At 36.6% G+C, this 72,089-nt stretch overlaps 2 protein-coding genes across 2 annotated transcripts; one reads left to right on the forward strand and one right to left on the reverse strand.

Annotated features, from left to right (window-relative positions):
* Positions 1-29,324: 29,324 nt before the first annotated feature.
* LOC6646400 lies at positions 29,325-50,339 on the forward strand. Its single transcript, XM_023178051.2, has 6 exons — positions 29,325-29,361; positions 31,344-31,486; positions 32,311-32,591; positions 36,073-36,356; positions 36,690-37,204; positions 50,148-50,339. Exons 1-6 carry the CDS (start codon positions 29,325-29,327, stop codon positions 50,337-50,339), a joined length of 1,452 nt encoding a protein of 483 aa, XP_023033819.2.
* A 7,511-nt stretch (positions 50,340-57,850) lies between these two features.
* LOC6646474 (E3 ubiquitin-protein ligase ariadne-1) lies at positions 57,851-59,849 on the reverse strand. Its single transcript, XM_023178090.2, has 2 exons — positions 59,662-59,849; positions 57,851-59,584 (listed from the first exon to the last, which is right to left on the reverse strand). The coding sequence occupies exon 2, from the start codon at positions 59,514-59,516 to the stop codon at positions 57,891-57,893; it is 1,626 nt and encodes a 541-aa protein (XP_023033858.1). The 5' UTR covers positions 59,517-59,584; positions 59,662-59,849; the 3' UTR covers positions 57,851-57,890.
* Positions 59,850-72,089: the final 12,240 nt, after the last annotated feature.

Consider the following 72,089-nt stretch of genomic DNA (forward strand, 5'->3'; position numbering starts at 1 on the left):
ATATTGATGAAAAATGTTGATGATTTATTTCATACTTGAAGCCTAATTCAATTTGCATTTGTAATTGAAATTTTTTTTTTGGCCGTTTTTGTTAATGGGGGAAGGTAGGGAAAAAAGCAAAAGACTTAGGCAACGAACTTGCTGTCGCCCTCAGTTTCATTTTGTTTTTGTTTTTTTTTTTGGCTAACACCAAATTGCAAATGCAATGGCCAAGAAGCTGGCAATGTCTGTAATTGGTCTGAGCGACCGTTTCGTGTTTCTGCACAATTATCAATTACTCCAATCACTTTTATGTCACATGCAAATATCACCGACAGTTGCTACTAAAACAGAACCAAAAACAACAACAATCATAATAATAATAATAACAGTTAATAATAATAATAATAATACATATATAGAAGTTGTTGTCGTTGCGCCCACCTTTTTTGTTTTTTTTTTTTTTTGTTTGTTATTTTGTTGCCATCGGCCATTTGGCATTAATTAGTTAGCAATTTTCAGCTGGCGGCTTTTAATTTTACCCAGTTGCCACCCACAGATCAAAAACAAAGAAGGGGGATGGGTGGGAGGGTGCTGCAGAGGCGGCAGCGGGGGCGTCGCTATATGCCAATACAAAAGCAAAAAAAAAAAAAAAAAAACAAATAACACGCCAAAAGATCAATTCGACATGAGAAATGTAAATGTAAAGTGAATAAGTGCAATTTGAGAATTGATTGGCACGATATAAAAATTATGCAAAGCTAAAAAAACAGAAAATTGAATCTAATTTGTTTTTGCAATGAATATGTCTGTATACATATTCAGTGTAATAGCCGAGTTATATCTCTAATATATGCACAAAATTTATACTTTGTGTCAGACAATTCAAATCTAACAACATTTTTTTTACTTATATTAATTTTCTCTTGATTGTCAAAAACGAAATGAAATGAAATCGGAGGCGATGATATTCTTGCAATAGGACTATAAGACAATAGCAGCAAAGCGATAAAAACGACTTGCCAAATAGATAAAAAAGAATATGTAAATATGTTTTCACACAAATATGTACATATATGTATATATATGTATATGTCGATTTATAGACTGCGTTTTGTGAAGCTCAAATCATTCGGTTATAAAATAGTTCTTAATCAATTTGTTTATTGTCCAATGTAGTTAGAGAAAACTTAAGCAATAAAAATCTCTGCTACTTTTCATATCGGTTTATAAGGAAAGAATTTTCATCTACGTCTAACGAAATATGTAAGTTAATTGAATCCGATTCGTTGTAGAGGGTATGGAAGTCCCCTCCAATAAATAATTGCAATTCTTCAGTTTTGGATTTATTAATTATAATACAATGAATCAATGTTACAAACAGACAATAGTGGCTGTCGGGTTACAAACTTTGAATACCTAACATAGGAACATATTTTTTATTAGAAGGCATATGAGTTAATTTGAAAAACCAGGATGAAGTCCTTGGCTTGGCTGATGAAATCATTCATTATTTTCTTTAATAATAATAGAATTAAGATATAAAAAAGTACATCTTTTTTTAAGTCCGACTTATTATTTTTAGTATTACAATTACTGTAAACATTTATTCTTCTGTCATATTACATTTAATTAATTCTGTCCTAGTTAAAACTAAAATATGAGGGAATTTGTCTTGCAAAATACGTTAAAATAAGCTCACTGCAATAACAGCTAAATTTGTTCTTAAGAAATTTGTACTAGGAAGAAAACTAGGAAATCATTTTCTAAAAAAGGTCTGCAGAGACATGACCATGCATCAGAATCTAAATCGGTTTTTTTTTCCTTAAAGAAAAAGACTTATCGAAAGCGAATAAGAAGAAGAAAACATATCGATAGCAAATAAGTTTGTCTTATATTGTTAACTGTATAAACCTTTATTTTAATTCACGATTTTGTTAGGCACTCGTCTATCGTGATAACCGAAGTCCAGGGCTACACTTATAGAAGTGACTTACTTTGTTTACAAATATAAGGAGAAAGAATTTAGCTAATTTGTGGTTGTTTTTCTGTAATTTCTTGTTACCAATATCTTTTATATTATTTGCTATTTAAGAGAGAAAGACAATGCGATGGGAAGAGAAACTAAACAAAAGACTTAGGCAACAAACTTTATGTGGTCCTCAATAAAAACAAATTGCCTAACGAGAGTAATATTTCCTTATAATTGAACTTAAGAACAAATATAGACTAGTTTTTTATGGGCTCGTTAACTTTTACTCTGTAAATTATATATGTACACATGCAATAAAAGCTCATTTGGCAAAGAGCGACCAAATAGGCCGATTAAACCATAAAAATAATACGATTTACCACAAAGTTTCCGGGTTTTCATACTGCAATTTGTATGCGGGTTCTTATTCATAATATAATCTTACTCTTTTATGGTTGAACTTTGTCTCTATTTCTCTGTCTGTATATCTCTCCTTCTCTCTCTCAATATCAGTCTTCTTTACTGTGTTGATCTTTTACTTTGATTTCACTGCCTTTATACTCTTCTTTATTCCTCTTTCTTAGCCACGTCTTCATGCCGTTCATGTGGGCCGTTGTTAGTACACAAAAAACGAAAAAAAAAAGAGTTTCAACTTTATTTTGATAAGCGGAATGACATAAAAAATCTCACATAACTCAAGACATATTTAGGGCATTAGCCAAGAACTCGAGCTGTCTTAATCCTATCCAGCAACAGCCCACACAAACACACACACACATTTAGACAGAGACACAAAGGTAAAGTCAGATAGTAGACACCTGTGTGCCAGTAATAACAACAACAACAACAACTAGATGGCGGCCTCTGCAAAATACCACACACACAAAGACAAAACCGACAATCAGACATGACAGTGTAAGACAGAGAGAATAAGAGAAACCATAGCCAAACTGTCTGACGCAGCCTCGCATTGCCACCGGAGGCGGAGGAGGATGCGGTGAATTGCGGTGGAGTAAACGTTGGAATATGGCAGAGAAGAGAAGTGGAGTGAAGTGTAGACCGCGACTTCAGGCATCGCATTACATGGCAACAATTTTGAAAACAATCAACAAATAACTTAAAATAATTTTCTAACCATTTGTGTGTCTCTTTTTCTCTGTGTGTGTGTGTGGAAGTTGAAGTTTTTACGGCTGCGGCGTGTGGCTTTTTGTGGCTCCACCGCCACCACCAGCAAACGCCTCCTCACCCCCTTTAGGCCAAAAGGGAAATGCCTAAGGCTTGGTTCTTTTTGGCTGTGTTCTCTCTAATGGGTCTCATAATTTTTGAATTATGCAGTTTGTATGGCATTTTTTTTTTCTTTTTGTTCCCTTCAATTTGTTTTTTTTTTCGGTTTTCTGACAATACATAAATTTGTCTTTGAAGTGGGCCCGACAACGTCAACAACAACGGGAAAAACTTGGCCAAATGTTGTTTGGTTATCGTTGTTGGTATTGCTGTTGCAACGTGTCCATTGTTGCAGTTGTTGTTGATATTGCAATTTGATGCCTTGTGTCATTGCTTGATTAGTTTTTAATTGTATGATTTATGGCATTGCACAAAACGTTTGCTTATATTAATGTTAATTGAGAAATTAACATTTTATTCACTTACATTATCTTTTTCTTCTCCATCTCTTTCTCCATTATGCGCTCTCCCTCTCTGCCTCTCTCACTGTCTCGGCATGCCTTGGCAGACTGTCAAGCCAAGTTTCTAATACGCTCAAGCCCGTTTAATGCTCATCAATCTTTCGGCATTTATAATTTGTTGATTTATTGGCCAAGTTGGCACGAAGCGACATTTTGCTTTTAACGAATATTAGCATAAAAGTTTATTTTTTTTTTCAACTACTTTTTGTTGCTCTTGCTGTTGTCTCTTCTATGTCTATGCCCTGCGGCTGTTGCAGCTGCCCACACTTTAGCCCCAGCCGCTTGGCATTTGGCCAAAAAAAAAAAAACAAAAAAAAAAAAACACGAGTGAAAAAATATTACAACTACAAATTTTTCTCACAACGCCCACCTACTAAAAAAAAAAAAACAGAAAAAAAAATATATGGGTATGTATGTACATACATATATACAATCCATGCCTCAAATTCATTTCCAAGTGCTACATAAAGGCCACAAAATGCAACCAAAATGTTCAGCCGGCCTCTTGACTTTCGGTAATTTGAAAATTAATAAAGTCGTTTGTTATGCAAAGTGGCAAACGGTTTGCGGGATGGCGGATATGGGTGAGGTTGGGCATTAGACGAGGTGAGGTAAGGCAGCTGTTTTGTTTGTTTCTCTGTTGTCTTTGTTTGTGGTTTATTAGCTTTTGGTGTGAATTGGCCATATACATACATACATCTGCGAATCGGTAGGGGACGTACGCATGACATCGTAGGTAGGTGATTGGGGTCAAAATGTTTAAGAAATAATAGTTTTATTTTCCTTTTTGGTTATTAAAGTACTTGGGTTACACACAATAATCTCATTGAATGCAAAATCGCCGTATAAAAGTCATCGAAAATTGATTGCATCGCTAAGTAATCGGATCGTACAACATATTGACAAAATGTCAAGTGAAATCTGTTTTTTTGTTTGCTCTGAACTAAACAAACACAGCTGCCTGTTAACCCCAAAACTGAGTCAAAAGCCAATTAGTTAGTCTAGAAAGAAAAACCATAACTTCCCACAAAGTTGATCCCCTCCACTGATCATTAGGCTCTGGTCTCCTAGTCTCTTAACCTATTGTTGTCATGAGACAACAATCCTTCCCCCCGTCCCTCTAGAGCTATGTATGCATGTATTGTTGACAAACCAAGTGCAGGCAAATAATGTATCATAAATTTTCATATAATTTTTGTTGCAAGTTTTTCTTGAAACACACAACTGCAGTGAGTCCATTGCAAGTGCCACAGCCAGCCAGACACTTGCAGCTGTTGCGACAACAACAACAACAACAACAAAGAGCACTTGTAGTTAATTTTTCACAAGTGACTGCAAGATTTTTTTTTTGTGCAATATGCCGCATGGATTTTGCTGGGTTTTGTTTTTGTTGTTTTTGTCGGCTGACCTGTCGCGACCGTCGCCAGGTGCAAGACACAAGACTCTTACAAAAAAAAACAGCTCTAAAATCTTTGAGACTTTGACTTTTTCTTCATTTTGTTTTGCTTTTCGGCAGCCACTTAAATCGCAGCTGAGACGATAATTAATTCGGTTCATATAGCGACAATGGACACAGAGATAGATACATAGAGAGAAAGAGACAGAGGGTGAGTGCAAAAGAGAGAGAGAGAGAGAAATCCGGTTCAATTATGTTGCACTGGCCGTAAGGAATTTCTGAGATTTTGGCAAATTGGAGCAGCAGCAAGCAGGCAGGCAAACAGTTCCATTTCATAGACCTGAGCTGAGGCAGCTGACAACTAGCGGCCCACTGGGGACCTGAAACCAAATGCCAATGCCGTAGCAAATTCTCAGGCTTGTTAATTGCCGTTGTCAGCTTGGAGGCTATTTTTATAAATAAATATAAGTAGAAACAGAGACAGACAGACAGACAGAGAGACAGATAGAGAGTGAGTGTGAAAGAGAGAGGGAGAGAGAAACTGAGGGAAAAGAGGCAAAATGCATTTTGGGTAGGAAGCAAGAGCAAGAGAAGTGGGATAGCTGGTGGGCTGTAAGGCGTGTGTACGTGTGTACGTGTGTGTGTGTGTGCGATATGTGGGTAATAATATAGATTGAGGCAATTGGTTTAGAAAAATTTTTGTATTTTTTTTGGTGATTTATGCCAAACGCCAACATCTTGTAAGGAATGCAGCAAAGAAGGCAAGAAATATTTACGATTTGAATGATTCGTCTATATTTATGGCCTCACAGTTACATCAGTTAATAATTATTATCTTATCGTTAGTTCATTTAAATGACCTTTATTTTAATTCTTAAAGCATTTGGATGATTGTTTTCTCTCACGAATCTATTGATGTAAATAGTTTTTTTTTCTTACTTGATTAAAAAACAACTTGAAAACGAATTGTTCTGGATCAAAAATAAAACTAAAACGAATCGGGAACGACTTTAGAATCAGAATCAGATACAAAATGTGATTCAAAAATGAGTACGATCGAGAATCTTTTAATTCTAAGAAACGTTGCTGAAGAAAGTTTGCTCTGAAGTTTGCAAAAAAAAAAGAATATTTTAGAAGTTAAAAGCAAATCAAAAAAACATCCTTTTCAAAAAAATGGCAACTTTGATGAAAAACTTCCGCAAAAAATTTTGTATGAAATAACTTAAAAAACTAATGATGCAGTTCGATTCGCAAGACCCGAAATAGGGTGAAACCATCGAATTTTGCCACGTCTTTTTTTTTTTTTTAAAAACTATCACAGTGTAATTTCTAACAAGAAAATCTAGACAAAAAAAAAGCTAAGCCTTTACTTCTAGATTTACTTTAAATTGTGAGGCTTATACAACAAATTTGTACTTCAAAATGAAATGAACTTGTTTCGTTTTTAGATAATCTATCAATTGATTGAATTGATTATAAAAAATAGATCCACAACCATATTAACTTTAGTTAATCATATTTTCTTAACTTGATTTTCCTGGTTGTAGTTTCCTTTGCCAGTGCAAGAAAGAAGCGGGGGAAAAAACACTTTACAATCAAAAAAAAAAAAAAAAAAAAAAAATGTCACTATTTAATTACGCACACAAAACAGTTTAAAGGCAACTTGCAAAACTTGCAGCCAACTCAACTGACAGCAGCAACAATAATAACAACAGCAACGGCAACAACAACAACAAGAAAAACAGAGGCTGCAGCAGCAGCAGCTGCTGAAGCATTGCACAAATCTCGTCAGAAATTAACATAAATCCAATCACAAAGCCCGCACGTATCCAAGTTGGAAGCCAACCGTAGGACGGCCAACGTTTAAACTCTGTTGGGGATGGGGAGATCGAGAGATCTGTCCACCAGTCCGCCAGTTTGTCTGTCTGTCTGTCTAAATGTCTGTCCGCCTCGGTCTCTCTGTCTCCTGCCAGCATCTGCATATGCATCTGTCTCTGTTAGCCGTCATGTTGCGCCTGCGCCCACGCGACTAAATAATCGCGCAACTGTGCAACGCCAACTGCAGTTACGATGGTTTTTTCCTTGTTGCTGTTGTTGTTATTGTTGGCTTTCTGATTGGTTATTTTTTTCTGCTTTTTTTGTGGATATATTGTACTTGTTACTTATTGCAGCGGATATCGGCTAAGATATACTTGGTTTATACCTAAGTACGCAACGGTATACAAAAATTGAACATTTTGCTTCTTTAAATTCTTGGCTGATAATAGCAAAATTGTTGCATACTTTCCAGAGCAAAATGATGAAGATGAATGAATGAATTTTTTTTGGTTTAAATAAAAATTACTTTTCTGTCTGTTTTTCCATTTATTTGAATTTAAATATTATATAAATATACATATATTGGTCAATATAGAAAGTATTAAAAAAAAAAAATGTTCAGAGGAAAGGAAGAACTTATATTTTGCTTTTTCCTTAATGTTCTATTGGTTCGTAATTAGTGTCAATTGCATTTTTTGTTTTAGTGTTAGTGACAGTTTCTCGTCAAAGTATATCAATTACCCTTTTATATCCAGTTTATTATTCACTAATTTTTGTGAATTTGGAGAAAAGAGATAAAGAAGCTTAAAAAGCTCATAGATGTGAAACTGAAATCTAGAACCATTCTCATTCCTTTTGTGTAACTATTTTATATATGGTAGTGTATATTGTCCATACAAAATAGAGCTAAGGAACTGTGTAGCCGTTGGTCTCAAGTCCACTGACTTAACTAGGGCTATCTAAAGTGAATTGTCAGTCCATTCGCACATACTCGAATATAATGCAAATTTTCAGCACTGTAAATGCATTTTAAATCCGTTTTGCAACACCTTTTGAAGGTGTGACCATGCATGTAAGCAAATGCTATATTAACGTTAAGATACAGATAATCACTTAAAATGAGAGAAAGCTTGAGATCATTTTACATATATTATCTAAGGTTTAACGAGAGTTTCTAGAGAGAAATGTGGAGATTATACTGTATTGTACTGAGTAAGATCTAGTTGATCAGCTATTTTCTTTTGGCTACCCACTTTATTTGGTTTAGTGCTTTAAGCCCCCTCATATGATTGTATCCAGGTTTTATTTTTTGCCCCCCCTCTCCATGTTGCAAGTTGAATAACTTTTTTGATGTGTGTACCCCGTTTGTTGTTGTTGTTGTTGCTGCTGCCCATCGGAAATCAGGAGACACTTGCATTTTTATTACGCTTTTTCTTATGGTTGAATTGTCATTTTAGGCCTTTGGTTTGTTATAAGGTGGAGGGGTGGAGGTGGGGGTCGGTCGAGTGCTGCCACATAAATGTTATGTTAGCTTGGCCACAACGATTCAATTATCTCAAAAAAGAAAACAAACGGAAAAAGAGAAAAATCAAATGGCAAATGGTGTCTTAATGGAATTTTCGGCTTAAACATTTTGGCACAAATTGAAAGGAAAATGTATAAATGGGTGAAAATGGAAGTTGGGAATTACATTCGTGACATATATACCGTGTATCTTGATTTCATTTTTCAATTTTCGCAACAAGTTGGAGGAGGAGCAGCAGCATCAGCCTCAGCAGCTAGTTGTTAAAGCTGAGAAGAGGCAAATTATACAACAAGAGCAACAACATCAGCAATAGCAGCAGCAGCAGCAGCAGCAACATGTTGACAACAGGCGCGCCAGCAACAACAGCAATAACAACAACAACAAACACGTAGCCAGCATTTCCGTTTCACAATTAACGTTCTACGTGACAAGTGACACCAATTTTACCACCTTTTGCTATGTGTTTTATGTGTTGTTTGCGGACCACCATCAGGGCCAGAGTTGGAGTTGGAAGTTGTAAGTTAAAGTTGTAGCTGGGGGTCTCGTCTCCTACTCTCTCGGATGCTGCTGTTGCTGCTGCAGCATCAGCGGGCGTGCTGCTGATGCACGTTCAGTGATTGTGTGCGCAGTTTTGTTTTGGGTTAATGGAGATGATTTGTTGCCCTATTCTAATGCAACGTGGCGACGACTACGACTACGACTATAACTATGACTACAAAGACGACGACAACGACGACTCAACAACATGTTGCTAACTGTAGTAATAAAACTGTAAAGCTCAAAACGAAGCAACATACATGCAGAAGCAACATTATGACCAGAGACCCCAGAGAATGGGTAAAACTTTCCAAACACACACACACACACTCAGTTACTTGATGCAACGACTTTGGCTACTTTTTTTTTACATTCTTCCGTTTTTATTATACGCTTACGTGTGCGGGCTCATAAGCGGGAGAGAGAGTGAGAGAGAGATACTCTTGTTCCTTTCTCATGCTGCTTAAATTATGAAATTGACAAATTGCCGCAGCAACCGCTTGACCCCTTGCAAATGCCTGTAGCCTGACCCTGACGACGCCTTTTGCCAGCCGCCACCACCAAAGTGGCTCTGGTTTGTCCCAGAGAGTTCAGTGTGTGGGTCGTCCAGTCACATACCCCACCTCAACCCAACCCCCCTACTTTGAGATCTGAGTTATGGCTGTGTAGATGAAAATTGTTTTTCAGTTGCGGAATGCTGAACATATATGTATGTATGTATAGTAGAGACATAGAGAGAAAGAGAGATAGAGAAAGAAAGAGTCAGGTTGTAGTTGCTGCTGCTTCTGCTGCTGGTGGCATAGCGTGGAAGATACGACGGCCATAAACATGCATGCGATTTTCTATGGAAAAGAGTTCACTGAGGTTACCACTGTGTAGTGTTTATTGGGGGGTTGTTACTTGTACTGGAATGCCAATGGAATGTTTCAATTATTTAGTGTCAGAGGCTGGAGACAGAAGACAGAACGAAAGAGAACCAGAATTTCTGAATAGGAAGCTATCAATCAGAGAATCCAAAACCAGTTGAGAATTATAATAACAGCAAAATGAAATTTCTGCAAAGCTCAAAGAATTTCTTTCATGGAGATGGAAATCATTTGCTGGTTTTTCGAATAGTGATTTATACTTTGAATAGTTAAATTCATTCATTTTATTTAAAATTTTTTTGGAATTTTCATTAATATTGGGCATGGAAAGTTGTTTCTAAACGTAAAATGGATCTCCATCTCTTGAAATTTTTCAATAATTTTCCTTTTTTTTTTGGAGAATATTTGGAACGATACTGCGCGCTATTAAATACTTATTCCAAACAACTCGCGATAAATTAAATGGATACTAGTAATCGTACAAAAGGCGCCTGAAACGGGTGGCATCTCTTGGTTTTCCATCAATTACGCTTATCATAAGAATAATCCACTGAGGAGTGAAGCGGGCTTATATAAAAGATAAGTGTTTTCAAATTATTAAGAATAAAATAAACTTTTTAAGTTATTGTTGTAAATTTTGCAACTGTGTTCCCTAACAGAAAATATGCACCTGGAAATTTTAAGAAAGTAAGATTTGCCTTCTTGAAATGTAAATAAACATTTAACATTTAATTTGATACCTATCCGAAAAATATGTTAAAAGTGTATAAGCTACTTCTGAAATTTCAAACATGTTTGTCTCAAAACCATGTTTTTCAAATCTGTACCCTTTAGTTTTTATACCCTTGCAAAAAGGGTATATTAATTTTGGTCAGAAGTGTGCAACGCATAGAAGGAAGCATTTCTGACCATATAAAGTATATATATTCTTGATCAGCACGACGAGACGAGTTCAAATAGCCATGTCCGTCCGTCCGTCCGTCCGTCCGTCCGTCCGTCCGTCTGGATCAACGCAAACTCCTCCTAGACCGTAAGAGCTACAGTGCTGAATTTTGCATGTAGGCTTGTATATACTGCAGGCGTTGTATATCTCGGATTCAGCCGGATCGGATCACTATATCATATAGCTCCCATACAAACGCCAAAGTCACGAACAGTGACTTTTGTTAATAACTTCGTTATTTTCTGAGCTATTATCATGAAATTTAATATTGTTAAGTTAATTACACATATAAACGACTATGCCAAATTTGATCAAGATCGGGTGACTATATCATACAGCTTTCCTCTGGGATCTTTCGAAAACAGTGACTTTTGTCAATAACTTCGTTACTTTTAACGCGATTGCTTTCAAATTAAACATATGTTAGTTTAATATATCTGTTAATGACTGTGCCGACTTTGATAAAGATCGGGTTACTATATCATATAGCTCCCATGGGAACGATCGGTGGAAAACAGTGACTTTGATCAATATCTTAGTTTTTTCCTATGCAAAGATTGTTGGCCGTTCTTTCGCAAACATTAGCCTTTTTAGCTTGAACATTTTTCCACTTTAATGGCTATAGGTAAGGAAAGAGTTACCATAAAAGTTGCAAGGGTATACAAACTTTGACGCTGTCGAAGTTAGCCCCGGCCCTCTGGTTTTAAAACTACGATACAGTTTGACTTTTTGCAAAATATTCTACTCTATAATACGCAGGTTTTTTTTGTTGGTTAATCAAAAACTATTTTTCATGTTTAAACATCCGCCATTTAGTCGAAATATTTTCAAAATAGATTATAACATGAAATCTATATATGACAAAAATATCCTGCTTCTAATGTTTTTATTTTTTCAAATTAGTTAATATTGGTGTAAATTCTGTTGGGAGCCGCAGAGGGTGTTTTTTTTTTAAGGATCTTTTTAAGGATCTTATGATATTCTTTACAGTTTTTTTTTATTTCTTAATAAAATATGTACATTTAGATAAGTTAACCTCCAATCATCAATATTTCCTATATAAATATATATATATATATATATATATATATATATATAATATAATATTCAATTAAGAAAATAGTACTTTGCACATTTCTATTGCAAAAATGACACAAATTAAATCGTTTGCCTTAAGGTAATAGATTTTCAATGTTTTTCTTTTTTCCTTCCAATTAGCTATTTAGTTTAAACAAAATGCCGTATGATGCCGCTTTAGCATAGTATTTTCTTTAATTTTTAGGTCTTAAATTGTTGTGGTAATGTGATTTGATTGCAATTTGTGTTCAGCATGTTCTTTGGATAAGCCATTATTAATAATATGGGTAATAATACATATTGTTTCGAACAAAAAAATTGCGAGTAAAAGAATGGTAAAAAATTGTTGAAAAAAAATATGAAAAAAGAACGGTAAAAAATGGATAGTGAAAAACTCCAAACAATAAGCAACGCCATGGCGGCGTTGAGTGAAATATTAAGGAGCGAGAACGGCCAGATCCGCAAACGGAGCCGCTGCCCGAGGCCGCCACAAAGGACTCAGAGACATACGAACCGATCCGCAAACGGAGCCGCTACCCGACGCCGCCACAAAGGAGGGACTCAGAGACATACGAACCGATCCGCAAACGAAGCCGCTGCCCGACGCCGCAAACAAAGGAGGGACTCAGAGACATACGAACCGATCCGCAAACGGAGCCGCTACCCGACGCCGCCACAAAGGAGGGACTCAGAGACATACGAACCGATCCGCAAACGGAGCCGCTGCCCGACGCCGCCAATAATGGGTGATTCAGAGACGTACGAAACGGTTCGTGCACGGAGCCGTCCGACGCCGCCAATAATGAGCGATTCGGAAACGGTACGTAAACGGAGCCGTCCGCCAATAATGGGCGGATTCGGAAGCGTACGAAACGGTACGTACACGGAGCCGTCCGCCAATAATGGGCGGATTCGGAAACGCACGAAACGGTACGTACACGGAGCCGTCCGACGCCGCCAATAATGGGCGATTCGGAAACTTACGAAACGGTACGTACACGGAGCCATCAGACGCCGCCAATAATGGGCGATTCGGAAACGTACGATACGGTTCGTAGCCACCGATTAACGCCGCCAATAATGAGCGATTCGGAAACGGTACGTAAACGGAGCCGTCCGCCAATAATGGGCGATTCGGAGACGTACGATACGGTACGTACACGATGCCGTCCGACGCCGCCAATAATGAGCGATTCGGAAACGTACGATACGGTTCACATGCTCTACAAATTTTGTTAAATAATTCGCTGCAACAAGTTATCGCCACAATTTATCAACGAGAACATTTGGCAAAGGCGACAAACATTTGCCAGGAAAAATCTGTTAACGCTAATCATGAGAATGTGAAAAAAATAAATAAAAAATTCACTGGCGATAAAATGCGACAGATAAAAAAATGTAGCAAATTCACACGTTTGACTTGGGGGATCGAGATGCTGATCGAGATGGTGTCAAATCGACGAGCCAAGTGGCGATCGTTGTCAAAATGTTTTGGTGTTGTTGTTGCTCTTTTTGCTTCTTTTTGATGGTTAATTTATGCTGCGGCATTTGCATAGTCGTTGATTACAAAATGCCAATCTCTCTGCCTCTCTCTCTTTGCCTAGCAATGAGTGTGTTACATGCCCGTTGGCAACATGTCGCCGTTTGCTTTGGCAACTTTAAGTGTTGAAAAAAGAAAAAAAAATAGTTTTTATTTTTTTTTTTATTTTTTGACAGGCGGAAATTGTTGTTTGGCACAGTTGCGGTTGTTGTTGCTGTTTGTTATTGCAAATTCAATCAGGCAAGAGTAAGAGTGCAAGGCAGGTCAAATGCCACTAATGAGTTGCCCCACACGCAGTCAACAGGCAGTCAGGCAGCGAACTGCAACAGCCGCAGCAACACTCAAGGCTATTTTATCAAAGTGTTGTTGCTGTTTGGCGGTAATTGCAGCATCATCTTGAAACTTATTACATGCCAAAGCCAAGCCAAGCCAAGCCAACAACAACAATGATAAAGCCGTTGCTGATGACAATCGCATAGACATGGACATGGACATGAGACTGCGGCAGCGGCTACAGCTCCAGCTCCAGCAACGTTTTGTTGCTGGTATGTGGATTCTCAGTCAGTGCTGAGACTGAGACTGAAACTCGGACTTGGACACAGACTTCAACCCAACAGTCTGAGACTTTGGTTTTGGTCGTTCTTCTTTTTTTTTTTTTTTGTCGCTGCTTTACCGATGAGTTGAAAAGTGCAGCAGCTGCTTAGATTTATTGGCCTTAAGTAGCAGCATAATGCGTCTTTTGTCGTAGTTAAAGTTTATTGGCCGAGCGGGGCAAAAAAAAATGCAACAGCAGCCAACGTCTATAGAGGATTTTTCTGCTGAGTTGTGTTGTGCTGCAGATAAACATCATTCATTTAACTGCGTCTATGAAGACGAGTTTATTTATGCCAGCAACAACAACAACAAAAACGATGACAACAACAACGACAACGACAACATAAGCGTTTATTACAAAGCATTAAACTATCAGATTATCGGCAATTATAAACATATATACATATTCATATAAAGGCAAAAAAAAAAAGGATATTTTCAACAAGGAAAAGAAAGGGAATATCAACAAAAAAAAAAAAAAAAAAAAAGAATAAAAACATTGACACTGCCAATGATATTTGTTTATGTATACATAAGTTTACAATATTTCTCGTATCATTTTATTCGCAATAAGCGCGCCAGCGCCGTTGCCTTTCCAATTATCGTTATATTGCATAAATTGACACTTCATGACTATCAACTCAATTCCAAAATATAAGTCGTTATACAAATGTCAAACTTAAGCAGCAGCATTAGCAACAGGCAACATCAAAAGATCTTCATCAATCTCTGCTCATGCCCATAACGAACATCAACATTTACCATAACCAAGCAACAATTTCAATTTCAATTTGGGTCGTCGTCTGACTTCGTGACAAGCAGCAAGTAACAGCAGCAGCAGCAGCAGCAACCAACAACATCGCTCCAAATTTAAACTGCATGGAAATGGAAAAAAAAATCAAAATCACAAAAAAAAATTATATGACCTTTTGCTGCAACAGTCGCACAAAATGCATATATATTCCATAATTTATGCATAAACATAGAAAACAAATATTTTTATATAATGCTGCGAAAAAAAAACCCAAAAAAATGCTACCACTAGCAACAGCAACAGTTGCTGCTGCTGTTGCTGTTGCTGTTGTCATAAGCAATGAAAATAAACTACATTTTCCACTTCTTGCCCTCCCCCCAATTCACTTATACCTCTCTTTCAGCCAAAAACACACAGAAGCCAATCGAATGACAAGCTGGCCCCCAAGACTTAAAAAAGTCTCAGTCTATGTTTTTCAATACCCTACAAATTATAGGCTTGGAGTATATTAAGTTTAGACAAACTAGATTTTAATTTGGACCTTGAAATTCGGAGATAAAAATAATAAGTTAACTATTGTTTTTTTAACTTGAATATAGACCATATCAAAATAAAAACGAGGATACTTAGGCCTGTTCTCCTTTTCGAGTCGTTTTCAAACGTAAATCGAGAGGAATTCCGCAATGTTTTTGAATTTATGTACGCAACTCCGAGCCAAATGTCAATCGTTTTCGAAGCTAAGTTCAAAATATTTTTGTTACCATGTTAGGTTATAGAGTTGCCAATTATTTAGCTTTAAATTAGTTTTCGAGTGTAAATTATGACAAAAATAGTTTGCAAAAGTTTTTTAAACTAATTTACTTCTAGTTTTTTAATGAATTTAGTTGTGAATTTTTACACAATTTTGAACATATATTTTACATACATGTCAACCATAAAAAGTGGCAAAAGTATTTGTTTTTTTGGTTGCCTGCTAAAAATAGTTTTTGTAAAATAATGGTTGGAACGGAATAATTCACTACTGCCTACAATTGTTTTCAACATATTATGGATAAAAAGAAAAATATTTAAAAACGCATTTTTTATGAATTTATAAGAAAATTTGAAATTACTTTTCATTCCACTGACTCAAAGGCAAACGATTTAAAATCCAATTAGAAGAACAGGCCTAAATAACTTTTAATAAATAGGGAAGAGGCAACAATAACAGGATATCAAGCTCAGTCGATTCCCATTCTTTTGCCATTACGTCTAGCATTTTTGTTATACCTATTTATATATTTATTTTTTTTCTTTTCGTTTTCATTTTTTTCGGCAGCCTCGACTCAATCGTCAACTCATTGAGATATTGATCTCACTCTCAGCTAGGAGTTTTGGATACTATTTTTTTTGCTTTCCTTTTTTTTCGTCTTAGCTTGGATTGGCTTTAGCTTTGGCTCTACGACTCTCTGATCATCCAGCCGCCGGGGCCGACTGTGAACTATTGTTATTTCACGAACTGTGACACGTTGGATTTTATTGTTTTGTTTCTTGTGTTCATTTTTTTCGGCCTACTCTTCTCAAAGAGAGGTATATACATTTTAATAAAACAATATATATGCTGTTTTTTTTCGTGTTTAATTTTTTATACATATTCCTGCATATATACTTAAAAATCCAGCTTCTGAAAAAAACACCTTGCTCTTTTCGTTCCTTGACGCGAGTGGTGAGTGTTTCCTTGAAGGGATATTTCAGATCCTTGGCCGACAGCTTTTTAATATTTGATATCATAAGCCGTCTTGACGTGTGGGCATCAGATTAAGTTGCTTAGTTGAGACTTCAGAGAAAGGATTTGACCTTGGACATTATCTTCGATGACGGTTTAAAGTCCGCTAAAGACCGATTACTATTTTCCTCCTGTTTCAAAGCTTTTGTCGTCTAGAAGGATTCTGTTTGTTGACCGAAAAACATCAGTTTGAGAGGATGATAGATAGATCAGTCATTTGTTATACTATGTACCTAGTTTTAATCACTTCTTAATGTTCTAAAATCAAAATCTATTCCATAATATTCAATGTTCACAATTGTGAAGAGAAGTTTCTTTTTGAAGTATTATTTCACTTATTGCTTATATTATGTCTGATTCGTTTCTTAAGACTAATGAACAATCCTTCTTTTAAGAAGAGTATTTTGGATTCATTGCTGCAAACCTTTTAATTTTTTCTTCTTTTTTTGTTTGTTTTAATTTTTTTGTGATTTTCGTTGTTGTTTTGTTTTTTGTTGGTTTTTTATTTCTTTATTGTACAATGAGTAAATAAATTCACTGCTACTGCACTACTTGATGTTGTTAATGTTGTTGCTGCTGTTGTTGTTGTTGCAGTTGCTGTTGTACCCACCCTCGACCTTTTGTGGCAGTAGCTTTACCTGGTAACTTGGCTAAATGTTTTAGCTGCGATTTATCATTATCGTGACTTGTGATCTCCGTTTGATTTTTGGTTTTTTTTCGGTATGGTCGAATTTAAGCCTTTTTTGGGTGCCATTGTTGCTGCTGTTTGTTGTTTATTTTGTTTGTGGGGGGATACTTAAACAGTTTTGTTTTGTACATTAAATTAACATGTTTTTTTCCTGCCAGCTTTGAGTGACATTTGTAGGTGTATAATGTGGCACAAATGAAGTGAAGTTGCAACAAATATGGCTTAAAGATATTTCGATTGCTGCTTTTGTTCAAAATTGCTGTTTATGTTTTTTTTTCTTTTCTGATTTTTGGTGTTTCTTGTCTGCCAAGAAACGTATTATTATGGCATAACTGGGCTCTTGACTAGATAATAGATAATAATAGCCTTATGAGGGGCAGAAAAAAAAGTATTAAAGTAATTAGTTGAAATATTTTGGTTATAGGCAATATCCAAGAACGATTTTTTCAACAAAACGCACGATTTTTCTTAACCGATAAACGAATTTCTCTACCATTTTTTAGCTTGATCACTGCTCATTTTTAAGTAAAAGCGAGTTTTCAAGTTTTTAATACTAAGTCTGTCTTAAAACTCAACGAATAATTTTACAGAGAAAGAATCTGTATAAACTATGCAATTCTTATTTGGATTTAACTTTATTGTTTTGAAACATATTTCTAAAGTATTTTGGATCGGATTCCACTATGAAATTTTTATTCCGTATCGTATTGAACAAATTCAAATCGCCAATATCAATTATAATATTTTAATCTATTGAAAAGAAAATACAATTTTACGATACCCCACAAGAAATCCAGACCAGATCTGCATAATAATTTTAAATTACATAAGTTAAATATCACATTAATCTTAGATTTTAGGTGTTAGCATTAATTATTTTGTGAAAGAAAATGTGATTTACCTGTAGGATTTTTAATTCGCATTAGCCAAATCCTTTTAATTTTAAAAATGTAATAAAATAAACCTTAAAATTAATTAAAAGTTAATTAAAAGATTGGAAAAATTGTCTTTGTTATGAAATCCAAATTATATTATTACAACATATTGTCTGTATTCGAATAAATTTGTACCAAAGAATTTAAAAACAATCCATTCACAGCGATGAAGTCGAAGGTCTCGAGTATTAAAGACGGTCGCATATAGATATAGTTGAATAATGTCACTGAACTTTCCTGCAGCGTACAACGTTTTAGTTTTATTTGATCTAACTGAAAATGCGAAATGTATTTTATTAAAAATGGTCGACAGATTACGTAAGCACTCACCAATATTTCTCTTTTAATACGTAAACGTTGCGATAATCGTCGTAGTTCATACACATAAAGCCTATCAAGTATTCTGTTTTCCATTTTAATGATATTCTGGGCCATTGAAATGGTACGAAGCATATTAAAGCCAAAGCCACCAATAGTAAGTCCCCCAATCAACAAATCCACGCATCTGGAACTTTTGCAGTCCTGAATAAAGGCAGCGCTATAGGCTACCGTAATAGAGATTTCAATGAATATTCTAATGGTTTGAGTTAACCAACTCAGTTTTTCCATATTGTGACGTAGTTGCATTAATTCTTCCAAATATTCCAGACATAAAGGCCAATTAAGTTCCTTCTGAAGTGTTGTTGCATTTTCAAGATGCTGGTCCAGATCTTTGGTTAAATCATAGTGCCATATCATGGCTACATCACAGAGATATAGGGCAATCAGTGAACGAACATTATATACTACTGCGTATGTCCTGGTAATAGCCACTGTCCAGTCCTCATTAAGAAAAATCAAAAATATGACAAACTCACGAAAAAAATGATTTCCTAAACGTGTTCGACTTATACGCACTTCATTGTCAATAAGGTCACGATGCATTTTTTGAAGTTTCATCAATCGATTCATTAACTGGCAAATTTCATTGGCCCTGTACACTAAACACCAACTAAAACCAAACGCACAAAAATCTTTCGACGACATAACGATAATGCAACAGAAATCAAATATAAAGTTCTTGTTAAAGTTTTTAACTTCTATGAAAAGCAAACATGCGTACCAAAAATACCAAAAAAACAACGGGCAGGCGACAATGTAAAGAAAACATTTCTTTAACCTAAACCAAAAAATCGATACAACAAATAACTTTTCTTTGGACCGATATTCCAGAACATTAAGTGCTAGAATTTTGGTTAGCAATCGAACGCAACTCCACATTTCTTTAGAGGAAGCTATGTTTACTGATCTATAATTTGCAATCAACTAAATGAATAAACTATGTTCAGATATTCTATTAATGTCTATAATTATACCTAATAAGTAGGTAATAAAAGTTGCTCCACTTACGCCATTTATCATAGTCCTCGTACACAGTTTACTGCCTTCCAGGAATTAATCAGCTTAATGAATGCGTTAGTGTGACAAATTTAGGCAATTAATGGGCCCAAACTGTTTAACCCTCTATATACAAAAGTATGTATCTATACATTTTTTGAATAATCTTCAAACTGTTTTTAATTAAAAAGAAAGAAATTTCAATTGCTGGGATATTGCTGTTTGTGCCGTAAATGTCTAAGAATAAGGAACTAAATCTCTTATGTCCCCAAAGACTCTACTCGTGCAATATCTGTATTGATTCGCTCAAGAATTTAAACTTCGTAGAACTTATTTCTTAAAACATAAGTGCCAATTGATTGAACCGAGAATAAAACAATCATTTATACTTTTATACCAGAAAAATACTTTATTCACATTTAAATATATCACTAAAGCTGAACATTTCTGTCTGTTGCATCCCAGATATTTTTATACATATAGGCAAATTTATTCCCTTTAAAAATTATGTTTCACGCTTGAATTTTGCCACTGCCAAATTACTAGATATGGTATAGTCCAATTGTAAAGTTAATCGAATGAAATGCCAAGTTCCAAAAATCCATTTACTATTTTTAGTACTTTGCGGGGCATCATTCTTCTGTTTCCGTATTGACGACTCTTAAATCGTGTTCTGAAACATTTACTATTGGTGTGATTCAAGTATTTTCTAGTCATTTGATGTAATCTAATGCAATATTTTAGGCAAGAATTTGCTATCTCGCTCATTCTTATAAGTAAATAAGTACAAAAAAACGTTTTTATGCATAATTTGTGAGTCTTCTCATTTAGTTTGATGACTCTATGTCGTATGATCTTTGAGATTTACCAATAGTACTTTGAGATGGGCGACCGACATAGCCTAATCGATTAGACTGTTTATGCTAAGAATATATATGTACATATGTAGGTATACTTTATCTGGGTCGGAAAAGCTTTAATTTTAGCCACTTTAAATACATAAAGATATTTTATTTTTAGAAACAGATTAACGTTTCTTTGCTGCATTGCAAAATCAAAATAGAAAGACAACTAAAGGTCATGCATTGAGTAGAGTAAGTACTTGAACCTGACTTTTTGATCCCTCACTTTGATTTACAACGAATACATAGATTTCAATTTGATGTATAGCTAATTTAATTTAATTTAGTTATGGTTTATGGTTGAAAAAATTAAAGCGATCCAATTTGAAAACTGCATATCTTGTCAATCCGTTACCAACGCCCACACAATTCGTCACCCAGTTTTCCATTTGATGCAAGAAATCGTTAAACATAACGTTAAAAAATAACAATCATCTACCACTTACTTATCGCCCCATCAAAAAAGTGCTGAACTACACCGAAGCCATCCCATCCCTAACTGAGACAACCATTTGGTCATGGATACGCCTTCTCCATCTTCATCTCCACCTCCACCTCCTCCTTCTTCTTCATCGCTAGCCAATCTGAGACCAACGATCTGTTTAAAGTCTAAGTATGCCCCATGGCGACACTTGAGTTATTTCCTACTCTCAGTCAAAAAAGTTAAAAAACAAAAAAACACTAACAAAAAGATCCGTTAAATCAATTTGCTAAAACGTCTACAACTTTATCACAGACAGGGATACAAGAACGGTACTCCAATGGAGGGGGAGTGTGTAAGGGAGATAGATATAGCTGAGAAGCAGGAGGCGCGTCAGTCGACTTGATCTCTTGGCCATTTGAACCCGCATCAAGCCAAATGCCAAGTTATTCGACAACTCCATCTCAATGCATCAATCTAAACTGACTGCATATCATAGCCAAAAGCCAACAACCACAAAAAAAAGAAAGAGAAATACGGAAAATGTTGGGCATAGAAAAACACTTAAATTTCTGTTATCGCCTTGGCCATATCAATTGACTTTTCGGGGCAATCATAAATTATAATGCCCAAAAGAAATAAAAGAGGAAAAAAATAACGAAATCGAAAAGGAAAAAAATAGTGCCAAATATAATAATTCACTAGAGGGAGGAAAGCGAGAAAGAGAGGGAGTTGAATTGATAGAATAGGAGTACTGCAATTTTCGCATCAAAGTCTTTCAACTAATGTCAGAGATTAGGCAAATTGTTGATATTGATATTACAGAGAGGGTAACTGCAGCTGATTTATATTTTAGAGTATGAAATATTCGTTTCTCTCTTTCTCTTTCGGTGTGGAGTTGGTCAGTAGTGGTTGATAATGGTTTCATCAGCCGCCCATGGGTTTTTAGATTATTAGCGTGAGTCGGGTTAATCAAAATTTTCTGACCTTTGTAGGCAAGTTTGGCCATATCTGGGCAATAAGATGCCAACGCATGCGCATTCAACTTAATTGGCTATCAAAAAATGTTGAAAACTAAAAAAAAAATATTATAGATACAAGTATTTATAAGCGAAAACTGAAAAAGAATTGCTTAATCAGTCAGTGTTGTTGTTGTTGTTGTAGTAGTAGTAATATGTAGGCAATAGGCGTTGGCTGAATGGTGGCCGAAATGAACTTATGTGGCAGCTGGAAGAGTTAATGGCCCATAAACATGGGTTAAAGTCAAACGATTGTGAGCCTAATTTGTCGCTTTGCCAGCCCAATCAGCCAGCCATCCCGCCAGACGGCCAACTAAACAACCAACTAGCTCACTAGCATCCAGCTGGCAAGGCAGCAACATGTTGCCAGCAAATAACAGGCAAGTGCAACAGGCAAACTTGCCTGTTGTTGTTTACTGTCAAATGTTGGCATTTGCAACAGTCTCACAAAAATCCAATATGTTGCCAAAGTGCCTGACATTTTAGCCTGTTTGCATAACCAGACATCAGCAACGGCAGCAGCAAGAACAACAACACCATCACCAACAGCAACATCTAAACAAGATGGCAAATCAAATGCAGGTACATCAACTGATTGCACTTGTTATTGCCTACCCCCTTTCAAGGGGGTGACAATGGGGGAAGGAAACAGACACACACACATACATAATGCAAATGTCGCTTGGGGGAAAAAAAAACAACAACCAAAATGTTGTTGACCATTGCCTTGATTTTCTTATGGTTGGCACTAAACTCACTGCAAATGATCTAAAAGGGTCTTGGAGTCTCTCCTCTGTTTTTCTTTTTTGCGCCAAGAGACATGTGACATAGACAAATGGTGGTGGCATCGTGGTGGAGAGGTGGGCGGTGCAGGGTATTACAACGGGGCATGGCCAATGCGTTAGCAATAAAAATCAAACCATATAAACAGGCACTTAACAACAATGGTTGATTGATTGTCGACAATTGGCAGACTTTGACAGCTTTCAAAGTATGTGTTATGAGTTACTGTGTGAGTGTGTGTTGCATTCGTGTGTGTGTGTATGTGTAAGTAGCTTGACTGTTTGGGATGCAAGTGTTGCCTGCTTATTGATTGTTTGCCCTGAAGTGGTAGCTACACTTGAAGAAAATGAAAGACAATGGATTTCATATATTATTACCAAAATTTTTTATAAAGTAAGGTATAAAAAAAAAGAAACACTTTTTAGTAGACTAACAATTAAATATCATAAAATAAAAAAAAAATTTTCAACAGCGAAAAGAAAGAAAGGGCTTAAATTTTTTTTTGTAAACTACTTAAACTTTGTAAACAGCTTAAGCCAATTGATCTAAAATTAAAAAGCAAAGTGAGCATTCGCCCCGAAATTCCGGTCTGCTCTGAATACAAAGTTGTCCGAGCTTCATTGTAAACAAAACAAATTTGGCAAATCGAAGAGATGTTGCTATATTGACAGTATGCAAAGCACTTGGTCATATACAAAGGGAATATTAATATTCTAAACTGGAAACTTATTTATTGTAGATTGAAACTCCATGTAGCGATAAAGTGACAGACACAGAAGTTTATAGGAGTTACTTTGAGAGAAAATGAAATGGATATACATAAATATACAGCAGGATTAGGCTAATTTAGTTTCAGTTTATGCTATCCAAAGAAGACTTAGGGGTATGGATAGTAACTTTTCCCGAGTAACTTTTCAGCTTCATATTTTGAAACTTTTGGGGGTTCACTTCCAAATTGCACCTTCATTAGATGGGAAGGAAAAGTATAGTAAGTGTAAGGCAGAAATTGATGATGAACACAAAAAATGCTTTAAATTGAAACATGGGTTCATCCGTTCCATTGTAGATGGTCAGCCTAAGTAATGTTGACCTATACATAACCAGAGGGCCGGGGCTAACTTCGACCGCGTCAAAGTTTGTATACCCTTGCAATTATTTTGGTAACTCTTTCCTTACCTATAGCCATCAAAGTGGAAAAACGTTTAAGCTAAAAAGGATAATGTTTCCGAAAGAACGGCCTACATAGGAAATAACGAAGATATTGATCAAAGTCACTGTTTTCCACCGATTGTTCCTATGGGAGCTATATGATATAGTTACCCGATCCTTATCAAATTTGGCACAGTCATTAACAGATATATTAAACTAACAAATGTTTAATTTGTAAGTAATCGCGGCAAAATTAACGAAGTTATTGACAAAAGTCACTGTTTTCGAAAGATCGTTCCTATGGGAGCTATATGATATAGTCATTCGATCTTGATCAAATTTGTCGTAGTCGTTTATATGTGAAATTAACTTACCAATATTAAATTTCACGACAATAGCTCAAAAAATAAATTCTTAATAGAAAAGTCACTGCTCGTGACTTTGCCATTTGTATGGGAGCTATATGATATAGTGATCCGATCCGGCTGAATCCGAGATATACAACGCCTGCAGTATATACAAGCCTACATGCAAAATTTCAGCTCTGTAGCTCTTATGGTCTAGGAGGAGTTTGCGTTGATCCAGACGGACGGACGGACGGACATGGCTATTTGAACTCGTCTCGTCGTGCTGATCAAGAATATATATACTTTATATGGTCGGAGATGCTTCCTTCTATGCGTTGCACACTTTTGACCAAAATTAATATACCCTTTTTGCAAGGGTATAAAAATGTGAACAAACTCGAATAATATACAATTTATCCCTTATAATTTTTTGTAGCATTTTAAGCGTAGGTACTATTAATGGTAAACTAAAATTGAGGTGTTTATCTTTTAAGATAAAAGCTAAAAAAAACGGTCAGTCAAGCGACTAAAAATCGACATTATTGCCAAATAACGGCAATCTCTGCGATTTTTGTGATTATTAAATTTAGATTTAGATTTTTTTTTTAAATTGGTCTCTTCTTTTTTTAAAAAATGATTTCTCTGGTTGACGCATCTGACACTTTTTTCTTCTGCAGTTTTCTGTGCGACTACAAGTAATATAAATAATAATAAAGAGATATCTGTAAAGTGAAAGAACTAAAGAACTCTACAGGTGGTTCATACTTTAACGAAAAAGGTGAATAAACGTTTATTGGGCACGTACCTAGTGCATGATAAATAGAAACTCAACTTGGCTAACAATTGTTTTTTACATATTAACTCTCCTTGAGTATATTTCTAACAAAAAGTATAAATTTTTAAGACTTGAAACAGAAAATATTTAATGAAAGAAATGCACCGTGGTTGTTTTTTTTGCTTGTACATATTGAAGAATTTAACTGTGACTCATTTAATTTAGTTTTAGCAAATAAGCATCAAAATGCTAACTGTGCAAATTGAAATAATCAGAAGAATAATGACTCATTGATAATACTTTGTTTTCGATGTTGTAAGCTGAGATCTCTCCAACAATGTGGACTTTGGCTGTAAAATGCTGCACAAGGTTTCACAAATTTACTACCATATCCAAAAACTTAAGTCCAAACTGAAGAATATTGTAATTTTATAGTCCAAACAGAAAAGAAGATTTGTGATTTATGTCATAATTAAGTCAGATGGATAATCGATAACAATACAGAAAGAGATTGAGAAAGTATCATGTGTTTTGTGTGTCTTTGAAGAAAAATTATAACCGTTAAATCAACTTTTATGGTCTACTAAAGTTGGCTATTTGAATAGATATTGCTGGTGGGCAGTTCAAAAAGATAAATCAGTTGATACAAAAAGTTTTTCAGGAACATAATTTATAACAATGGTATAATCCGATGATTCATTTCGAAAACACTCTCTCTATAAATGGAATTGAATGAGAAGTTGTTAAAAATTGTCTTTGGTTTTCCACTTCTCAGTGTGTGTGTGTGTGTGCATGTTGTTTGCTTTTGATTGAGGTGAGAACTGTTAATCACATTTCATAAGCAATTTGATTTCGCTTTTAATCTTGCTTCCAGTTTTAGTAGTTTCTGTTCCTCGCATTTTATCTTTCAGAGTTTTTCTTTTCTTTTTTTTTTTTTTTTGAGTTGTCTTGACTTTTAGCACGTAATTATGGCCAATGCATGATGAAAGACACCCACAGTCAAATAGTAATAGTAACAGCCAACAAGCCACATGAGCAACATGAGCAGCAACAACAACAACAACAGCAACAGCAATAACAACACATAAGTCAAAAATGAAAATAAAAATCGGCATGTGACGTTGTTAATAACCATAAAAATAGTCAATGCAGGCTTTAAGCCATATAGGTAAGAAGCAAGAAAAAAAAAAAAACAAAGAGGCAGGAAAACAGCTAACACCAACAAGCAACAACAACAGCAACAACAACAACAAACAACCGAAACGATTGTTGGGCGCTAAAGTAAGCTATAAAAAATATTTAACACACCCTCGGACAAAGCTGTTAACAACAGCATTGAAAATGCGTAGGAAAAAGGCCATAAAAAATTTGTGTTGCCAATGCTCTGTTGTTCTTCTTGTTGCTGTTGCTGTTGCTGTTGTGGTTAATGTTGCTGTTGTTGTTGTTGCTGCATTTGCTGCGACAACTGGCAACGAGTTGTTGGCAATTTTTCTTTTTCGCTCTTTGGCGACAAACGACAATTAAAATGCAAACAAATTGAATTTTGTGTGTGCGTGTGCGAAAGGTTTGGCTCTGGCTAAGTGTTTTGCGCCATAAACTCACAAGCAGCAACACCACCGCCAGCAACAACAACAACAACAACAATTTAGTTGTGTGTGTGTGTGTTGCTTAGCGCACGCGCGAAACATTTTTGCCGCTGCGAACGATTTGCGGCGAAAGTTGGCGTGCCGTTATTTTAATTGCAACATGTTGCCCGGTAATTTGTCTGGCACTCGTAAATGTTGCGACGCTAATTGCCAGTAACAACAACAACAACAACAACAGCAACAAACACCAATAGCAACAAAAACCAGGAATCGAACTAACAACAATGTTGCTGACACGTGTGGGCAGCCTGGCCAAAAAAATAAAAATAAAAAAGAAATTCATTTGGCTAGTCAAGCGTTAACGCCCTTAACCGCAAGCATTCCAGTGCGCGTTACCCCCACACCCAACCGCACCCGCACCCGCACCCTCCCTCCCAATCACGCCATTAACCATCTTGGAAAATAGTAATTTTTTGTTGCTGTATCAAGTAGTCTCTTCCTCTTTCTTACACATTAACCTGTCAACGTGGCCAAGTTTGCCACACATTTAGCCAAAAAGGGGGCCCGCAAGCAGCTAGCAAGCGAAATAGCTCTCTGCAACTTCAATTTCAACTCTAACTCTCCACCATCAAGCAAGCTAATCTATAAGCAGTAATCAAATTTCAGCTTGCAGCTAGCTAGCTACCAACTACACACAAACACACACACACAAACACACACACACATACACACAACGTGCCTGCCACAGCCCGTAATTATGCAACACATGTTCAATGCAACAATTGGCCATAATTTAGTCAAAGGTAATTGAGTAAGCGCGCACTAGGCTGGCGTTAGTCCGGCCTATCATTATCTATCTATAGGCTACCTCCTTCTGCCTAGTACCTTCACTGTACGCTTCCCTCCCGCCTGTGAAAACTACGCACAGTAGTCGTCGTCGTCATCGTCATCGTCTTTGCTTTAGACTTGATTGACGACCACAATGAGAATGAGAATGAGATTGAAAATGGACCTGAAACTGAACTCAACTTGGGCGCCTTGTTTATTTATTTCTAGTTAGTCGCATTAACTCTTGACTGTTATTTAATTGTATTGTTGTCTCTTTCTGTTGCGCCGCCATAAATGGCTCTAGAATTCCTAGCCCAAAGATCCAATCCATTGGGCAGAGTAGGTAGCAAGAAAAAATCCATCCAGAGAGTATCCTTGGGCATAATTGCAGTATTTAATGACGAAGAAGGCAGTCAACGTGAGTTAAGCGCATCTTCTGATATTGAGGAAGATAGAAATTGTTGTTTAATTTGCGGAAATGGTTAGGAAAGTGGCAGAAGATGGTATAAAGGCTGGCTTATAGTAGCCATGTCTAAAGCATTTTCACAAGAATTCACGCACACACACACACACATAAACATCTCATTCTCAAATTAAAAAAAAAAAATTGAACCTGTGCACGTTGATCTTAACCCTCCAAGGCATGTGAATTTTTAATCAATTGTCATAAAATTTAAAAAAAAAAAATTATCAAAACGAATAGCTTTTTGAAAAATTTTGAAATTTATTTAAATTAATTTATCAACGATATCGATATGTGCCTTTAGGTACTCTTAAGTTCAAAAGGGTTAAACACTTAAGTTTGCTCTTTGAAAGACTTTGTTTTTTGACTCTAGAATTGTAATTCTATTCTACACTTTCAAGGCTTAAACTTGTGGACAATTTTAACGTTATCAAAAATGTGGCAGGACAAGGGGTTGACATCTTTTTAAACGCCTGGTCTGCATGCTGTTGTGGAGCAGATTGAGGTCCAGTACATTGTCATGGGCTACCAGCCTGGAGCGGGACCGAATGCCATACCTCCGGATCTCGCACTTATCGGACGAGATGTTGGGGTCTCCGTGGATGACTGCGTTACGCATATAAAGAGACTTCCGTGTTAAAGATTGTTAGAGAATTTCAATGGTCTTATACATAGAGCTGTAAATTGTCGATGGTGAGGCCCAGGTACATAAACTTATCTACAGTCTGGAGAATCACCCCGTTAAGGCTAACTGTTGTCCAGTTAAGTTTAATTCAAGTAAACAACTAATTTGGGCAAAATGTTATGTTATACATTGCTGTGCCCTTTGGTAATTTTTTAACCATTACCTAGACAAAAAACGAGTCAAGAAATTTATATACAAAGAAAATATTATATCCCGAAAGTTAAAATGATAATAGAGATAAGAATTTTGTATGTTTATGCTTCCTCGAATTATAAAAAAAGACACTGTTGATTACTCAGTCCAGTTTTTTAGTTGTTATACCTTTATATGCATCTATGTTTAGTGCAAGTTAATGGCATTTCATTAATGTATAAGTTCAACATCTTTGGACTAATTGCATACTTGTCTTATTTTTTTTTGTTACCCACACCATTTGTACCCACACAAATTTTGTTTAGATTTTTGTAGAAATGCATTAAGAAAAAAAAATTAATGCAATGATTTGTTGTTGTTTTCTCAATCAATCACCATAGATTGTCATGAAAATTCCCTCCCATTAAATGCAGTCAAGTTAAATTGAAGTTATCTGGCAAATGCCAGATGCCAGCCAGCCAGCCACCCACACGGCAACACGCCTCAGGCCAACCCACCACAACCGCCTTTTCTCAAATCTCAAATCGCTGACCTTGCGCCGATTTCTCTAGCAACAACAACAACAAACAAATATACAAAAAAAAAAAAAAAAAAATAGCAAAGCAATTTTATTGCAATTTTTGTGTGCGCCACAAAAATTATAAATTAAGTACTAATTATATAAAATTCAGCAACAAAAGCCAAGAAAATCAAACGATGCCGCAATGAAAAAAATGGAATAAAGCGACAACAAAAAAAAAAGCATTGAGAAAAATGTTTAGAATGACCACGCCCATCACTAATGCCCAATGCGTGGGCGGTACGCTAATGAACGGCGCGAGAAAAAAGGCAGAAAGCAAAATCAAATACATTTTAGTTTATTTTTTTTTGTAAACAGTAAAAACTGACAAAAAGATCTCTTTATAAATTTATTTCAATGATACATGAAATCTTTGAGTTCAAATACTCTGAACGATAGTCACTAGAAACTTATTCTTACTTTTATAATAATTAAATTGACTATATATGTATGTAGATTAGTTTGAGATGGTTTAATCGTTGCAAACATTTGACTGGTGACTACAGTCTGAACAAGTGAGTCAGTGAGCCAGCTGAACGAATGAGTATGTGTATCAATTGAACAAATGAGTCTGCGAGCCAACTGAACAAATCAGAAGGTGAGTCATTTGAACAAGTGAGTCTGTGAAATGAACTTGTTTAATTATCAAAATGAGTCGTTTGGCCCAACTCTAATTTATATTGCATACTTTAGGGAGAAAAATTCCACCATTCTTCAAACCCAAGAGATAGAAAACGCTCTTTAAGCAGGTGATATACATATATATATAGGTATATCATTTTTTTAGTCAAAATATCGCAGATGACCTAAAGCACTTTTCGTTTTCAGAATTACCTTTTAGTGAGGAGTCAGCCCTTATAGCTGGTGCTTACTGTAATGTGCAATGCTTGGATGAAACACTTGATTGCTGCTGCAGTTTGCTGAGATTTGTGTTTTGTCTTGAATGGGTGATAAATTATTTCCCGCCATTTACATAAATGCTTTGAATGCATTAATTAAAGTCCAAATGGCTTTTGCAAGTTCCAATTGCCTTGCCTCCCCCAGCTCTCCCACCACAAACACAGCCCCCTTTATGGGGGGGTACAGACACGCCTACCAATATCCACCTCCCTATTTGCTGCTGGTTTGCTTTTGCGTGCTGTCGATCTAATCAATTGTAAATTATTATTGGGCCTGGCCCATAGAGAAGCCATTACCATTACGATTAACCAATTCCAATCTATTGTATCGTATCGCACATATATGTATATATATATGTATATATATATATATATGTATAATCTGTGCCTTATATGTAGCTTTTGTTGCGCTCTCTCTCTCTCTCTCTCTCCATCTTCATCGTCTTATACCTGCATCTTTCAATATATTCGCCATTTTAAGTGGCTGCCGCCTAATTGTTCATAAAAGTCAACAGTCAATAGCTCTTTATGTTTGCGTTTGCAATTTATATTTATTTATTTTTGCGATTTCAGTTGCTGTTGCTGCTGTTACTGTTGCTATTGTGGGGTCGTTTCGTTAGATTTGTGTAGCTTCATAATTTTGTCAGACATTTTCTGCAAATTTTTGTCTGCAGTAGCCAACCAAACAACCTACCAACCAACCCAACAGCAATACAAATAACAAAAAAAAAATGCAAAAGAAAAAAACATTTTTAGTGGACACATGGAACATTTTGATTTGAGCTCCCAAGGTCTGCAGCCATTCTTTACAATTAGACATAAAATTTATGAGCGATTTCAATTTCAATGTCTTTGGCAATTTAGTTTTGTGTTTTTTTTTCTCTTGCATGTGGGCAAACAAGTTTCGAAAACGGCAAAATCAAAGTTATAAATTTGCATGCCCTCAACTCCATCCTCTGGGGCTCTCTTATGCATACTTTTCAATCAAACGGGCACAACTTTATTGATTTTCTTGTACATAAAACGGGAAAAGCAACTGCACAGAATGCATTTTCGGAATTTTTCATCTTACCAAATGAATTCACCTTTAATTTAAAATATTGAAAAGACTACAAATTTAGTTAGTAAACAAAACTAAACTCTCTTTGACAGGGTCAAATATTTTTCCTACTATGGTGAAGTGTTTCTGCATTTGAATAAACATTTATTTGTTTTTTGTTTTATTAATTAAATTGTCACATTAAATATGAAAATGTTTGGTGTAGTAAAAACAACAGTTGTTCAGTTTTATCTATAGCTTTCAATCATTCACATACCATCCAGGTGACATAATTTCTTACATCACCGCCCAGATTGGCGTTGAGTCCACTAACACATCTAAAACCAATACCACCAACACCACCACCACCACCACCACCACGAGCAGCACCACCACATTCATCAGCGGCAATCACCCTATGCTACACGTTTGTTGCTTTTTTTATTAACAATGTGCGAGTGCATTTGCTATTTAAGCATGTAATTTTATTAACAATATCTATGACATTTAGCAATAGTTTGGTCACGTTAGATCAAGTCAAGCCATAAACAATTACGCGGTCGTGGTCAAGGGGCAATTTGGTAGATGGGCGATAAGTGAAGGCGGCTGGCGATTGGCGGTGGCGGGTCACCTGTGCACGATTTGGCCTTGGACTTTAACTTAAACTTCAAATAACTATTCGAGTGTTATTGTTAGGTTATGACCTGATAAAGATCTCTCACGTATAGATATATAAACAGGGCAGTATACAATAAAAATCAGACTAGTATCCCTTTGACAGGATTCGGATTCGGAGTTGGAATGCTTTACCTAGTGATTTTATTTGTGGTTTTGGTACCTCAAGCGTCTGCAACTGCTGCTTGGTTGGTCACTGATATCATTCAACAATTAAATCAGGATCTTCAATTAAAATTTAATATATATGTGGCTTGTGAGCGAAATGAATATTTAACACTCAATGATTTACCCACTGTATGGATGAATACTACAGCAAGAGTGTTCAGACTTTTGGGCACTTATAGTGATAAATCTTTAGTCATAGTGTGTACAGATAAAGATATGGTGTCATTAATTGAAAAACTTTTATGGCAGAAGCATTTACTTTGGGGTCTCCAGTATGTACCAATATTATATCTCCACTCAGCGTCATCGTCATCAGCATCATCATCATCATCAGAAGCATCCATTAAATATCTCTTCGAGCAAGCCCTAGATAATGGATATCTTCATGTTTTGGTCGTGGACTTACAGACTCGCTTCCTATATACCTATGAACCATATCCGAGTATACGGATTCATCTGGTGCATCATTTAAAGGATTATTACAAATTGACACGTCTTAGAAATCTACATGGACAGGAAATACGTTTTACCGTCGAATCAAATTCCCCGCGTGTCTTTAAGTATATCAATCGTCATGGCAAATTAGTATATGCTGGTTACTTTTATGAGCTAATACATCAGTTTATTGGATACTATAATGGAACTGAGATCAAGGTGCACGAGAATATGGAAGTTGTACCCCTTGGAGAGTATGCAGCGGCATTTTTAACAGGACGCATTGATTTGATGCCCAGAATTTCGATACCTGCAAATTGGTTATACTTTTATCGCTCTGATATACTCTACAATGTGAATGTACACGTTATGGTGCCTTTTGCACGACCGTTGCCAAAGGCTCTTTACTTCTTGAGACCCTTTAAATTGGAAGTCTGGATATTACTTATGGTCTCACTGATTTATAGTACAATACTTTTGGCCTGCTTGCGTTATAGAGGTCAAAATTTGGCAGCTACTTTTTTAGAAATATTGCAATTGTTTCTCTATTTGCCATTAACTTATATTAATCATTATGGTCATGGTTGGCGACTTGTTGGAACTTTCCTAATACTTTGCGGCGTTGGATTTATGCTTACCAATTGGTATCAGGCCCAATTATCGAGCATGCTAACAGCTGGTCTATATGAGAAACAAATCAATAGTATCGATGACTTAGTCAATGTCAATTTAAAGCTGCTAGAGGATAACTTCGATACAGAAACATTGAGAGATTTCGCTAAAAATGGAGCCATCGATTCGCGTATTTTGGATATCATACAAACAATACCCTTAACGGAAGTAATTGCTCAGCGAAAGAGTTTAAATACAAGTGCCTTACATACTGCCATAAAAGATCGCATCGATTTCGAATTATATCAACAGAAATTTCTACACGTGCCGATCATCAAAATCATTGATCAAGTTCTCTATCAAATGGCATTCTTTATACCCCTTCGACATGGTTGTCCCTTTGTGGAGCTATTTAATAATTATTTGCGACAGATTTACGAAACGGGAATATTGGAAAAATTAAAAGCCGATGCCTACGATCAGGGTATATTGAGTGGTGAAATTAGTTTTCGTATGTCCAAGAGCTTAGAGCTGCATGTATTCGATAATGAATTCTATTGTTTTGCATATTTTCTATTATTATTCGGTTGGTTAATAAGTCTCATTGTGTTTGTCACCGAAAGGGTGGCACTTAGCACTTAGCGAGCAATTAGCTTTTAAAAGGGTTGAAATAAATGTGAATGTCACGTTTCTAGTAGTATATATGTATATATAGACTAGCTGACTATCAAACTCTAAAATCAGTTGACGGCAATGCAGCAGTCCCTTAAGTGGTTATTACTTTTACTTCAACAATTTCTCGTTTTATCCTGTGATCGATGTCACGAGATTTCCAAACTAAACGAAGCTCTTAACATAGAGCTCAATGTATTTATTAATTTTGAGAAGAAGTCGATGATAAATCTGGATATACCTAAAATGGAGTTCAACATTAACGGAAATCAAACTGATAATTTTCATCTTATTGGACGATTTACGGAGAAAACATTAATCATAATATACATGAAAGATATGCAAATGAATGGACAACTTGCTAAATTTCTTAAAAACTTACTCCAGAAGTTACACCAAATACAACTTGTCTTCATAAGCAAGAAGAAGGAAATCTCTGAAAACTCCCAACTTCAGCTATATAATTATTGCTATCGTCAGAGTTTCATAAATGTGCTTTTACTCTATGGACAAACATCGTTATATAGTTATTTACCATACTCTAAGCTAAAAGTGCTTAAACTAAATAGTATTAATGATTATCTAAAGGGAAGACAATTGAAATTACGAAATTTAATGGGTCATGAGATGCGTACGATCAATTTGACAGTGGAACCACGTTATTTTGATTTCATCAATCGTAAGGGAGAAGAGAAAAAAGTAGGATATATGTTTGATGCCATACGAGAATTTGCTAAGCGTTATAATGGCACTATAGCATATGTGAAATATCCACCATCGAATAATTATGATATCTATCCTCTTCTATATAGTTATCTGGTGAGCAAAAAAATTGACTTTATATGTTATCCCAAGGAATTACATTGGAATACAACCAATACGGTGACAATGCAAATATTACACTTATATGTCGCCGTACCACATCCGCGACCCATTGAAAATTCTTTATATTTTGTCAAGCCCTTCACCTGGACCCTTTGGTTGGCCCTAATTGTTGCAATTATTTATGCCATGATAATGCTCTTTATGAGTTCTAACCAATCAATTGGTATGTCATTTCTAATCGGTCTATGTCATATGTTATATATCTCAAATCATACAATACGGATTGCAAATTGGCAAAATTTTCTTATCTATTTAATATTAACAATCGCTGGATTTATTTTAACTAATGTCTATTTGGCTCAGCTCTCAAGTATGCTGACATCAGGAGTCTTTGAGCGGCAATACAATAGTTTGGCTGATTTGGAAAATGCTCCCTTCCCCATGATCCAAGATGCCTTCTATGTGGACATTATGAAAAATTATACTAATCTACCCAAAAGGGTGTCAAATAATATTGTCACATTGCCTGAGGATGGTGTGCGGGTTCAACGCAATAGACTAAATACTTCATATATATTTACAAGTTTTGAGGATCGTCTCGAAGGAATTATCTATCAACAGCATATGTTGAAAATTCCACGCTTTAAAGTGATACGTACAAGCATTGATAGTTCTCTATTAAGCTGGTTGGTTGCCGATGGTTTGCCATATATGGATTTGCTCAACAATTATCTAAGACGCATACAGGAATTTGGTATATTGGACAAAATGAAACGAGATAGTTGGCGTCAATTAATCGAAGCTGGTGTCTATACATTAATGCGTAATGAGGAAATTTTCTCTAGGCCCTCGAATTTGTCGTTTCATTTCTATGGATTTGCCATCTGGGCATTGGGTTTAATAATATCAATTATGGTCTTTTGTCTGGAAAATGTACTTAATGCAAGAATAAATGTTACTAATTCACTGCTGAAAAGGGGAAGGAGAAGCGATGATGAGCATTGATGATATGCTATGCCTTAAAATGACTTGTAGTTTTTATTACATTTCTGACAACTTAATTGTGTAATTTGACATGGTTTTTTTTTCGTTTTTCCTTTGTGGGGTATAAATATAAATAAGAGCTCGAATACGAGTTGTGTTTGTATTGTATTTGGTATGGAAAATGGGAACATTATATCTCAACTTGCTGCATAATCTAACGCTTTTGGATGGCAATGTTGGCAATGTTGTTTATCTAACGCAATGTATTGAACAGTTAAACAATTTATATGGCATGGAGCTTAACATTTACATCGATTTTGGGGCATCTAAGTTATTGCTACAACAACAACAATGGAATGTGGTGCCAAAAATATGGTTAACCCATTACAATGAAGGAGAGCAATTTGTATTAAAGGATAATTTTACCGAACGGACACTAACAATTATCAATTTGGATGTAAGACAATGGGAAATAACTTTGAATTATCTCACCAAATGGTTATGGCAAAGACAACAATTACATGTACTTATTATCTATACGGAAGCCAATTGGTGGAGATTATAGCAATTATTCGCATATTGCTGGAATATGGGTATGGTGCATATATTGGTTTTAATCCCTGAAATTCAACAACTATATAGCTATATGCCATATCCAGAGCTCAATGTACTTAACCTTACCGACACGGAGCAGTATTATCAAAGGACACGTGCTTTACTTTGGAATTTTCATGGCTATGCGATAAATTGTGGTGTTGTAATGGTGGGAGCACCACGTGCCTTTATGTATAGAGATGATAAGAATAATGATATCTATGCTGGTTACATGCTAAATATGGTATTGGCTTTCATAGCGCATCATAATGGCACAATAAGGACTAGACCTGTGTACACCCTAAAGGAGGCCTATGATTCATTGAGCAATCGTTCGATTGATTTTCTACCATTTCTAGTGCTACCCACTACAAATTTCACCAGAAGTGTTATATTGTTTCATGAGAATTTATTTGTAATGGCACCGACAGGCGGTCTTATGCCCAGATTTGTGTACTTGATGAAACCCTACACTAGGAGCACTTGGTTAATTTGGCTAACAATGATAATCTATTGCAGTGGAGCTTTATATGTGACAGCATCATGTCAAGAACATAATCTAAATTTTAGTTTGGCTTTCCTTCAGATTCTTTGTCTGTCATTATTTCTACCAGCGGGAGCAACGGCCTCACGACATTTGGTAATCTTTGTATTATTAACCGTAGCTGGATTTATGTTAACCAATTTGTATTTGGCCCAATTATCGACTAGTCTGGCAGCAGGACTCTATGAGAAGCAGGTCAACACATTTGACGATCTGCCCGGTACTGATCTCACATTGCCAGTTATCGAAACGGAAATTAAGCATTTTCATCAATTGCCTGATATTCATCCAGAATTGGCATCCCGCATGATTGTCACATCCGAACTATTGGTGGACATCTATCGCAGGCAATTGAATACCAGTTATTTGCATTGTGGCTATGAGGATCGCATTGATTTTGCCCTATATCAGCAGAAATTCTTGCGCCCACCGCTATTTCATAAATTAACGAAAATTGTGGATCAGCAGCCATTCCAAATACCCATACGCTATGGTTTACCCTATTTGCAAATTTTCAATAGGTATATGAGACGTGCATTTGAGGGCGGCATTTGGCTAAAACTGAGAACGGATAGCTTTGCTGATGGCATACGCAGTGGACAATTGCATTTTTTCAATGGCGCTAGATACATGAAAGTGAAATCAAATGATTTGCAATATTATTATGTAATCGGTGCCATATGGCTAATGGGCATGATTTTAGCAATTTTTTGCTTCATCTACGAGTTCGTCAGAGGCCAAGAAAGCGTCAAAGCATAGCAAATACTGCACAGGACCTTTTATTTGGGTGGCTCCATCTACTTAACGCTTTCACCATGCAGGATTTGGTTCAAGAATTGGCTATAATTTTTATCGAGGCTATTTCATTTAAAATCATGTACAATAAATCAAATCAAATATAATTATTTAATAACTGAATAATTGTGTCTAGCTACAAAATTCGGAAAAATAAGAAACAAATTAAATTAAATACCAATTAGTCAAGACTAGGATCCAATCAAATTACATTAGTTCAATGTTGTTCAATTGATTCGATACAAACGTAACTTCTTAATTATGAATAATAAAATAAATGTTCTTAAAATTAAAACAAAACACTTCAAATTGGAGCTTTAGATTCTTTGCTGCTCATCTGGATTCTTGTATTATATATTCATCGTTGCCTTTCATTAATCATAAAGTACATTTTTTTATATAATAAAACTTTTGTAAAATTTTAATTTAATTATTCAGATTAACATTTATAGTGATTATTTAAAAAAAACACAATGTAAAAAAAAGTTAACATAACTATAGAGGGTTAAAAGATATTGATCTGATTATTAATCAAGGAGAATCTTCAATGAGCTATTAGTGTATTCAGTGCCGGATTTGCCATATGGCAAGATTAGCATATGCTGCGGGGCCTGTGCTTTTTAGCACCCCAGCGTCATTAAAACAGGTAATCAGGTGACAAAAAATTAATTTAAAAAGTTGGGATATTCTCAAAAAGTCTTCGCTTTTCCAAAACTTCAAACAATTTTCGGAACTGATATCTTTTTTAAACATAATGCTTTATGTTATATTTTCGGGAGGCACGAAAATACCAAAACTAGCAAGGTATTCTTATATATGTATATTTTGAGAGTATGTCATAATTTAATTTGTTTAATTTTTGGAGTATTTAAAAAATGCAAATCTTATTAATAGGTCAAAAATTTAGTGGACTTTTTTACAAAATTGGGTCAAACTCTACCTTCTTTTTATACCATACACCCATAGGGTGAAATGGTATATTAAAGTCGCCAAAATGTATGTAACAGGCAGAAGGAAGCATCTCCGACCCCACAAAGTATATATATTCTTGATCAGGATCAACAACCGAGTCGATCTAGCCATGTCCGTCTGTCCGTCCGTCTGTCCGTCTGTCCGTCCGTCCGTCTGTCCGTCTGTCCGTCTGTCCGTATGAACACCTAGATCTCGGAGACTATAAGAGCTAGAGCCACCAAATTTTGTATGTAGACTCGTGTAGTATGTAGAGTGATCAAGTTTATTTCAAATTTTTGCCACGCCCCTTTCCGCCCCCGCAGTTTAATAAAAGCGTTTATCTCAAAAACTATTCCAGCTAGAGACACCATATTTGGTATGTATATTTGCCTAGTAAATGCACACATTTTGTATGTGTAAAAATTTTGCCACGCCCTTTTCCGCCCCCGTAATTTGAAAAACTTGATTATCTCCCGTATTTTTTTACCTTATGCAATCAAATTTGGCACACTTAAATTTAATACTAATATCTAGCAAAATACCAAGTTTGATCAAAATCGGACAAAAAACAGTCGAGTTATGCATATAAACGTTTTTCCATAAGGCCGGAGTTGGCCGTTGGCTGGTGGGGGCGCTAGGGTGCTCGTATGATTGAGTGAGCGAGATACTAAGATATGCTTGTAAGAAGCATGTGAAAATGCATTTGTTTAATAAAGTTGAAATATTTGCTTTACTGGTGTATGGTATACCTAAGTCGGCGAGACGACTTACTTACTTCATTTTTTCAACATTCGATGACAATTTGCTTTTAAATTAATATAAAACTAAGATTTATAAAAATCATGTCCTAACATTAATATAGAAAATTGATTCTCTAATTTGCATTAAAAATTCGAAAACTTACAGATACAAATATATATTTAAAATAATTTTTTTTTTATAATAGATTGGCTCTCCCGCAAAAGGCCAAAGGTTATCAGTAAAAAAAAGGTGTGAAGTTTAAATCAAAAATTATGTTATTTGTTTTGATAACAATTAATGTTAATCTTTAAATGGTATTATTATGCTAATATCTTTAACAAATATGTTCGTTTTTACTTTACTTTCCATTAAAAGTTTAGGTGTATAAGTAACCTTTTAAACGGTTCACATGCCACGATACGTTACGGTTTCCTTTCCAAAAAAAAATATCCACTTTTAAATCATGATGAATTCAATTATAATCTTGAAAATATTTTCTCAGCACTCCTTCCCCCGTCTCATAAACATATCGAATCTGATGTCTACTTTGTATTTACCCCCCGCTGTAAATTGAAATGAGCGGAGTAGATTTTTAGACCCCAAAACAAAAAAAAAAAAAAACAAAAATATGTACGCCTCCCGCAAATGTCTCATTTGCATGGCCATCGGGTGCACTTGTCGTGCCAAGTTGGACACCAGCAGCAAAACCCCAACTCACCAGACAGACACACAGACAGCCATCGAGCGATGTTTGCCTCTGAAGGTGTCTTCGATTATTGCCAAACATTAATTATTTGCGCGCGGTTTTTTTCGCCCGCCTCCTTTCTAGGTTGTCTTATTTTTTGTTGTTTTTGGTTTTTTGTGAAAGGCACGGGCTAGTAGTTCAAATGTTTATTTTTGCTTTGCTTTTTTCTGTTTTTTTTTTTGTTAAGTTTTAGTTTTGGTGTATCTTTGATTGCAGTCAGGCAGACTAAACAGCAGAGAGTCAGAAGGCAGTCGTCCCCAATCCACACCACACAAATTTGCGCAATGAATGTGAGCCCGGGTTCGGTCAGGTCTTGGTCTTGGCACAGTCTCAAAAAGCCTGGCTGGCTTATTTATTTTTTTGGCCAAAATTGCACATTTTCCCATGCTGCTGTTAGGCTGCTGCTGCTGCTGTTGCTGCTGCTCGTTGTGCGCTGTTGTTGTTGTTGCTTTTGCTGTTGCTGTTGTCGCGTCTAATCAAGGAGCGGAGTTGGAGCTTGGAGTCATAGTCATAGTTGGAGTCGCAGTCGGAATGGCCCATTGCCATTTAGCCTCGAGGCAGCCTCAGCCAAAACGATGAATATTGATTTAATTGAAAGTCATTGAGCCGCGCACGTACTTTAGAGACACGAGGCGGCATCACCGTCATCCGTTGCCGTCCGTCGCCGTCCGTCGCCGTTGCCGTTGTCGTCTTCGATTTTTCTTGGCTTTCCATTTGGCGTGGCTGTAGTAACGATCGCAGCTTGCGCCCGCCCACATGCCACATCTTCACACAAACACACATATGTACATATGCATGAAGAACCGACGCCCCAGCAACATTTTGTTGGCACATTGACACAGTTTTTCTATGGCAGATGTGCCCAGCCCTCCTCCTCGCCTAACCCACCAGCCTCTCTCTTACCCTTCATGAGCATCTGTATCTCCATATTGGAATTCTGGCGACTTGTTTTTGTTTTTCGTTTGTGTTTTTTTTTTGTCGTCGTCGTCGTCATCGTTGCCGGCGATGCTGCCAAATGTCAAAAGGTTAATACGTGAATTAACAGCAAATTTCTTTGACTTGTGTGCCTGCATGCCTCTTCTTCTTTTGCCCCATCTTGTTGCCGTTGCCGTTGCCATTGCCGTTTGTCGTTCGCCGTTTGCTTCGTGCAGCTGCTGGCGCTTTCATTGGAATGCGGGCGTTGCTTTTTGAATGTTTGTTTTCCTGTTAGTGCTGTTTTCCTTTCTTTTGGTGAGTGGGCTCTCTCCTATGCCCTCCTCCCTCCTCTGCCCTGCTACTCATCATCCGATCCTCCTTTTCTAATACATTAGGAAGACAGAGACCGAGACCTAGACGGAGACGGAGACCGAGACCAGCATGTGGCTGATGATGTCTGAGACAAGGGATTAGAGTTTTGTATTTAACAAAATATTACATTAAAATTTTTTTGTTTCTTGTATGTGTTTTGTTATAAATCAGTTGGAATTTTTCACTTAAGTGAAATGCCTCACATTTTTCCCAGGCCAATGGAAGAAATTCTCTCATTCTCCTACAGAAAAAAAAAAAAAAAATCAAAAAGAAAAACATTCCATTTACTTAAAATTCATTTGAGAGTCTGAAAAGTATCTACAACACTGATAAGCAGCAAGCACCACACCTGTCTCAATGTATTCAAAAATATCTTAGTTATTTAAATGATACTAACACAACAAACAAAAATAAAATCTGCATTCTTTTATCTAAATTGTATTAATAAATTTCAATTTATTTTCATTTTGTATACTTTCAGAAATGTTTCACATGTTTAAAAGCAGAAGAAGTTCCATTTGTTAATTGATGATGCTGATTGGTAAGAGACCATACAAGAAATTATTTGAAACTTGTTTAAACATCAAACTGGGGACAACTTGAGTATTAAGTGTGTTGCAGTTTTTGAGATCAATAAAAACTAATAAAACACCAAATTATCTTATTATACCCTTGCAAAAAGGCTATATTAATTTTGTTCAGAAGTCTGCAACGCATCTCTTTATTATATAGTCACGAACAGTGACTTTTCTTAATAATTTCGTTATTTCCTGTGTGAGTTTCTTAGACCTATTAACGATAACCTATAAACTGTGCCAAATTTGATTAAGATCGGGTAACAATATCATATAGCTCCCATAGGAACAATCGGTGGTAAAAAGTTCCTTTGACCAATAACTTTGTGATTTACTATGCTAAGATTGTAGGCCGTTCTTTCACAAACATTAGACTTTTTAGATAAAACGATTTTTCACTTTGACGGCTATAGGTGAGGACAGAGTAATAAGAAATTTGATAAGAGGGTATAGAAATTTTGACGCGGTCGAAGTTAGCCTTTCTGGTTATTTTATTTAATTTAAAAGCGTATAAATATCACGTTCGTCATCGACAAATTGGCCATATTTACTATTTAAAGAGAAGATAATTTTGTTTCCGAATTTGATAGCTTTAGGTTAACATTAAACTTAACATCTTTGCACGTTTTGCAAGTCCATATCATTAGACTAATATACCTAATCAAAATTATCTTTTGCAAGTACAAATCTGTATTCTTCTACCTTAGATACAGAAACTGATTTCTTCTGTTTTTTTTTGTTTTATACGCAGCCAAATTTTTGTTCATGATGTTGTTGAGTGGCTTACGTAAGGCTAGCACTATCAATTGCTTTGTGTTATCTTAACATAGACCCAATTTTAATACAAGTCTGTCTTTCTTGTCTAGGCAAAGCATTTAAAATTTTATATTCTTTAATGTTTAGGATTTGAAACCAAGGTAAAACGTCCATCCACTAAGCTATCAGTTCCTCGCCTACTAGAATCAAGCTAATCGACGACTTGCGATTGGCAAATAGATTTAATCAGTGATTACAAATGCCTTACAACATTGACGGTTGGATATTTATATTTCAACAATTTTTACGGTAAAACATCTATATTTTTATATAGGCTTCTATATTGTTACTTAATTTGCTCATAGAGATCACAACTTGCCAAGAATGTATAAATATATTTCTTTACATATGACGTTAATGCGAAAACTCGAATTACTCAACATTAAATTGGCTAACAGAATTCCACAACCGTTAAAACAAAATTACAATTTTTGTATTTAATTTACCAAATTTGGTAATAATTGAAAAGTTCTTACCACATAAATTATATTACCAAAAAGGAATAAAACTAAAACAAAAAGCTCTTTAAAAGTCCTCGGACTTGAACCCCAAAGTAAAAGTGTCTATTGAATATCCTTTGACAAAACAAAAAAAGCTTCTTTAATTTGTTTAGTTCGCTTTAACGCCAGAGGGCGCCAGCGCCCCCTGCGCTGCGTCAATCATCAAAAACAATTTCAATTGAAATTTTTCAATTACAAATTCCAGTCCGCACATATCTCTAACCCACATAGATGACGATGACGATTAAACAATTACAAACACACATCGAGGCGAAAATAAAGTCGTTCGTCTATGCAAATTTTTCTTTATATTTTTTTCCTTTCTGCTCTTGCAGTTTGTGTCGGCAACAACGAAGCAAGTGCATAATTTTTATTATTATTCTGTTTTTTCTTTTTTTTTTTGCACACATATAGAAATATGAGTGTGTAGTTATTCGTATGTGGCGCTACGCCACGCCAAAAGTGCCAATCTTGAGGAGATCAAAAAGCGCAAAGCCTACAGAGAGCAAAGTGCTGGTTACCCCGCATTGTCCCGCATTGCCAATTGCCCAATGGCCGCAGCCCACTGGCCACTTGCCACTTGGTACTGGGTGGGAGGGGAAACACTGAGGAACTGGTTGCTTTGCCGGGCACAAAATTCAATTCTTTAACAGAGCACAGCTAGCGATTATATCGCTCTCCATATAATATTTATATTATATAGTATTTTCTAGCCAATACCCATCAATGAGTAGGCTATATTCAACAAAATGTGTGTAATAAATGCATAAGACTTAGTTAGAAATAGGTGGAAACCAATTATGTTGTGAAAATATATTTAAGAAGCTCAAAAATACAAAAACTGCACCTCCTCTTATTTGATCTTCACTTTCCACTCGCACTTCTGTAAAGAATATTTTATAATCAAAGTCTAAAACATTAAAGCCATATTATTTAAAGTCATTCGGTCTTAGAGGAAAGTTCCACAAATTGAATTGTCAAGTAAGATGACTAACCGCCAATAATTACAGCGTATCTTGTAGTCGATGCCAAGTTTTCAAATTATTAGAGCAACGGCAAAGGCAGGCAACAACAACGTTGGCCAAACTGCATATAATCTCTTGACAATTTATTGGCGTTTTCATGTAAATTATGTTATTTCAATAAAAATGCATTTTTCTTTTATTGCCACACTTTATAAGTAAGACTTTATCTCATATCTTGTGTGAAAAGTGGTTCAATCGCGATAACTTCATCTCACAGAGCAGCAGCAACGCTCAGCTTAGCTCAGTTCAGTTCAACTCAACTCACTTGAGTTCAGTTTTGTCCAATTCAGTATTGATAGGTACACATACATACATACATACATACATACATATTTGTATATATAATATCTTGTTGTATAATGTTTTCCCCTCTTTGCATTTTAATTGATTCTTAATGGAAAAAATGTTCTTATCATGATTGGCAAATTTATGAAATGTTAATTACAAATCGACCAACTATTTGATTTTCCTATAGATCGTAATTTGAGTCTAGCGGCTAGATTTTTGAAAGCTGTCAAAGATTTATTTAGATTTTTTTCTTGTCTTTTTTTTATGAAAGTTTACAGCGAAATCAATATTGTTAGCTAATTGAACCGTTTTTGATATGCGAGCCAAATTTAATCACAGCAGGAGGTGGTATAAGGGGATTGGGAGATTGGCTCGAATCGGAAGACTGGTTTCTAATGGAAAATTACAGTAAATTCTTTTTTTTTTTTGTTTTTTGTTTTTATATGATATACAAAGTAGTTGCTGCAATTTGTCATAATTGAGATTTGGCGTTTAAAAAAATTCACCACAAATAACAATAAAAAGAATTGGAAGAAAATGCATCTAATACATTTTTATTCAATTCGAAATGCCATCTGGTTTTCATTTTATAAGGCACACTTGAATGGCAAATCGAATGGCATTATATTAAACGTTTCTTAATGCACTTTGCATTTGCAAATACACTGTAAACCAGAAAAAGGAATGAATCAACTAAGTGTCCATTTAAATTTTGTATACCCTTACGATTTGATGTGGATTTATTTTCTATACTTGCCACAGAAGTTCACAGTTTATAACTATATGTAAATAACTATAGGTACGATCGGCTCCATCCAAATGGATAATTTGAAATGCATTCAAAATATAATCACAAAACTTTAATTAATTTGAGAAACTTATTAATCGTCAAGGCCTTTTGATGCCATTTCGCATTGTAGGAAAAAAATCGTATACATAAGATATGAATAGAAGAGCTTTAAAACTAAGGAAGAACTTTTTGTCTAAGACTTTGGCTTAACACGTAATGTGCAAAAGATACATTTTCTAAATCATATCGAGGCGGCAATTAAAAGTGCTGACTTGACTTCTTTCTCTAATTTTATTAGATCTTGCCGATGAAAGGTGGACTAAGCGCCCGATAAAACGATAATTCATTTATTTCTTAATAGACTTTTCCTTGATATGTTATCTTTAGGCTTTAAGTCGGCTTAAGGGCAATTTTACAATGAAATTTATTTCAAAAGCGATACAAACAATGTGATCAGGTTGTCTAAGTGTATATCTATTTCAAAAATTACTAAGTTTTAACATTAGCAAACTTTGCTAAAAAACTTCAGTATTGCAATGACCAGAATTTGTTGAGAATTACAGCTAAAATAAGAGAAAAAGAATTAGTATAAAATATTTATTTATTTATATAAATATTTGTATACCCTTGCAAATAAGGAACTCATAGAAGAAAGCATCTCAACCTTGCCGAAATTCGCCCCATCCTTCTGATTTGTTTTGTTTTGCTTAAGTTTTTAGATTTATTGTTCAAGATACCCTGGAGCACCATGTGTAACAATGTCTGATTGATTGTTTCGATGCTAAAATAAAGCTACTATAAACCAGAGGGCCGGGGCTAACTTCGACCGCGTCAAAGTTTGTATACCCTTGCAACTTTTATGGTAACTCTTTCCTTACCTATAGCCATCAAAGTGGAAAAACGTTTAAGCTAAAAAGTCTAATGTTTGTGAAAGAACGGCCTACAATCTTAGCATAGTAAATCACAAAGTTATTGGTCAAAGTAACTTTTTACCACCGATTGTTCCTATGGGAGCTATATGATATTGTTACCCGATCTTAATCAAATTTGGCACAGTCATTAACAGATATATTAAACTAACAAATGTTTAATTTGAAAGCAATCGCGTCAAAAGTAACGAAGTTATTCACCAAAGTCACCGTTTTCGAAAGATCGTTCCTATGGGAGCTATATGATATAGTCACCCGATCTTCATCAAATTTGGCATAGTCATTTATATGTGTAATTAACTCACCAATATTAAAATTCACGACAATAGCTCAGAAAATAACGAAGTTATTAAGAAAAGTCACTGTTCGTGACTTTGCCATTTGAATGGGAGCTATATGATATAGTGATCCGATCCGGCTGAATCCGAGATATACAACGCCTACAGTATATACAAGCCTACATGCATTTCAGCTCTGTAGCTCTTACGGTCTAGGAGGAGTTTGCGTTGATCCAGACGGACGGACGGACGGACGGACGGACGGACATGGCTATTTGAACTCGTCTCGTCGTGCTGATCAAGAATATATATACTTTATATGGTCGCACACTTCTGACCAAAATTAATATACCCTTTTTGCAAGGGTATAAAAATTCTTTTTACATTCTTATGTTCTCTCGTTCACTCTTACAAGCACATCGGCATGCTAGCGCCGCCAACTGACATAGGCAAACTCTTTGAAAGTACATTTGTTACTTCGAGTCAGATTTTTATTAAATTTGGTATGTTGTTAGGTATGAGTCAAAAATATTAGTGTACGAAATTTAATTGCAATAGGTAAAACACTGCGGGCAACAATCAGTTTATAGGGGCGAGAGGAATAATGACACAAAATTGAAATAAACTTAATTTGGGTACAAACTAAACGAGTCTGCGAGCCAAATTTAATAGCTCTAGCTCTTATAGTCATGGCTAGATCGATCAGTAAAGCTTCCCTATGCCTGTTACATACATTTTGGCCACTTTAATGTACCATTGCGCTGGAAAAAAATGTCATTTATCGTTTTGCACTTATTTCCTAGAGATAAAAACATGTGTAGACTGAAGTTTAAGTATTTTGGTTAGCCTAATGGCTATTAAAGCTAGCTTTTGGCTCTTCTTCATTTATGAATATTGCTATTGCCTAACAGCTGTCCCATATGGGCGACCATTAAACCACTCGGCATGTTGTCGCTGTTGTTGTTGTCCATGCATATTTGTCGCTGCTTTGACGCCATTGTTGCATGCAACGTCGGCGACGGCGGCAACGTTGGCGAAATGAAATTTCATATTTTCTTATTGCCAGCCAACAACACAACAAAAAAAAAAAAAAGGAACACAAAATGTATGTATTCTTCTATGACTCCCCCGCGTGGTCCATGAAGATGGAGATGAAATGAAAGAGCAGAAGAAGGAGTAACTTTGGGGCCGAGGCGATTTCATTTAATGTACTCCCCAGGCCCAGACAGTCATTGCTTGCGTTCGTTTGGTTTTTTTTTCTTTTATTTTTCCACAGACGGCCATGGCCAAAAGCAAATGTCGTAGCAGTCGCATCCTTTTTGGTTGTGCGGAAAAATCCTTTTTGTCTGCGCCGCGTCGCTTCTCATTTGGGCCGTGGCGTTAATATACAAAATGCATGTAAAAATGCAAAAATACAAAAAAATATGAAAGAAAAAAAAGAAAAAAGGCAGCCCCAAGTGGAGCTGTGAAGATATATGTGTGTATATATATTTACAATGTATGTAGAAACGCATTCGGTATATGTATGTCTATGGTATTTGGTATAAGGCGGACAGCCTCCATATGAGAGAGGTACGCTATAAGAAATTATGATACGTTTAATTGCCAAGCACGTGACTGGCGAGCAGCGCATTCCTCCATCTTCTATTACTTTAAATTGCAGCAGCTCCTCCTACTCCTTCTCCTGCTTCGTCTTCTGCTCTGTCTCCTTCATTAACAGCTGTCAGTGTCGAGGGGGGGGTTTTCTGTTATTTTTTTTTTTGGCTGGTGGCATTCCCGAAAGCCTTTGCCATTCACCATTCGTCTTTTACAATTTGCACCTTTTTAATTAACGTGATTGCAGCTCAGCGAATGAACTCACACACACATTCACACACCCAACATTATGCTCTACCATAAGGTTGATCTATGCTTCACGTGCCAACAACTGCAATTCTCAGCTCCAGCTCCTGCTCCTGCTCCTGCTCCTTTTTGGCGAGGGTTGTCTCAAGTGTGCACTTGTGTTTGGCATACCTGCTGACACCCCAACAAGAAGAACAAGAAGCTGGAAACCAAAATGGAAATGGAGTGAATGGAGTGGTAAAGAGGTGAGAGACATAGTGTGCATTGTCTTTGTTTTTTTTTTATATACCTATGTATATTTTGGGTGGCAAAATGTATTTGGTTTTTTTTTTTGGGGAGGAGTTTTTAACATCTTCCAACTGAATGATGTCGTCGTTGCCTCACAATATCATCACGTGCCAAAACAGAAGACATGTTCTCATGTGAAGCACTTGAGATTCTCCCCATCTCTCACTCACTCTCTCGTTGTCTCGGTGGTTTCTTTGTTTCTCCCTTGAGTTTAAATATTATCTTATTATTACAATCTTGTCATTGATTGTGTGAACCCTTTTTGAGTTTTTTTGGTTTGGTTGAAACCCTTTCACACTTTAGAGTTTAGTTGTTTAGTCGGTTGCTTGCGCTCTCTGTGGAAACAATTTATAATTTCAACGCCTTGAGATAACAAATAGCCCCGGTGGAGTGCACGATTCGACAATTAATCAAACGCCGCGTCGCGTTTGCCATTTGCTCGTGTTACTTTTTCGGCATAATTACGCCAAAATGCACAAAAATAGTCTCAGGCCGTTGTCGTCGTTGTTGTTGTCGTTTTGGTTAGTTGGTTTGTTTGTTGCTTGCTTGCTTTTGGCTGGATGGAGTCAATAAGACACCCAAAAACAGAGATAGACGACAGTTAAAAATGACGGCAAACCGCAAAAAAAAAAAAAAACTAAAACTAAAACGAAAACGAACCGAAGCCAAAATGACAAAACCCAGACCAAACATTTTGCTACAAACTGTTGCAGTCCCGGACAAAAAACATGGCCAGATGATCGATTAGCTAATGCAAGTTGTCGGTCGTTCGATACGTTGGTCCTCCCTCCACCTCCTTCCCCCTCCCTCCAATCCATTTGGCAACCTTAAGTCAAATCTTGAGCCTCGATTCGTGTCGAGTCATGCAAAACAATTGTGGCCACAAATATTGGGACAGCATAAATATTGGCCATGGATTTTCAGCCTTCTTTTCATTCTTTTTCCGCTTCTTTTTTTTGTTTTGTTTTTTTTTTCTTGGCATAATTTGGCAATTGAATTGATTTGCTTTCTGTTGCTCAGTTTTGCTTGGTTTTTGCTGGTTTGCTGGCTTACTGACTGCCAAGCCCTAGAGCAAAATTTGGTTACGCTCACGTTTGGGCAGGAAATCGAAATCGAAATCGTTAGGCACAAACTTTATGCTCATAAAAGGGTTTGGCTGTGTGATATTTCATGTTTGCCGCTAACGCCAACGCCGCCAACTATATGGTTATTGTATGATGCTGCCGCCGATGTTGCCGCCGACGTTGCCGTTGCCGTTGCCGTGCATTGATTGATTGTGCAGTGCGGCGCCCCCAAGTGCCGCTATATGGGACGACACGTAATTCTCTATTACATTTGTTTGGGGTTCAAAAGGTGCCACCGGTTTTTTGTCGTCTTCAACGATCATTTGCTAGAATTCGGGGGAGGAGAATTTATTTTACTTTAAGCGACAAACCATTCAATTTGCATTGTCCCCTTTTTTTGTTTTGTTTTTTTTTTTATTCTTTTTCTTTTTTGACTGGTTGGTTTGGGAACTTATTCCTTTTCTCTCTCCCTATAGTCTCTCTCTCTCTCTCTTTGTGTGTGTGTGTTTGCCCGTGTGTTTCTGTACCATGTGCAATTTTTGCATACTTCAGCAAACGCGTCATATTTTCGAGTGGTTTCGCTAACATGCAAAGGACACTTGAGAGCCCAAGCACACAAGTGGATCCTTAAAGAGCATTTCTTCTGCTGAGTTTATGCTGGGCAGAGGGGCTTGAGAGTGTGTAGCTACAATGTGAATGGGCCTGACGACGATGACGACAACGACAACGACGACAACTCTGAGGAGGAGGTGAATGAAGATGACGAGAATGATGATGATGAGGATTCTGAGGATGAGAATGACGACGACTACGATGGATGGACGGATGGATGGATGGATGAATGGTTGGTTAGATGAATGGATGGGCCTTGCCTGTAAGAGGACGAAAATTATGCCTGCTGAAACAGCAAATGTAGCAAAATGTTGAGGTGGTTGCTTTGTTTGGCTTGCCTTACAATACATAAATCAATGCAAAATGCTGTTCAAATGTTATTGAACAATTTAATTTTAGCATTAAAACATTTTGTGTGTCTATAGACATTCAGACAGAGAGAGAGAGAGAGAGAGAGAGACAGATAGAGAGAGCAAAATACATGTAGAATGTTTTGCATTAATCGCATTGTCCGTCAATGTTTTAAAGGCATTTATGTAAAATTTCTCAGTGCACAATAAATAGCAAATATGCAATATGCATGCACTTTATTTGTTCATTCAGTCTCCACTCCCTATGGAACTTTCAACAAGAACTGTACACACACAATGCTTGCCATTTCCGTTTCCTGTTTGCACACACACACACACAGCGACATATCCTGTGCATAATGCGAATATCATTTACCGTGTCAATCACAACAGAACTGACCCACCCAGAACCCACAACCTAGACACAAGAATCAACATCATCAGCATCTGCTGGCCAACATTTTCAACCGTTGCAATGCAAATGGACAGACCTGAACTGGCCATCCTAGACCATCATTCGGGCATGAAATGTTTTGCGGTCATTTTAATATAAAATAATTAATTTCAACGTAAATATTTATAACAGCAAAAATATGCCGCATAATTGATTCGATTCGATTCGATTCGTTTCGTTTCGTTTACGAAACGATTCGATAGCATTTCACTCCTTCAATCTACTGTGGCGTTGATTTGTCCAATTGTCCAATCCCATTCATCTGTCCATTGTCAATTCAATCATTACAAATGAAATAAGCATAATGAAATACAATATAAATACATTAAATGCCTTCCCTCTCTCTCTGTCCCCCCTCTATCACGACTTTTACTCCACTTCATTTATCCTCTCTGACCTGTTCCCCGCCCTTGGCCACGTCTGGTCTTTGGTTTGGTCTGGTCGTGTCAGGTCGGTTGGGTTTGAGTTTTTTTGGTATTCAGTATTTTTTTGCTGTTTTTGTGGATATGTTGCAAACAAATTTTCAACTGCATTGAAATGATTTTATTGATGATTCTGTTTCTGATTTTGGTCCAACGCACAAAACTCTGAGACCCATTTTGCAATTAAAAGCTTTACACATTTCCAATCAATATATACAATACAGATATATATATATATATATATATTATATATATATATATACATGTATGAAATAATTAAATAAAATGTTGCTTAATTAAATTGGCACGACCTTTTTGTGCAGAAACAACAACAAAATATGAAAACAAAATTAATGCAGCTTCTCTTTTATGCACAATGATCATGATGAAGATGATGATGATGATGCAGCTGGATGATAAGCAGTCATAAAAATATGGAAGCACAAATAGCCAGTCCACAGTCAGAGTAATAGTTAGGAGTGAGAGTGAGAGTGATAGAGAGAGGACAGACTGCATTTGGTCTGAGGAATGCATTTAATTTGTATGATGAGCTTGTTATTTGTACCCTAACTGAGCAAAATGTTCATAGAGAATAAAGATCTCAAAATGTTTCAGACCAATTCAAAGATATTATGAATTCAAAGCGATTGATTCGATTTTAATTTAACAATAAAGTTGTTTTTTGAATACTCTATTAAAATAACTTGAATACTACAATTCAAAATCTTAGAATTCCAAAACAGAAGTCAATAAATCTTGTGAATATAAAAGAGTTTTAGGATCTAATATCTTTAGTTCAATTAAAATCTGAAAACATTTTCTAATAATGACAAAATTCGAAAAAAAAACTAATAAAACTAATTGGTAGACACTCAAAGATGATAAAACACAAACCAACTTTTTTTTACATTTCATTTACTGGCCAATTCTCATTGGCGAAGTGTATTTAGAATTCGGTTTTTGGCATTGAATCATGTCATCATTTTCACTTGTTTACAAATTGAGTTTCTTTCAGGCGCATCATAAAAATGTGACAGCTAGTTAATGTCAAAGCTGTTCTTCATATTGCTCCTGGCTGCTCTTCTCCTCCTCATCATAAACAAGCGGCCAGCCGACCAGCCAACCGACCGAGTGCCTTCAATTAAATTCAATTGATATATATTTATATACATATATATATATTGTTTTTTTGTGCCGCATAAAACGACGCCTGCGCGCGTGCCTCAATTTAGTTACGAGAAATAAGTAAGTGAGCAGCAGCAGCAGCAGCAACAACAAAACAAACCAAGGAGGAGGAGGCTCAAAAGCAGAAGAAGAGGAGGCCCAACTAAATGCACTTTGCAACACTCTGTGTGCAAACGATAGGCAAATGAGTCTGCGCATTAGAAACGTCGGAATTGAGGCACAACCAGAAGAAATTGTTAAAGTATGAGAAGAGGGAGGGGAGAAGGGAGTAGAAGGAGGAGCAGGAGGTCGAGGAGGAACCCGCTGTGCGCCAGCTGTCAGCATATCAACGCAATTTGTGCACTCACCAATAGACGGCGGCAAATTATGGCCAGCTAGATGCTCAGCGTCGGCGACTAAGCAAAGTGCCTCATAAATTCACGTCGCTGATGAAGTGATAGTGAAGGAGAGGAGCACAGGATGCAACTGCACTGCAATGAGCGCTACGGTGCTCGTGTCTGGAGATTGTTTATGGCATTAGCAAAATATGCTCAATGGCTCAACTAATGTGCCATAGATAAAATAAGAAATAACCAAAAGAAAGTACCTACAAATTGGCTTAGCAATTGAATACAAATTGCATTTCCTTCCCACAGCCACAGCCCAGAACTGACACACTTTCAGAGCCTCTATTTCACTGCCTGTCTCACTGATTGACCTTCATCATCTGTGTCTCAGACACCCATCCTAGATGCCATCCTTTTTGTGTTTTTTCTTTCTTTTTTGTTAAGTTTATTTCAGTTCAGTTCAAGGACAATGGCCCACAGGACTTGCGTAATTGAAAGTATGCAAGCAAGATTTAAAGTAAATTTTCTAGCAAAACCATCAAGTGCCATCGGCCAGCAAAAAATATGCCATAGTAATAATAATAATAATAAAAGTCTATATATATAACGGCCAGAAGCAGAGACGGGGAATCCGTTAAGACTCTGCCATAAGCACAAAAGCAAACCGTAGATAAAAAATTCAATAAGCTCACCCCGAAGAGCGAGAAACAAGACACTTGGCTGTGGGAGTCACAGGACCCTGACACGGACACAGGACACAAACGCGAACACGGCCACGGACAAGGATGCGGATGCGGATGAGGATGCGAATGCAAATGCTTGCTTGTTTGTTTGTGTGTCGGTTTTGGTAGGCGGCCAATAAATAAAATTAATACGAAGGCACTTGAGCCCAACTTGACCGTAGAAAAAGAGAAGTTGTAGTAGTTCTTCTCTAGGATGAGCTTATGTTTGTTTGTTGACTTGTTGAATGAAAAGACCAGAACAGAGCAGAGCAGAGCGAAGACCTGGGCCCAACTGTTGACTTCACTTGATATTGTGGGCAAATAAATAGCTTAAATTTTAAGCAAAACTTATTCCTAAATGCATGGATGATGGGACTGAAAGTATTTTTATTATTATTTTCCTTCTTTTTTTCCCAGCATTTGCAACATTCTTAGCTGTGCAATTTTTGTTTTTGGTCTTTTTTTTTTAATAAACCACAACAATTTCAATCCTCTCTCTCACACACACACATACACATACGCATAGCGTTGCTCTTCCCATCCATAAATTAATCAATTTTTGTCTAGTAAGCATCAATGGATCGAGAGAAAGAGAGAGAGGGAGACACGTTGCTGACCCCGCAATTGAACTGCCATAAGAAATCACTCTTCCAACTTGAAAGAAAAAGACAATTATTGAAGAAGTTGAAAAGAAGGGGGAGGGGGTGTAGTAGGGATGCTGCAACGCCCACTTTCAACACTTGCCGCAACACAATGGTGCGCAAATATTTACCAGCCAGCCAGCTCAGCTAGCTCAGGCCAAGACAAGAGCCAGCCTCAATTTGAAATCCAATAAAATTTAATTGGAAACTTCATCACGGGTGCGAAAATTCACACTAGCCGGGTTAGGCACCCAGGCACCTACCTACATAAATACATACATACATGGATAGATAGACAGGCACCCGGCACCCGGCGCACTTGGCACCCGGCACGACTTGGCTGCCGTTTGCCGTAAATCTAGTGGCCAAGGCTTTTTCGTGTGCACCTGGCGGCGTCACCGTCACCGTCACCGTCGCTGTCGTCGTCGACGTCAAAAAACGTTGTCGATGGTTGCCGCATCGCGATAAGGAAATATTTTTCATATGAAACTGCCGCACCACTCGCTTCAATCGCTCCACTCGCTACTCATGCGCACTTCTCCGCAATCTGTTCCGTTCCATTCCGTTACGTTATTGGCCATGGTTAGGCTGGGGCTGTATGGCTTATTTATGCTTTTCCTTTTGCCATGCCATATCTTTTACCATTGTCGACATTAATCGCTTTGTTGCGCCAAAAACTATAACATGAAATTGGATTGATTTATGTTATAATTAGAAAAACCAAAACACAAAAAAATAGAAAGAAAAAAAAACTAACAACAGCAACAGCAAAGCAAGAAAGAAAAACAAAGAAGCAAAGAAATGACATAGAGGGGGGAAAAATCACAATAATACAAATAATGAGAAAAGTCTACCTACAATCGAAATTACATATCTCGAATTGCATCTAAATTTCATTATAAATACATTATAATTTCTTATTGCTAAAAGTTTTGTATTCCAAGCATTGTAAAGCATTGGGCATTGATTTTAGAAATTTTTGTTTAATTCTGAACACATCAGAAAATTAATAACATTTTATTTCCCTTTCATAATATGATTTACAAATCGCAGCTCAGCACATCAAAGAAGATTCGGCTTTACAAGTCCATCCTAAGGCCCAAACGGACATCCAGCATCCAGCTGTCGGGTACAGCGTATCACTCCAACGTGGAAATACTACAAATATTCCACGTAGTTTAGTCGGTGCCCCCTTCCATGTCCGGAACTCTGATTTACACAGGGACTTATAAATCCTCTCAGTCCACAAGGAGGTTCTGAGATTCGGAGAATGGCCACCTCGGCAAACCCACCAATCAACCCGACCGCCTGGCAGCAGACCTGCCAAATGAAAACTATCCTCGCAGACTAAAAAGATTGCGTCCCCTGGATTTGCGTTTCAGGCCTGATCCTGACTGGTAGGGCTAGTCTCCTCGTTATCAGGACCCACCCGATGAACCCTTCTGCGGCTTTTGAGTGAAATTACACACTATACAGTGAAAACTGTGTAAATTTTGAACAATTTAATCAGCTTTAAATTTATACACAATAAAATAAATAAAGCAGTTCAAATAAATACTTTAGAACATGGTTCAAGTATATAAATTTATATTAATCAGTGAATAATTTTATGATGTTGCAAAGAAAAATTTAAGAAACGCTTTTGTTAACTTAGATATAGAAAAGGGCCTTACTTAGCCATTTACATTTTTCGGACGTGGCCTCAAAACGCTTTTAGTCTATTGTAGAGAAAATGTTGTCAAATCGTTTGTTTAAAATAGTAAAATTTGACTCTCTTTTGTAATTTGCATGCCTTACTAAATTAAGAGAGACCAATTACTGTCCATTTTTATCCAGGACAACAAAACTTTTGCCCTCTCTGCCCTGACTTGTATAAAAGGAAGCTAAAATCAAATTATTTACAGACTCATATGTGCAGCTAACTATATATTTTCCAACTTGATTAAAGATAACGATATCGATGTGAATTCTTTGAATTTCTCCTGCTTCATACGAATGACTTGCTGCTTTGGAGAAACTTGGAGTAGCCGCTTTTAGCAGTACAGTATTGACCAGTATGTGGTCTTAGGATTTTCCATTATAATTTGGGAACTCACTTCTTAAATAAAGAGGACACGCCTATGTTATGACTGATTTGATCAGCAACTGGACTGGTACATAATGGTCTGCAGTCTACAACTAAACATATTTTTGTATTCTTTACTTATATTTTTTAAATATACATACAAGCAGGCCCGGACTGGGACCCTGAGGGCCCACCGGGCATTCAATTTGAAGGTCCCCCTATACTACATGCTTGAAAAATTATGTCGAGGCGAATGAAAGGTACACATTTTTAGGTTTTACATCAAGTATGATCGCTTATGTGAATAAAACAAAAACGACTTCTTACAAACAAACAAACAATTTTATTTGCCTATCTTTTTTCAACAATGCACTTCTACGTAAGGCGTAATTTTACTAGATTTTAAATCATCAAATAGTCAAAAGTTTTCGAAGTAAATTGCTCTGTAAGTATAAGGCTTTAATAATGCGTTCATTTTCAATTTGATTCAAGTTTTTTTTTTTCAACTGCCATAAGCAAGAAAGTTTCTAAAATTTTGAAAACAATGTCTAAAGTTCCAGTAGCTTACAGGGCTTCTGAATTCCAGGGGCCCCAGCGTCCATCAGTTAATGACCTTTAAAAAATGATTCGTACTGAGAACCTAGTTTGAAGGGCCCCTAGTGGCTAACTGGTATATTGCTACATTCAACTTCGGCTTTTCAAGAAAATTTTTCTATACTTCATTCGTTTTAAAGGGCCCCAGTCTTTACCAGTCTTACAGAGCCTGTGAACCACAGGGGCCCCAGCCCACATCGATTTATTATGGTAAAAAATGATTCTTACTGGGAACCTCATACGAAGGGCCCTAGTGATTAAAAACTGCTACTCTACTAAATGAAATTTCATCAAAAGGGGCCCCCTACCTTAAGGGCCCACCGGGCATTTGAGACAGTTAACATTTTTTCGGGTGGACCGGGAAATAAGGTGGTTGCTGAAAAGTTTTGACTAAGTCTTTTGTTAGAAGGCTACTTTTGTTAGCTCTTTTTAATTATTTTCGCTCCCTTTGTTTTAGTTTAGATCCTTTTGAAGATCGAAAAAAAATGGTTCCACAGAATGTTTCCTATAGGCAACACAGACGTTAATACTAGTTTGCACTGAGCATCATTACCCATAATTTATGAATTTAGGATTCCAAAAAATGAAAGTCCTTTAGTTTTATTGTTTTTTGGGTTTTTAGCTTTTTTTAATACTTTTTATATTCCTTTTTTTTTTGGTTTTTTGTTAACTTGTTTTTCGTCTGCTATTGCATATCCACATTTAATACGTTTTGAATTTTGATGGCTCTGGCAGGTCGGATGGGCAAGTGATCTGCCAGAGAGGATAACAAAAAGCTGTGTGTTAACTCCAGGTAAAATATTATTAAAAGTCTTCAGTGGAATGGTTTACGAATTTCTTTTCTTTTTTTTTGTTTTGTTTTGTGTTTTTTTGTTGTTTTTGTTTTGTTGATGAAGAACTAGAGTATAAGTCTGATCTGGAGCTTGAACGATATGTGGAGTGGTGGATCTTCTGTTGGATATGTATTACAGTGAATTCTTATGTAGTTTAATTCATCTGGTATATATATATATATATATATATTGACATAGGTGTATTTAGGTAGATGTTGGTATAATCAGATCGTCGACAAATTCCCACCATTCTTTCTCATAACCCTCACGCACATGAAGTAGCAGAACAGATCGTCGTTTCTGGCAATATTGCGTTAGATCTAAAACTTTCTTTTTAATCTCATATAGATTCTTAACGGTTATTTCCCGTTCAAGGCATTCGGATATCTTTTCGGTGGCCACTTCCATATCCCGTTGATTATCCTCAAATATAATTTTCTGATTATTATTACCCAAATAGAAGGCGAATACATAGCTGTACATAAGAGTGCCACGGCATTCGCATAAAACATCGACAGCGTCTTGCAAAAATTGCACATTAATCCAACTCATTTCCTCTTGTATTTCATTCATTTTGGCCCTCACATTGGCATACAGTTTTTGCTCCAAGCGCATGCTACGCTGATGATTCATATAACGATTGTAATAGTGCAGATATCGGGCCATCGATGAACGATACTGCTGCTGTGCCAATCTGGCCTGCTTGGCATCCTCCTCGTCGAAGCGATTGCAACTGTACCAGGATGAACCGTGCGGCTCCCATGAGCCCAGGCATACCCAGCAAAAGTCATAACGGCAGGTGGGATTCTTACAGACCATATGATTGCAGCCGCCATCCTTTTCAATAGTCACATTGCACTTGGGGCACTCTTTCGTATGCTGTGCAAGCCAATTCGATGTTTCCGAGTCCTCTTGACATTTCCTTTGCCATTTCTTCAGCCAGCTACAACTGGCCGGTTCGTGCCAATTTTCACCACATTCAAAGCAAAACTGATGACCGCATTTACAAAGAACTCCCCTTGCCTCGGCATAGTTTACCTTGATGGCGTGACTACAATTTGGCGCTGGACACCAACGCATCAGCACATTACATTCAACAAATGTGTTTGTTATCAATTGCTGATATCGTTCCACAACCTTTACATCATCAGCCAACTGTAGAAATGATACATAATCTACCAAAATGTCACAATCGGATTCCGGGCAGGATATACTGTGGGCCAAACCTTCGCTGCATGTCTTATTGGCCAAATATTGTTTCCAGCAACCAGTACAGAAACAATGACCACATGCCAAGCCCGTTAGCTGACGGTATGGGCAAAAGCATATGCCACAGATATGCTCTTGCTCCTCCTCAACCTCCTCATCTTCATCGTCGTCTTCATCGTCATCCTCCGATTTTGTCTTCTGAGATTGCCTTACACTTGTTGTTGTTGTCGATGCTGATGTTGTTGCGGCAAATGGATTCACTATATGGGCTCGCTTAAAGAACTCCTGGGGACTGCTCTCAAAATAATTCTCAAATAAGGTGTCCTTATCCCATTTATAATGATTTAATATTATTCTGGTGATTTGCGGCGATAAATTGAGCACAGTATTGACCTCATCAATGATATTCCTTTGATGCTGGACAATCTGATCAACCGAGAGAACTTTGTAGACAAAATCATCATTCTCCATTACACGCTTTGGCCTCTCTTGCAATAAAATTTCCGTGCATATATCCTCATCACTGTCAACATATGATATACATGATGATGGACTATGACTGTGAATGGAACGATGCGAGTCGCCATGATCCTGATCAGAAAACTCATCGTCAGAGTCCATTCTATATATTTCTAATATACAGACATACAGGTGGAGGCCAACGGCCGGGGTTTCCAATGATTATTTAGCTGATGAACGAGATTGTGTTATGTATTGTTGTTGAAAACGAAAAACAAAATAAATAATATAAAAACAAAATTCTTACAATTTAAACGGCAACTGCAACATTTGCTCCTTCGTTAAGGTTTTGAACACAAAAACAGAGATTGACAATTCAATATTTTATTACAACACAGTTCGATAAAAAGAAAAGGAAAAAAACTTTTTCAAATGTTAACAACGTTCGGTGTAATGAAATGTTGTGTGTTCTTCGTATTTCTACTGAAGACTGAAATAATTCCAATAACAGTTTTAGAATTTTGTCATTTTTGCAGTATTTATTGACATTTATTTCCATGTTAATTCAGATAATTCTTAATCAAGTGTTAGTTAATGCATCTATTGAATTGTATTGTAATAGTCGTCCAACTTAGCAATATTTAACAGAAACTTCAGTTAGATAAACAAATAAAAACTTTTAAATTAACATACTTAACCTTACAGACATGCTTAAAATCCTTTCCTAGTTCATTGTTAAGGTCACAATTGACACATTAACCAAAATTTGGTTCCTTTTCAACAACTTCAAAGCCAAAGTTTGTGATGTAAGAAGATTGCATAAGTTGTGATGTTGCGAGTGGGTAAACGCAGTCCAATTTTGTCTGCTATAATAAGCTGGATTACTAGAAATATGTTTTAAGTAACGTTTTTTTCCGGATTGTATCAATTTTTAAGCATTTTGTTTCACAAATCAAATAGTTTATGTATTTGAAAAACGTTTTTCCTGTTTTCAAGTTAATACTCTCTTTGGTCAATAAATACTTTTTACGATTTAATTTCATGGCAACTGCCAAACTGTGATCAAAAAGTTTAACCACTATCGATGTTGTCGATGTTGTTTTCGATACATTGATATTTTGCATTTTTGACAACGACTATCGATGTTTGACAATGACAATTGAATTTTTCCGTGAGGATATGGATACTTTTCTTTTGTAAACCGCAACCCCATGCAGGTCGGAAAGGATTTTCAGCAAGGCTATTCAAATAATTGAGAAGCCTTCGACTTCAAACCGTACGTTGTCGCCAAAATAATGTTTTTTAACAAAAATGAAAAACAATGCATTTTATTTTTTATAAGATCTTACTAAAATCAATCGTTAAAAAAATATATATATTTAAAAGACTTTAAAAAAGTATTCGAGATGATACTACAAACAAATAATGATTAAAAAAAGAATTGTTCCTAATATTAAGATTAAGACTTTGAGGTCCTTAATTTAAGAACTGTTATTTGAAGAGCTAACAGATATAAATATAAATGTAATATAATTCTGATAGGAGTAAGTAAGATTTTGCACAGAATTTTCAAAAAAAGAATTTGGCAAAATATATCAAAAAATTCGAAATCAAAATACGAGTATTTAATGGCTACAAAACAAGGAATTCCTGAATTTCCAATTCTGAATTGAGCACTTTGTATGTACGAAAGTGTGTGTGTGTTTGTATCTAAAATGAAAATGCATTTTAGGCTTACTGTAAAAAGCGCCTAAAAGCTTTTTGGGATATATGTACATATGTATTATTGGGTTTGCACTGCCATATAACCCCTTCATCGTATGCCACATGGAACACACAGAACAAAGCAATGTCTCAAGTGGCAAGGGTAAGGCAAAAATAAAAAATAAAACAGAAATACCTAAAAAAAATCGCAAAAAACACATACGAAATGAAAGTGAACGAGCAGCAGCGCACAAGGATAATAGCAAACACACAGAGTCATGAAGAGGAGATAGAGGGAGGGAGGGAGAGAGCGAAACTATGGTACGGATAATGAGTGTGCATAATGCATACATATGCAGCGGGCCCAGGATTCTGAATCCAGAAACCGAAAAGCGAATTCAGTGGAGAAGAAGCCCAGCCCAGCCTCTAGAATCCTCCTCCTTCTGCTCCTCTTTTTCCTCCACCTTCTTTCATTGAAAACGACGAAGAACGAATGGATTCAATCTGCCGTGTGGTGTTGTGTATGGTGCAGATACATATACAACTACACTTTTTTCTCTCTGTGTGTGTGTGTGAAAGCTGCTTGCTTTTATTTTATATGATTTTTTTTAAATTTTTTTTTTGCTGTATTTTCGTGGTTTTTGTTTTCGTATAAAACAAAAGCCGACAACCCGCCAAAACCAGAAGCATGAGCAGCAGCAGCAGCAGTTGCAAAGCGCACAGAAATAAAGGAAAAAGAAGTAAGAAAAAAATACCGAACGGCATTTCAAATAAAAATGCAAAGTCGCCAAAAAGCAGCCGCACAACCACAAATCCCTTTCATCAGCATCAGCAGTGTGCCTGAACCCTTCCCTACCTACAGAGACCGAAAGGGCCCAGAGCACTGCTCCTGCTGCTGCTGCTGCTCTCTGTCGCAGCTTCTTTTCAAGTCGTAGCCAAATTACAAGAAATCCTTTCGTGCGCGTGAATGCTTTGCCAAGGAAATACGGGAAAAGGAAATAACTTGACCATTTGCAGAAATAATCGACAAAGACATGGAGAGGGGGAAAGTAAAAGAGGCAGACAAAAACAAGGAAAAAGAACACAACAAATGGCAAAGGTTTGAAGTGTGGGCGTGGCATGTGAGTGGGAGAAAATTTTAAGAATTTCTCCTTGCCAATGTAAATGAGGACGATGCGCCACTTGTTGGCCACGACTTTTTATCATTGACAATCGCTGCACACACAACACACACACACACACACACATGTAGATGATGATGGTCAGCTGCGATGGCCCTCTGACATGACCATGCCATGACCAAAGCCATAGCCACAGCCACAGCCAAAGCCAATGCCTGTCTCTGGCCACTGCCTGCATTTGGTCAATAACGATGACGATGACGATGATGATGATGATGCCAGTGGGCTGATAGGCCAACTTGAAATCGCATTTTTCTGCGCCTACTTTGGCTCGTAACTATTTGCGGTAAATTTTCTTGAGAAATTTTCTTTTCAGCTGCCAAAGGCGGATACAAAAACTAACTTACATTTTCCCCACCTCCAACTCCACCCACACCCCCTACTATCAATTGGCACACATGTGGCTACTCATCCACTCGCAGACATGGTCATTTTTGTTTTTTTTTTTTTTTGTTTTTGAGAAAGGATGTTCGCTTGAATTTCATGTAAATTAGCTAGGTAATTACAAGCTTTATATCAACGAAGAACGGATGTATGCTGATCGTGGCGATAAATGCGCCACATCGCATTATAATTATCAAGTATTGTGTGTATTTGTTGTGTGTGTGTGCCGGTGTGTGTGTGTTCGAAAAGCAAAATTAGCTGGAAATCAACGAGCATGAAGCGCCGACATCGCCACAGTTGAAGAAAATCAACGCTTGGAACTAATTTGATTTTGATGCGACTAGCGAAATGATATAGAAAATACACACAGATACACATAGAGACAGACAGACAATCATAATACAACAAAAAGTATATATGTATGTATACATACATATGTATGTGTGTATGTATATGTAACTGTGACTTAGTTTTCAGCTTCAGTCGTACTTCTCCCCACCGTTATGAGTTATGGGCATTAACGGTTCCAAATAAACCAACAAACGAACAAATGAATTGATATTATGACCTTGACGTTGTCGGCATCGTCATCATCATCTTCATCATTTTCAAACTGGCGCTCTAACAGTAGCATTAGCGCCAGAGCATATAATTAAATAAAATTAATTTCATTTAGAATTCTGGCAGAGATTTATGATACAACGTATAAAGAACAGAGTACATACATATTCCACATATTCCATTTTAATTTCGTTTTGGTTTTATTTTATTTTTGTTCAAGTCTAGACTTTAATAACGTCTTAAATGCTAAAATGCTAAAGATCCATCCATCAACTACTTTGGGGAGACAAAAAAGAAAACAAATTTATACATTTTATTTATGTTTTATTCTTCACTCACACACACACATACATATACATACGTTCTCGTATATTCCCATCGGCAATTGTCATCGGTTTTTTTTTTGCCTTTGCCAAAAGTCAAATTATGGCCAAAAATTCACTTTGATATAAGCTGCAACCCCGGCAGGCAAATAGCAAAAAAGGAACCCATCACCCCTTGAAAATTTCAATCAAATGCTAACCAACCCAAGAAAACATGAATAAGAAAGGAAAATCAATGTGACAGACAAAACCAAACCAACAAAAAAAAGAATGAACTTGTTTTCTTTTTTTTGCTTGGTGTGAAGAAAAGTGAAAGTGTTCCTTTTGGAGAAAGCGAGATAGAAAAAAGCAACCCCCAACACACAAAAAAGAAGAAACACACCATCCCCAAACATTAAAAATCCAACCACCCCATCTACCCATCAACCCACACACATATCACATCACATCACATATGATGCCATATACATACATAAGTATGTACATATGTATGTCTTTATCTGTATCGCTGTCTCTGTCTGTCTCATGCGAAGCACACCCTCTCACCCTCCGCTCCATGATTCACTGGTTTTTTCCTCCATCTTTTTGGGGCTGCATTGGCGGTCTTTTTGCCTTTGAAATTGTAGCATTTCCGCCATCTTGAAGGTGTATGGGTATGAGAGTCTTTCTCTGTTGGCAGCCTAAGAAAGTGCGTTAAGCGGAGGAAAAACTATGCCACTTCAAAAGGCCAAAACGCAGTTTTTCGTATGAAAAGGCAAATCGGTTTGACTGCAGCTTAGTTTTTATTCTTCTTCTTATTCTTCCTCACTGTTTATTCTTCTTCATACCCAGTGGGCACACAAGATGAAAGGGTATATATGGACACAATGGAACTTATTTTTTATTTAAAATATTTTATATTTCATTTATTTGAATCTTCAACAAAATCTTCAGAATTTAGCATACTCTACAAATTACACATCTTTGCACATATCAAATAAATTCACATTTTATCTAATTTAACTAAAAATCCATTGGATTCTATTATTGTTATATTATATTATATTATAGTTCACTAGGGTTTTACGTATCAGTAAAATATATTCACATTTTATATAAAATAGATAAAAATCTATTAGAATCCATTAAAGTGGATTAATTATTTTCTACGATTTAGATTATATTAAAATCCTGAATCGCTCTAGCAAAGAATCATACCAAATGTTTTGAAAATTTCCCCATAATTGGCTCTTGATCTGGGTAATAGTATTTTCTAACTCTATTTTTCATTGGATTGAGGTCTTGGGATGAGCTAAGCCACTCGAAAAGACCCACTTTTGGTCTTGCGACCGGGTTTGTAAAGCTGAAAAATGTTCCTTAGATATACAAAAATACCCATTCATGATTCAACACTTCATTTCTTAACGGGATATTTCAAATATGTGAGGTATAAATACTTTTGTGTCCAGGTGTGTATACATACATACATGAGCAACATTCCCAATAACAATACTCTTCCAACAGCCAGAAACAGGTATCTAAAAGTCGTTATGCCAAATGTCAAATGAAATAATATAGGCAAAGGTACTTTTTAGTTTGGTCTATAGTATTTGCGTGTGTGTGTGTGTGTTTTTTTCTTTTATTTTGGCCCAACTGACTTCAAAGCGGGTTTTACATTTCGCGCTTATGCGGCTTCTTTTGGCAGGCAACCCAGCAGGGACATTGACTTTGACAAACTGGCATTGGAAGAGGTGTGGAGAAGTAGACTTATCCACCACCAACACCCTACCCCCTACCCCCTACCCCCTACCCATTCCATACATTATCCCGGAATAAAAAAAAAACATACATATATCATTTACGACATTGTCCAGTGAAAGTCCTGTGCGGGAATTTCGCGTGTTTAGTTGACATTTAGTCGGCTTGACATGTTCACACTCACAGGAAGGGCGGGCTACCTTTTTACGAATGAGACCCCTCTAACTCTCCCCTGTATGTCTCTCTCTCACTCCCTCGCCATTTCAGGGTATATTCACTTTTGTTTAGTTTCCTTAAATATATCTGCATTTAGGCCTCTTCCCTGTGTTTAGCTAATTACAGGGTATTTTATAGTCATTTAGCCCAACCAAAAATCTTAACAATTTGATTATACTTACTTGTCGGCCTTTAATTGTTTGTTGTTTTTTTTTTATTCTTTCGTTCGTTCTTTTCCTCTTTTTTGTTTGGTGAGGTATTGGGTCTGGGTCTCTCTGGGCACGTCGTGGCTATAGTGTGCTGCTAATGCATGTCACGTGACAAAATTGTATAATTTTTTTTTTATATACATACATATATTTTTTTCTCAAACGGTCAGCGGGCGGCCGCACGTCGCCCCTTGTGACATTTCCGGTTAATTTGGCGCCAGCTCAGCCAGAGTACCGCTGAGCTTGCCCCACCAATCCGCTCCTCTCCACACCGCTCTGGTCTGGCAAGGAAACTGGAACTAAAAAACAAAATAAGAAAAAACTGAAAATGGGCATTGGGTACTGCTGGTACTGGACACATTTTTGACACTTGGCCAAGCAAATCAAGACAAGACCTTTCCCTTTTGCTGCTTTTGGCTGCTGTTTATATGTATGTATGTACAAAATGCAATTACCTTTCCCTCTGGTTAACAGCAAAAGCAACTCTCAACGTAATCGCAACTCGCTACTTTTCCTTTCATTTTGTGGCCGCAAGCAAACAGAAAACAGCACAAAAAAAAAAAAAACGCAAAGATCAATGCCAGTCAAAGTTGGCCAGAGAGTCAGAAATTAGTAAATGCAACTAAGCCAAAAAAAAAAACCAGGGCGCCCACTCGCAAAAATAGTCTGCCGCTCACCAAACTATCTGCTCTCTCTCTCTCTTTCTCTGTCTCCATTTGGGGGTCTCCCTCTCCCTCTCTGTCTCTCTCTCTCGATGTCTCTATCTCTCTTTGTGGTTGTCCCTTTCTCTCTTTTTCAGATGGAGCCCATGCCATGAGTAACTGACATTAATTCAAATTGTTAATTCATGCCTGTCACGCTTTGGTACAGCGGTGTCCCCACAACATTTCCTAGCTTCAAACGTCGAGTCGACGACAACGACGACGTCGAGACTCTATGTGGTGATTGTGTTGACGGCTTTTGCTTGTTGTTGTTACTGTTTGTTGCTGTTGGTGCTAATCCAGATCAGTGACCAGTTCCACTTAGTAAGTACAATGCAGCCAGCAGTAGTAGAAGTAGCAGTAGAAGCAGTGGGTGGGTGCTGTTTGTTGCGTGAGTTGGTTCTCCTCCCCCACCAACACCCTCACCCTCATTTCCATCGATGCCACATCTTTGAAGCCCTCTATTCCCCGCCACACTCAGGCAATAAGACGTTAATTTAATTATGCGACTTCAAACTTAATTACAAACGTGGCCTTGCCACCTACTCCAAATGCCTCCCTTCCTTCTTTTTCTTTCAACTTCTTCCCCTAACGGTGTCTTCAGAGACCATCAGCAATTGTTTCTCTCTCTCTCTCACTGTTGCTCTCTTTCTTTATCTCTCAATGGGAAATTAAACCCAATCATTTGAGGTTTCGTTTCGTTTCGGTTTTGGTTTTTTCTACTAACTGTAAGCTTTGGCTCTTGAGTACAAAATGAAAGTTGTTTTAGAAGTTGTTTCTTGTTTATTATTCTTACCATAATAACAACAACAATTGCACAAATGGGGAAAAAATAAAACAGAATATATATCTATATATACATATATATATATAAATATATATTAAAGAAGCTAACTTTAGTCGAAGTTTTTGTACCCTTGCGGATTTTAAATTTGAAAATTCTTTCTTTTACTCTCTGTTGTCTTTTCTTTTGTCATTATCATGGTTTTCATTCTTGAGTTAGAGATTAACTAAATGATAGATGGACTTGATTAAAATAGTTTTTGAACTGAAATTAGATAAGTTTCAAACAAAGAGATCTAGATATCAGAACATGAGATTGATTGAAACAGAGAGTTGTGGGAAATGAGTCAAACTCTTCACATAAATTAAGTCGTTGGGCTCAGATATACCGTAAGAATTAAGTAATAAATATTGATTAACTTAATTAACTTAATTTGTCGATTTCTTATGCTGATCAACTTTAAATATTTAAGGTTAAAAAACTTTTTTCTCCGTGTTATGAACATTGGACAACTTTTATAAAACTCTCTGTAAGGGTATAAAATTGTCACCGCATAAAAATTCAACCCAACGTTTCAGACATACCCTAAGAACTGATTATACCGATTACATAAACTTGTCTTGAGATACTCCAAATCTTTTAAATCGACACAGATGCCATCTGGTGGTTAATACATTACTAGACCCTTGCCAGACACAATGTTTTAATAATTTAGTTACTTTTACTTATTGAAATCCCCTGAATTTATAATAATATTCCATTTGATTCTCTTCCATTATGGCTTACAGGGTATTAGGCAAGTCTCTTGGTAATTTGGTCAGCTGTTTTTGTTGTATTTGTTGTTGTGGTTGCTACTGACGTCATTGCCCCCCCCCCCCCCCCCCCACTACTTCCACCATTGGTGTGTGGTTCATGTGAAAAATATGCAAAGAATTGAACAAAAAAATAGAATTAAAATAATAGTAATAATACCAATAAATAATTGCTATTAATATGCACAGTTTGACTTTTTTCTCTCTCTGCTTTTTTTTTTTTTTCTGTTTTAATAACATTTTAAATGCCATGGCATTTATTACCATACTTTGGCAATTTATATGATTTTTTTACAACTTGATAAAGGCAAATAAATTAATTTCAATAAAATGTTAACTAAGCCATTGTATAGATTTTATTTCTCTCTCTCTCTTTCCTCTAATTGCATTTTACTTGTTTTGTTTTTTTGTTGTTGTTAGATAAGCACAAGAATAAAAAATAGTTTAATGGCAAAAACTCACTTGTTTAACTAATTGGATATATGTAGTTGTAATTATTTTAATATAGATTATCTGTATCCACTTTGACTTTAGGTGCCAACTACAAAAGGGAAAGAATTTGACTGCAATCCATCACAAAATCTGAAATAAAAATGTTTGAGCTAAATTACTTAAAAAAAAGACGTGCTTGGCAAATACTTAGGCCGAAATTATTAGTTAAGAAGTATTTTCGGTTAAAATATGTATTATGAAATCACAAAAACAAGTTTTCAGTTCGAATTTTCATTTATCAGAGTTATTTAGAGTTATTTTCCAGGGATAAAGTTTCTTTTTACTCATACTCTGCCACATTCTGGAATGTTTCTTAACTCTTTGATATCTTGAATTTTAGTCTTCATCTTGTTTACCCTTTGATTATCTAAATCATGTACAAGTAGTATCTGTGTAGAAAAAATCAGAAGGGGCTCAAAATTAAAAAGAACTTTCAGCTGAGATAACAAATCATTTCATGTGGAAACTTTAAGAGTTGTGCATTGCTCTTGAAAGGACTATAAAACTGGGATGAGACTCCAGTGCAATATTGGTTTTTTTTTTCTGCAATCCTTTCGCCCTCTTTTGCTAATTAGCATCTCTCTACCCACACTGTGTGGCCTCCATCCAAAACGAAAATTGCAATCAGTAAAGAAAATGCATGCTACTTGATAACGAGCGCATGTGTACCTGAAAGAGGAAAAGTGATGCGTATGCATGGGCGAGAACAAAAAAGAGGGGGAGAAGGAAAGAAAATACACACAGATAAAGGAGTGGCCAAAGGAGAAACAAAAGCAAAAATAAAAGAAAAATGGGGGAAAAAAACAAAAAGAAAGGAGAAGAAAAAATACACACAAACACGCGCACACTTCAACCAATAAATGCAACGGTGGGACTCACAGCCAAGCTAAATGAAGTGTAGGCTTAAGTAAAATATAAAACAAAACACATGGAGAAAGGGTAAGGGGGAAAAAAAGTACACAACATAAAAAGGATAACCAGGGAAGACTGCCTGATGACGACGATGATGATGGTGCAGCAGCTCCAACTCCTCCTGTTTGAGGTTGTGTCTGAGACACTTGAATTTATGCTTCATGCATGATACATCATCATCAGACGCAGCAGCAGCAGTGGAAGCAGCATCACCAGCAGAAAGCAGCAGGAGGAGAATAAGCAGAAGACTTTATTCCACCGCATTTTGGGTAATGGAATTGTATGGCAGGCAGCAGGCAGCAGGCACGCATGAAGCCAGAATTGTTGCTCCATCCTCTCATATACCATATACCATATCCCATATCCCACATTCACATCCACTCCTGCTCATTCGCCATTGTCCTCGTTGTCGTCGTCGTCGTCGTACTCGTCATTGTCGTCATCATGATTGTCGTGATATGCCAAGCAGAGGCACTGGCCCAAGCAAAGAGAGTACCGTGCACCGAGCACTTGCTGGATATATACTTAATGCTAGAGCCATAAGTGTTACTACGTGCTCAAAAGCGTTTCATATTAATACGTTAGACTACCATGATGATGACGATGTCGACAACGACAACGACAACGACAACGATGAGAATGATGATGGGGAACAGGGACAGGGACAGGGACAGGACCAGAACCAGAAGAAGGGCGATTGTTGATGATGCCATATATATATGGCATGTTCTATGGCGGCTGTGTAAGCAATCAAGTCATGTGATCCCTCTATTTAAGCGAGAGGGTAGAAAGTGACTTTAGCAGCTAGCCCCAAATAACAAACATACAGTCAGTCTCTCTTTCTCCTTCTCCCTCTCTCCCTGTGTGCAACAACAACGACATCATCTTGGCCATGCATTTCATTCATTGCATATTCATATGCTCACCAAGTTTGTTGACTTTTCATTTTGTTTGGCTGCCTGGAAAATTCATTGCGCCTTGTTTACTTTTAGCGCTTGGCATGCTCAAAACAAAACGCTTCCCAGTAGATCCCTCCACCGCCACGGAACCTTCTATCCGCCTGTCCGCCATCCACCATCAGTTCTGGCATCCATGGCGTATGAATAATTTAGTGAGTCATTAAAAGTCGTCGCTTCTCGTTCTTCCATTTACCATATTCTCTTGCATATTCACCACCATCATAGCCCATTCTCTTAACCATTCTTAACCCATTCACTCTGTCTCTGTGTGTTCAGTTTTGGAATTGTTATGACACTTTTCATTTCGCTTACTTTTACCCATTGATATGCGCGCTGCTTCCAACTGCCATATTGAAAACGAAACGAAAAGAAATAGAAGGGACGAAAAAAAAACTCCCAAAGTCAGTTGCATATTCTCTTCACTTCCATTGAAGTCAAGTCCAACCACACGCCCATACAAATAATTTCACTAATTGCAGTTGACTCCTTAAACCCCCCTCCCTTCCAAACGAACAAACAACATACCAACGCCCTTTTAACCTCGCCTATATTCAAAATTTATTGGTTTGGTTTTGTTTTGCCGTTTAAGAAAATGAAAAGACAATTGCTTGCATATCCAATAACACAGTTCGAAACCATCTAAGTAAATTTATTTCAATGTCCGTTTTGTGTTAGAAACGTTGAAGACATACAAACACAAATACTGTGAAAATCTTTATTCAATTTCCATCCCCCCACCCAACTGTCCTTCTAATGGTTTTTAATATGCAAAAGTTAAATGATAATAATAATTATAAGCTCCAGAGAAACCCAAAGTGCGAATTTAATTGATTGTTTGTGAAATCTGATTACCGTATCAAATAATCTGCAGTTTTGATTCGTCAAATCAAAAATTTGATGGACCGGCTCAAAGTTTAAAAATTAATACACTTTTTGTATTGGATAAAATTTAATGAAGACTTCAATTTATTTGCCCATTTTTATCTGATCGGATCTGATCTCCTTTATTTTTATTCTCGTATAGAAAAACGATATAAGGTAAATTAAACATACCAATAACTTTCTCTTTAACGGTACTCGCTTAACACGGAAAAAGAAAAATCAGAGGTCCGGGGCTATCTTCGACGGCGTCCAAGTTTGTATACCTTTGCAAGTTTATTGTATTAATCTTTCCTTACGTATAGCCGTCAAGATTTCAAACATTTTATTTAGCAAGTCTAATGTTTGCGAAAGAACGGCCTACAATCTTAGCATAGCAAATACCGAAGATATTGATTAAAGTCACTGTTTGTGACTTTGCCATTTGTATAGGAGCTATTTGATATAGCGATCCGATTCGGCTGAATCCAAGATATACAAACCCTGCAGTATATACAAGCCTACATGCAACCCTGTAGCTTTAACGGTCTAGAAGGAGTTCGCGTCGATCCAGACGGGCTGACGGACATGATCAAGAATATATATACTTTCCCTCTATGCGGTGCACACTTCTGTCCAAAATTAACATACTCTTTTTGTAAGGGTATAAAAGGAAAACATTCGAAATTTCGTTTTTTTTGCCGGCATGAACGGATTCAAAGAAACCTGGACACTCCCGAAATTTGGATATTTCGAATCACTTTTACTTTTTTCAGTTGGCTTGACGAGGCTATCTTCAAAGTGATTGGGAAATTTTGAACAATCTCTAAGCTAACAAAATGCCCCAACAAATTTTTTGATTGGACAACCCCGAAAATAATATTAAGATCAGTCTATGGTCA

Source organism: Drosophila willistoni (assembly GCF_018902025.1).
Source record: "Drosophila willistoni isolate 14030-0811.24 chromosome XR unlocalized genomic scaffold, UCI_dwil_1.1 Seg143, whole genome shotgun sequence".
In the NCBI taxonomy this organism is placed as follows: Eukaryota; Metazoa; Arthropoda; class Insecta; order Diptera; family Drosophilidae; genus Drosophila; species Drosophila willistoni.

Coding starts and splice junctions, on each gene's coding strand:
- LOC6646400 (XM_023178051.2), top strand. CDS start 29,325: ATGACCACGCCCATCACTAATGCCCAATGCGTGGGCG. Junction 31,487..32,310: donor GCAATCACCCTATGCTACAC/GTTTGTTGCTTT, acceptor GTGGACTTACAG/ACTCGCTTCCTATATACCTA. Junction 37,205..50,147: donor ATGGCGCTAGATACATGAAA/GTGAAATCAAAT, acceptor TATGCTGGGCAG/AGGGGCTTGAGAGTGTGTAG.
- LOC6646474 (XM_023178090.2), bottom strand. CDS start 59,516: ATGGACTCTGACGATGAGTTTTCTGATCAGGATCATGGCGACTCGCAT.